The sequence below is a fragment of the Cornus florida genome, unplaced genomic scaffold (genome assembly GCF_030987335.1).
Source record: "Cornus florida cultivar Cherokee Brave unplaced genomic scaffold, ASM3098733v1 CherokeeBrave_3.0.0_Hap2_Chr09, whole genome shotgun sequence".
Lineage (NCBI taxonomy): Eukaryota > Viridiplantae > Streptophyta > Magnoliopsida > Cornales > Cornaceae > Cornus > Cornus florida.
Window position 1 is genome coordinate 71,647,471 of NW_026775579.1, and position 72,089 is coordinate 71,719,559.

Genomic DNA, 72,089 nt, shown 5'->3' on the forward strand with positions numbered 1-72,089 from the left:
TGATAGAGGGATGCTATCAAGGCTAGAAGGAGGATCAGGCTGAGGCCTCTTCCCTCTCTCCTTTTCCCGAGTAGCAGCAGCAGTGGTATTAGCAGGATGGGTGCTAGCTGAAGGAATTGCGCTCTGATTAGCAGGTGGAACATAAGTAACTGGGTTGGCAGCTACCACGATCAGGTTGGTGGAAGGAGTGGTATCAGAAATAGTGGCCGAAGATGATGCTGAGGCCAGAGAGGAGGTTGCTGCAGGAGTAGCAGTAACCCTCGAAGGATTTTTCCTCCTGCTGAAGGAGGGAATCTGAAGTTGGCTCATGTTATTACCAATAAGCGAGATGTTAAAGAGGTTATCCGAAGTAAAGAGATCTGTGCAGGAAGGGATGTTGTTTAAAACGTATTCGTTCAGATAGTTGATCATATCCCTGCAAACACCGTAACCCAAGTCATTATAAGGAATGCCTAGGGAATGGCAAAGAAAAGCACAGAAGCGAGGGACACAAATTTCGCAAGAACAGTCATTTTTATGCGTTTTGAATTTCTTATACGAAGAAACCGAGCACTCGCCAAAGGTGCTCGGGATAGGAAAGTCCTCTGCAGCTGGAGAAGACCAGGCCCCTCTAACCCCTATTACATTTTTTCTCCATCCCTTCTCAGACTTAAGTTTTTCTTTACATATTGACCTCTTCTCAATCGGGGTAGAAGTGGTAGAACGGTTCATCAAGTCGGATTTTGCTAACCTTGTAACAGAGGAGAATATCTATGAGGTCAAGATCTAGACCTCTATCACGGTTCAGGAGCAACATAACGGACAGAACCCTAAAAAAAATTGGGTTTACTTGCAGAGGGGGAAAGTTTCAATTTGTTAAAAACATAGTTAAAGAAGGGGTGCAGAGGGAACCTAATGAGGTGTAACTGGAGATTAGAAAACAAGACTTTACCGGGAAGAAGGCCAGTACCAATCCTAATATTTACATCCTGGGACATGCCCTAATTTGTATATCATCGGGAACATGAAGTCTTATACGAAGAATATCGAGATCTATAGTCATGGCGAAAACGAATGAAGATTTTAAAGAAGAAAAAGGAGTCTTTTGAAGGAGAAAGGAAAACAAAACTAACCTCAGTGAGTAAAAACGGCAAAAAGCATTGCAAGATCGCTGGAAAAGAAGCTTTCGCAAGAGTTCACCGGAGAAGACTTGATTTGATTTGAAAAAGGCGAGCAAGGATTTGACTAACAGCAAGGCAGGATAGAGACGGTAAAGAGGATTGAAAGAATATCTTCGAGACTTATAAAGACGAAGTGGGTCCGAAGGCCGAAGCTTCAGGAAAGTGAAGGGATTTCAAGTTTCAAGGCATTGGTTCCAAATCCGACCGTTCATTTTTCCATGAGATCTCCTTGAGCCGTCAAATCATGATTAGCAGTCATCAATAATTACTCCCAAATTTATTAAGGAGTAATTATGGGGGCAGTTGAGAGTACTGGAAGTGACATGGGCCGGGTATGACCCGCGAGAGGAGAATCGGGCCGAGAAACTGGATTCAGCCCACACGAAGACTTTGCGGAAAGGGTCGTAAGTGCAAAGCCTTCCGGGGAAAAGCTAGGCCCATTAAGAATGAAGCCTGATGCCGAGGGGCCCAACTTAGGGAGTCATTTATATCATTTTAAAAGCACTTGTAAAGGCCTATAAATAGGCAGTTGTGATAGAGATGAAGGGAGGATGATTGTAAAGTGTACTGAAATTTGTCCAAATAGAGAGAGAAATTTTCTTGCATTTACACATACTCATTACATATATCAAGTCAAATGTCAATTTAAATGAATGTAACACTTGAATAGAAATTAATTAAACTAACTAATTAGTTTCTCAAGAATTTAAATCAATTTCAAATGACTCCAAATAATTATATACCAATGGTACTATCATGGTAATCACATATATCAACTCAAAAACTTAATTAATTAAGTGGAACAATTAAATAGAAATTAATTAATTTTAAATAATTAAATCTCTAAATTCTAAAACAACTCTAAATGACTTTAAACTAATACAAGTTATAGATCAAGTCACGGCCTTCAAGAATATTATGTCCTAGCTTAATTTCATGCAAAGTACTACAACCTATTAATTTAAAAATTAAGTATAAGACATGTAAACAATTTATTGTAAGCTATAAAAACAATTAAAACACTTAGATTAAAAACCTAAATCACCCCCTATCTCACAAGAGGATTGTTCCTCTTGAATCCAAAACAAACAAAGGAATTTTTGAATTTCCTTCAAGGGTTATATATGAAGGAAGGTGAGGCAAGTATTTTGTGTTCCAAACTTTTGAGTCTAAGATGAGTGGAAGAAGGTCAAAACCAAGGTTTTAAGCCTAGGTTAATGGTTTTTTTCAATGGTGGCTAGGGTTTTAAGTGAGGAAGAAGGTTTTAAGTGAGGAAGAAGAAGTTTAATGTGTAAAATGAAATAATTAAAACACTTAAGTGTATTCCTCCACTCATTTGGTCAATGGAAGTCAAACACACCTAGTCTTGCACCATCCCCTCACACACACAAAATCTAGAGTTTAATTAGAAACTTACACTTGTCATTAATCCAATGATTCATTCTAGGCTTAATCTAAAACCTACACTTATCAACAATCCAAGCCAATAAGTACACCAATGCTAGGCTAACAAGTGGGTGAATCTCCACCTTCCACATGTCAACATCCAAGGCTTCTAAGTGTGAATCAATGAGATGCTTACAAGTGGACCAATGGGAATGCGACACTTGTCACACTTTTCGGTAATTGCAAAAAAGTCCTTTTTGAAAATATTTACCTAAATAAATTATAAAAATGGCCCTAAGAAATAAAATATTTACTTTCTATAATTACAAAAAAACTCCAAAAACAAATAATGTTTTCGAAAAAACAATGCATCCATGCCCTTTTACGTAAAAATAAATAACTAGCATACTTTTCTAGAAAGATAAAAATATACAAAACATGTAATTTAAATATAACGGATGCATGCAAAAATCGGAACCAAATCCGAGCACAAAAAGTGAGGTTACGTGAAGAAAATCAATCTCGAGAAAAAGACGAAAAGTGAATATCCAAAAAAATGAAAAATGTAGAAATGACTCAATCCTTCAAGAAAATTGTCAATCCAAAGGAAATAGTCTCAGAAACCATTTCCGAGCACTCGAGACGACACTAAGTGATGAGTAACCGAACTCAGAAAAGAAAATTTAACGAAAAATATTTATTCATAAAATTTCAGAAAAAAAGAAGGAAGTAAAATGACCGAGTCATTACAGACATTCAATCAATGATCCATTAAGACATTCAATTGGAGAGAAGGGGGAAAAGACCAAAAAAATCAAATTTAAAAATTAAAAAAAAAAAATTTGACTTTTGATCAACCAGCCCGTAAAACCCAAAATATATATATATATATATATATATGTTTCAATAATCCATTAAGAAATAACATAATACCTAAATGAACTAAATACTTATTAAAAAAAATATGAACTAATATAAATTACTAATAATATCGGGATAACCGGATAAAATATCCATTTAACAACATTTTGCATGTGAATTCATTCGCAAATAATCCATTAAATTATCAAATCGGATTAATTAGACATTATTTTGTATAACATTAGGATCAAATAAGCCTACTTTGAACCTGTTGTATGAAAGCATTATTCATTAAATTGCCAATTTGAATTTGAAACTCAAGCTTAAATAAATAATAAGCTTCCCTCCCGTGTTAGGTTTCAAACTTCTGTCTCTCTCTAAACTCTGTCCGTCTCTCTCTAAACTCTCTCTCTCTATCTTCCCCGTTTACTCCCATTTCAGATTTCTTGGGCGGTTTTTGAACACGGTCGGATCTAAGCTTTCGAATTCCTTGGGTATGTATTACATTTGTTCTACAGAATCTTTTTTTTTTTCAATAGGGTTTCACTTATTTTCTTCGTATTTTTTGTATATATATATTTTAATTCACAATTGAATGTATGTTGCTAGACCTAATGGAAGGGGCTTTAAGAGAGATTTTGGTTTTATATGATGGTTTGTTTTCTATTGTCGTATTTAACTTTTGCTTTCAACTCATTTCTTGGTTTTCAATAGTCATCTGACTTGTGATTTATTTCAACAATACTTCGAATATTGTTCTACATTTTTTTTTTTTTTTGGTGGGTTTTTACTATTGTTTATATTCTGAGATTTCCACTATTAATGTGTGTGTAATTTGAATTGGGTTTTTTGTGTGGCAAACTCAGAGCTCATTTGATTTGCGATTTCTTTGAATTCAACATGTATATATATTTTTGTGGGTTGTTAGTTGTTTATGTTATGAGATTTCCAATTAATGTTTATGTGGTTTGAATTTGTTGTTTTTGTGTGGGTTTGACCCAATAACAGATGGCAAATTTGGAGCTCCTAGATGAAGGGGAGCTCCTAGATGAAGGGGAGGTCCTAGATGAAGGGTTTGTATCCTTCCAGGGGGATGTTACTATATTCTTCCAGGAATTAAACTCTAGGGAAGATTTTCTCTCTGTAACTTGGGTCCGAACTCTGATTGATATGTTGCTGAATATACAGAGAAAATTCAGTAGGGTTGTGTCTACTAATAGACTTTATCTGCAGCAAAATGACATTCAGCGTCTAATTTGGCTGCATAACCTGAGATGCAGCAAATATGCAATGCTGTTGAACTCAATATTGGATGGACTGACTTTTCTGAGGCATGCAAAAGTGAAACTGGAGATGGTTTGTTCGGTATTAGATGTGAATGATTTTGAAACCGTTATGAGCGCAAGAGCCTCAGTGGAGGAATATAATCATAGTATGAAGCATGAGGAGGATACCTGTTCGCGCATTGGAAAGCAGTTCTCAGTGGCCCAAGAGCTATTCTTCTTGGGGGAGAACTTTGTAATCCCAACTATCGAACAAAATCACGACACAGGAATATGCCCGTGCTGTTTTTACATTGGGATATATTCTATTCTTTGGGATTTGGGCTCTGGTTGCTGCCATTCCCTGTCAGCACCGAGATGTTATTGGTGCAGTTTTTCATGAAGACTCCCTCTATATCTTTGATTGGTTTACACTATTGATTATTCTCCGTAATAACATCTGTACGGAGGCAAATATGGCACATAACATGAATCGTTCTGGGTTAATGAGGGAGTTCTGTGAAATGGAGAGGCATTTATGGTGTGGCTCAATGATCCGTTGACAGGCGAAGAAAAAGCTGAACTCTCTGGCAGAGTTGAGGAGCTAAAGGAAGTTTTGAGATCCCTAAGTGAGGTATCCCTTGAATCACAGAGGGAAGTTGTCTTTTGACGCAAAGGTAAAAGAATTGTCCAGCACCATCAGAGCTTTTCTGGCCGATGCTGCCTTCTGGAAGAAAAATCCTGGCGGCATTGATGGTCATCATTCAGATGCTGAATTCTGGAGGCAATTCTTTGCAAGTAATTTTTTTCAAATTCATTCATATAGTTAGGGCATGAAATTATTTTGTACATGGATTCTTTTTATCATCATTACAGTCATACTAGTACATATTAATCTCAGTTGTTAATTGTGAACTCTGATGTCTTTTCATCATTAGAGTCATACAAAATCATAGAATCATTTAAAGTTTAATCTATATACTAGGGTTCTTTTAAATTGAAAAATAGTGAAAAGGTAGGAGAGAAATTCGTGGAGAAATCTGAGAAGATCTTGACTGATAACTTGTAGTTTCTTTTTGGCATGCATAATGGTAATCTGCTTTGGCAGGTTCATGATTCTGCGCAAGACTTTCATTTTGACAATTTTTAGATTTGAGTTTGTAAGTATCACCCCTGTTTACAATTACACTTAGAAGACTACAATATCAGTATGACTGAAAGTGCCTTATCTATGTAATAGCAGCTAAAAGTAACACTACTTCCATAACCATTATTAATGATATTGGCTAATTAAGAGTATGAGTAAAAGCTAGAATATATGTGAAAGAGATGTGTGCACTCATATGTAATTCAAACCTTATTTGCATTTAATAGAAGCTTCTCTCTCTGACTACTATATCACCCTACCTTTGAAACTTATTTGATTTCTGATAATACAGGAAAAGAAATGAAATCCAAGAATTTACTAAAATCCAAGAATTTTCTCTGGATATTTTGGCAATCCAAAAGACGGTGTATGACATTGGCAAAATCCTAACTGTCATCAGCATGTGTTATTCTGTACATGTTGAGTTCATCCACAGTAAAGGTTGACATATGTCTGAACTTACACATGAGGGGAATCTTGACTAGTTCTAGGACCTACAAAAAGGACTACCGACTCACTAAGCTGCCAAACAGTCCTTAAAAGATTTTTGTAAAGACCAATTCAATTATAATCGAAATAATACCCACAGAGTCTTGGTGAGATACCATTCAAAAATAGCTTAGAAGAATGGACCACAAACCAGAGCTTAATAAATTAATAATCATCCTCTTAATTACTACCCTAATTCCTTCTTCCTTGGTTCATTTGCGCAAGATTGCAACCTCTCCATCACTTGCACCAGTAAGTTCATCCCGGATTCTCCTAGTTTTTTTTTTTTTTTTTGGTTATGTTGTGCTTTAGTGATATATGCACAAAGTTTTTCTTAATAGAATGTCTATATATTTTAGGCTAATGTTGAGCAAGCTTCCTATGACTTGAATATGTTTAAACAGAGAATTAAAAGGGAGATTAAAGGGTCATTTAATTATTCTTTTGACTCTTAATATAATTGATAATGGGCCGATGACTGTCCTACTTAAAGTGAAGGGAAAAGTAAATAATTTTAATCTAGAATCTATTTATATTTTTACATATATTTCTACATGCGTGTTTCTGTTTTTTGTATATATATATATATATTTATGTGTGTTTTATACATATTTGTGTGTGTGTGTGTGTACATACAAATCTATGTGTTTCTGTTTGTGTGTGAGTGCATGTGTGTGCATGCACGCATACGCGTGTTTGTATATATATAGACATGTGGTAGGTGAAAGTAGGGGTGGTAAGAGCCAGACTTGGTGGAGTTAGTGGAAAGCGACATGGAAATTGATCAAGTAAAGGAAGATGTAGGAGAGAAGAGAGGAGAAGTGGTGATGGTGAAGGAATAGAGGCTGTAGCCTAAAGAGTAGAAAAGTGTGAGAGAAGAGAGAGAAAGGTGGTAGAGTCATGGAGCTGGTGGTTATGGAGGAAGGAGAGGAAGAGGAGAGAATATAGAGAGATGGGGAAGAGAAAAAGAGGGGGGGGGGGGGTTATTATTATGGGGTTTAACTTGTGCATTTTACCTTCATTAAGGGGTTAGTGTATATATATATATTTTTTTTGTAAAATCAACTGGCATGTGTAATTGAGGCTAACCTCAATGGTGTCAGTGTAACCTGTTCCTGCCTTCTCATGTGTTATTCTGGTTGTGTGTGGGCTCTAGATTGTATTTTGGTTTTGATGTCCATTTTAGTGTTTTCTTTATTAATAGTATATTTGTGAAATCACCAACCTGGTTTGCTGATTCACAAGCGCTATTGGTTGCTTCTTGTGTTAAGACCAGCTCTTTTCCTCTAAACTCTCCTGCATCTGTTTTCCAAGCTCTGTATTTCATAATTTTCATTCTCCTGGTGGAGATTACTTTTGCTCTGTGCTTGAGTTATAGTGCTTGTTGAGTTGATGTTCAGTTGTCTCCACATTTTATTATATTCTAACTGAAAGGAGGTTGCAACCTGCTAACATTTGAATTATTTATATGGGTTTGGGCGCTTAATGGGTTTTGTAGTGTGGATCAGGCATTGATCTCTTTTTTGGTTATTGTTAAATAGTATTTTTTTTTTTTTTTGAAAGGATGCAATGCTAATATATATCTTAGATTCATTTGTATTTGTTAGAAATGTATTGGAGTGAGCTAGGATTCACATCGCAGTAAAGTTAGGGATGCTATAAATAATTTATGAGGCTGTGGTCTTTCTAAGTTTGGCCTTGTTATTCAGATGATTTTTTTATATTAAGGTGAATGTTAGTTCTTATTATTATTCACACCATGTGGTTTGAGTTTCAAACTAATCACTTAGCTCGGTTACTTTCAAGTGTTTTCGCTTGACAAGCAGTGTTGTAACTTCAGCTTTATCGTCGGTATTGTTTTGGGTCATTGACTGAGAAAAACACCCATTTACATTCTGATAACTGTTCCACACAATGACAAGAAGTAATTTTTTGGTTTGTTGGCAGTAGGCAAACACGCCTTTTCTTTTGTGACACTGAAATGCACATGTATTTTGCTATTCAAACCATTCCTTGGCATCTGCGAGCAACCTTAGTAATGTCTAACACTCTAAGCAGCCTTGTGATACTGAAATGCACTGGTTAGTTATGGCACTCCTATGATTGGCTAATGCTGGCGATTCCCTTTCATTTTTCTAATTGGTCTTTTATTTCACTCTCCTCTGGAGCAAGAAAGCCAGAGTCTTGCTGGAAATGGGAATTTACCTTCTGCCTAGAGTTGATGTTAGCAAGAGATAATTTTAGTATTTTTATTCAAAGAATTTAGAAAATGAAATATATGGTGGTTGTGCAAGAAAATTGAAAAGCAACCATGGAAAATGATACCTTTTATTTTTTTATTTTTTTTATAAGTAAAATATATTAGAAAGCATTCAAACGGGGAACACGTCCCAAGAGGCCAACCATGCAAAATGGTACTTATGATACTTTAAAGTTATACGCAGAGGAGAAACTTGATAAGGGTTGATAAAGTGATTGTTCAATGCAAATTAACAAGATGCATGAAAAATGAATCACATTAGGAATTCAAAAGATGTGACCGTTTAAATGGAGATGGAAGCTAACTTAGGCTAGTTTGTGAAATATTATTTACTTTGTCATTCTGTAAATCGTCTTGAATATTTCTTAGGCAATATGGTTTGGTTCAGTGGTCAGTTTTGATAGAGTCATAAACAACAAGTCAGTCTAACCTCGTACAGTTTGTGAAAAATATGCAATTAGTGGAAGAGTAACTTATTCATTGTACTTTATATCTGATGCTGCAAAAGTGGGAGTTTGTAGCTTGTATTTTAGGTTATTTCTCTGTTTAAATTGATTGATCCCTGAGGTTCTCCAATTTCTCCACCATTGCGTAATCAACTTTACCTTATTGAGTAGGTTTTTCTACTAGAGTATTCAGAATTATTCTTGAATATCATTTTGGTTCCATGAATATCTTCTTTTCCTCCAACTTCGTAAAAAAACCAAGTAGGCTATTTCAGACAATAACTTTTTGTTTAATCAATTAATTAATCGTGTTTGGGTTCCACCGTCCTCGAATACTTTTATTTGCTTCCTGTTTTCCCAATTCAAATCCTCACATATTGTTTTTTCATTCAGGAATTACATCATGAGGATATTCTACCCAGCCAAACAAACCTCAATCCCAACCCCAATACTCATTTCACCAACTTTGGCATTGAGATGATAAAAATCAATTCTTGTTCATTAATTTTTTTTTTTTTTTTTTTCAGTTAATCCAAAACCACCCAACAACTAATTCAAAAAGCCTTTCTTAATTCCCTCTTTTCAATCTCCTTTTTGTATACTTTCCACCCATCATCCACAGTTTTGTAAACCAACTTGTTTATGTCAGTGAAACAGTAGTTGGAGATGTTAGCTATAATTTCAACCAACTAAATAATTTCTAAGTGAAGAGAGGAGAAGAATGAATAAACAAATATTTTTCTGTATTGTATTGAACTCTTTGTTTGTGTTCATATCTAAACAACAAATACCTTACCCTATATATACTATTCTCCCATAGACCTTTGAACTTTTCAAGACAATCTCAACCACACACATGATACATGCACACACTTGATACATGTACACTCTTGATACATGTATCCACTTGATACATGTACAATAATAGATGCATGAATGAACATATACATGAATGAACATGGCATTAATTATTTTTAACACACCCCCCTTAATGCCATGTTGTGACACCCAACAATTCTCTAATGTATTCAAACTTATTTTTTGGAAGTGCTTTGGTAAAAATGTCCGCAACTTGGTCTTCTGTCTTACAATACTTGAGTTGAATCTCTTCATTCTCCACGGCTTCTCTAATGAAGTGATGGTTGATTGCAATGTGTCTTGTGCGACTATGGAAAATAGGATTCTTTGTCATAGCAATTGCGGATTTGTTGTCACATAAAATTGGAGTAGCTTCTCTTTGCTTCTCACTAACATCTTCAAAAATTCTCCTTAGCCATATTGCTTGTGACGCTACCATTGATGCTGAAATATACTCAGCCTCGGCAGAAGATTGCGCAACCGTTTCTTGGTTTTTAGATGCCCATGAAAATACACCCGAACCAAGAGAGAATGCATAACCGGAAGTACTTCTCATATCATCAACAAATTCGGCCCAATCACTATCACAAAAACCAAACAACTTTGCATCAACATTTTTCTCATACAAGACACCAAAATCAAGTGTACCTTGTATATATCTCAGCACCCTCTTTGCAGCCCCAACATGAATTTGACTTGGATTGTGCATAAACCGAGATAATAAGCTTGTAGCATACATGATGTTGGGTCTTGAAGATGTCAAATATAATAGACTTCCAACCAAGCTTCTATAGAGAGATGCATCCGTTTCTTTACTTCCATCTTCTTTCATCAATTTTTCATTCACAACCAAGGGAGTGCAAACGGATTTGCAATTCAACATTTTGAATTTTTCAAGAAGAGTTTTTGCATTTGAATTTTTCAAGAAGAGTTTTTGCATACTTCTTTTGACAAATAAAAACTCCTCCTTCTTTTTGATAATTTTCAATGCCCAAGAAGTAATGCAACAAACCCAAATCACTCATTTCATATTTTTTCATCATCTCTCTTTTAAAATCATCAATCATTTTTTCATCACTTCCGGTAAATACCAAATCATCAACATAAAGAGAACCAATAAGAATCCCAGTTTTACCTTGTGTCTTGTAGTACAAGGTTGGCTCACTTTTGCTCCTTTGAAAGCCTTTTTTGATGAAGAAAGAATCAATCTCACTATACCATGCCCGGGGTGCTTGTTTTAGGCCATACAAAGCCTTCTTTAATTTGTAAACTTTCTCTTCTTCTCCTTTTGCAACAAAGCCTTGAGGTTGTTCTACATAGACATCCTCTTTCAAAACACCATTCAAGAAGGCTGATTTTACATCAAGTTGATACAAGGACCAACCATTTTGAGCCGCCAAGGCAATGAGTGCTCTAATTGTGTCAAGACGAGCCACGGGTGAAAAAGTTTCTTGAAAATCAATTCCGGGCTGTTGTGAATACCCTTTTGCTACAAGTCTTGCTTTGTTCTTTTGAATGGAGCCATCCGGATTGAATTTTGTTTTAAAAATCCATTTCACACCAATCACATCTTTGTCTTCCGGTTTCTCTACTAACTCCCAAGTCTTGTTCTTCTCAATCACATAAATTTCATCTTCCATAGCTTTCTTCCATGCCTTTTGTTTAATTGCTTCTTCAAAGTTCTTCGGTTCAACAACACAAAAATTGCAACTTGCATACACATCACTAAGACTTTTCATTCTTCTTGGAGTTGAACTTGGAGATGAAGAATTTGAGTTTGATGGAGAAGTTGGGATTGATTGTAAGCTAGATACGGGAGACATTTCTTGTGGAACTTCAAGAAAATCTTCATTTTCACTTTCTTGATTTCCTGATTCTTCATTGAAAATGGGGATTTCATCTTGAACTTTCTTCTCTTTCCAATCCCAAGCAGCCTTCTCGTTAAAAAGAACATCTCTACAAATAATCAATTTATTCTTCTTCAAATTAAAGAGTCTATAACCCTTTGATTTTGAGCTATAACCCACAAAGATGCATTTTTCACTAGCTTCATCAAGTTTGTGCCTCACTGCTCTTGGAATATAAGCAAAACAAATACACCCAAAAACTTTCAAGTGTTTCAATGATGGCTTCCTTCCACTTCATGCTTCAAATGGGGTTTTATTCTCCACCGCTTTTGTTGGACTCCTATTCATCAAGTAAACAACCGTATACACGGCTTCACCCCAAAATGATTTAGGTAGCCCCTTCTCATGAAGCATTGATTTTCCCATCTCAATGATTGTTCTATTTTTCCTTTCTGCCACTCCATTTTGTTGTGGAGTGTACCCAACCGTTAATTGTCTCTCCAAGCCAATATCTTCACAAAACTTTTCAAACTCATTTGAGTTGTATTCTCCACCTCTATCACTTCTTAACACTTTGATAAGATGGCCACTTTGCCTTTCAACAAGCTTTTGAAATTTTTTGAAAATAGAGAACACATCTGATTTTTGTCTCATGAAATAAATCCATGTCATTCTTGAAAAATCATCAACGAAAATAATAAAATACTTGTTACCCGCATGAGTTGGTGTTGTCATTGGTCCACACACATCGGTATGAACAAGCTCCAATGGTGCTTTAGCCCTCCATGCCTTCTCTTTCGGAAATGACTCTCAGTGATACTTGCCAAGAGCACAACCTTCACAAACTTTTTTAACTTCTTGTATTGTTGGCAGCCCATATACCATGCTATTTTGTTGTAAATTCTTTAAGCTTTGGAAATTCAAATGGCCAAGTCTTCTATGCTAAAGCCAAGACTCATCAACAACATCCATCTTCAAGGCCATATTTTTTGAACATGAAAAAGTGAGAGGAAAGCTTCTATTTTTGCCCATCTTGATTTTTGCCACAATATGATTTTGTCCTCCCTTGTCATAAATTTTGCAAGAGTCCTCATCAAAATGAATAGAGTACCCATGCTCTACAAGCTGTCCAACACTTAACAAATTTTGCTCCAAATCCAGAACAAGTAACACATCCCGAATATGCTTTCTTTCTTTTTTTGTCTCTATGGCAATAATACTTTTTCCCTTTGCTTGGACCAAGGCACCGTTTCCCATCCTCACTTGAGAATTGGATGAAGAATCAATCTCCAAGAATATGTTTTTATCTCCGGTCATGTGGTTACTACACCCACTATCAAGAAACCACACATCATCATTTTGTTCCGATGTCGAGTGACAAGCATAAAACATGCTCGTTTCACCTTCTTGCTCTTCGAAAAAATTAGCTTGCTGATTTGTTTTCAACCGGCAATCTTTTTGAACATGTCCAAATTTCTTGCAATTGAAACATTGAGGTTTTCCCCGAAACCAACAATCTTTGTCAACATGGCTACTTCTCTTGCAAATTCCACAATTTTGTTGAATGGACTCTATATTTCCACTTCTCTCAAAATTATTTCTTCCTCTTCCTCTTGAATTTCTTCCTCTTCTTCTTCCTCTTCCGTGTCTTCCACCTCTAGAAGATTCACCTTTGGATCGATCAAAACTTGATGGGTATTTTTCTTGATTTTTGGAACTAACATTGAGCTTGGATTGAAAAGCACTTTTAATTGTCTTTTCGGAGCGCCTACTCAACCTTTGCTCAAATGCTTTTATGGAACCCATCAATTCTTTAACACTCAAGTTTTCAAGCTTTTTAGTCTCTTCAATAACAACAACAATAGAGTCATATTTTTCCGGCAAACTAATCAGAATTTTTTCAACAATTCTTTGATTAGAAATATCTTCCTCATAGGTCTTCATTTGATTTACCACCTCTATAAGTTTAGAAAAATAATCTTTCAACAACTCTATTTCTTTCATTTTCATATTTTCAAAATCTTTTCTCAAAGATTGGAGTTTTACAGTTCTTACCTTCGTGCTGCCTCTATACTCTTTCTCGAGCATATCCCATGCCTCCTTTGCTTTAGAAGCATTGATAATTCTGGAAAAGATTGTATCAGCAACTCCTTGTTGAATAAAGCCTAAAGCTTTTGCATCTTTCTTCTTATGATCTTTCAATTGTTGTCTTTGGGCATTCGTCAAAGTTGTTGTATCCTCCGGTTCATCATACTCATCTTCAACATAATGCCATAAATCATATGAGAGAAAAATGGTCTTCATCTTCACATACCAAAAATCATAATTTTCCCCATCAAAAATGGGAAGTGCTGATTGATGGGCACCTTGGTTTTGATTGCCTGTAGTCGCCATCACGATGGATCTTCTTCGGGGTTTGTTTTCCCGTCAATAAGCTTCACGCCCAGTTTGCTCTTGATCGAAATCAAGCTCATATACCACTTATGTTGGCTATAGTTTCAACCAACTAAATAATTTCTAAGTGAAGAGAGAAGAATGAATAAACAAATATTTTTCTGTATTGTATTGAACTCTTTGTTTGTATTCATATCTAAACAACAAATACCTTACCCTATATACACTATTCTCCCATAGACCTTTAAACTTTTCAAGACAATCTCAAACACACACATGATACATGCACACACTTGATACATGTACACTCTTGATACATGTATCCACTTGATACATGTACAATAATAGATGCATGAATGAACATATACATGAATGAACATGGCATTAATTATTTTTAACAGGAGATACTATTAATTAGACAATCTAGAGGCAGTCCCTATCATTTCATTTTTGTATACCTGTTGAGATTTGTCCTACTTACACACACGAAAACCTACACTAACACCCTTAAGATTTGGCACTTGTGACAAATTTTGCGAAATCCTACTGTGGCACCTCTTAGATTTGGCATGCGTGATGTACCAACCCGTCCTGTTAGTTGGGATTGACTCCTGAGAACTTGAACACTTGAGGAAGGACCTATTATAGAGGGAGGAAGTGTGGTCACTGTAATTTAATGGGAGAATCTGCATGTCTATTGGCTGCAAGGCCATAACCTACTCAAAGTAAAGGAAAAAGAAAATAATTCTGAAGTAGAACCTATTTATATGTGTGTGTTTCTGTTTTTTGTATATATACATATATTTATCCGTGTTTAATACATATTTTTGTGTGTTGTGTCCATACAGATCTGTGTGTTTATGTTTGTGTGTGCGCGCGTGCGCGTGCATGCATTCGCGTGTATAATGCATATATATAGATATGTGGAAGGTGAAAGTAGGGATGGTAAGAGAGAGACTTGGTGGAGTTCCTGCAAAGCAACGGCATGGAAATTGATTAAGTAGAGGAAGTGGTAGGAGAGAAGAGAGAGGGGAAAGCGGTGATGGTGAAGAAGTGGAGGCAGTAGCCTATAGAGTAGAAAAGGGTGAGAGAAGAGAGAGAAAGGTGGTAGAGGCATGGAGCTGGTGGTTATGGAGGAAGAAGAGGAAAAGGAGAGAATATAGAGAGATGGGGAAGAGATAGAAGAGATTGGGGTTTTTATAATGGGGTTTAACTTGTGCATTATGGATATATATTTTTTTCTTCTTGTAAAATCAACTGGCTTGTGTAATTGAGGCAAACCTCAATGGTGTCAGTGATTTACTGCCTGTTCCTGCCTTCTCAAGTGCCATTGTGAGTGTGTGTGGTTTTCTTAGATTGTATTTTGGTTTTGATGTATGTTTTCTTTATTAATAGTATTTTTGTGTTCCTTCCTAACACTTTTTTTTTTTTTTTTTTTTTTTGCAGGGTGAGGGCGATCTGAACTGAAAAGCTTATCTTTGGCTTTATGCGGCTGGTTTTCCACCTTTTTTTTGGGTGAGGAATCTTTAATTTGGAGATTCACAATCTGATCGGTAGACATTTGGCTTTGCTAGTTTTTTTTAGCATTGTATATTTTTGGGGCTAACAAAGCCACATACATATCTTTTACTTGCTACTTTTGCAGCTTCTGTAGCAACTTCTCTATGACCCTACTTTGTTACCTAATGTAGTGGTCTTACACTTTGAACAGGTGTGATATACAGTATGGGGTTTTACAATAGTATTTTCATGGGATTTATCCATGGTTTTTCATGGAGACCAAAAAATTGCTTGGAATGTTTTTATTGCCAGGAATAAGTACTGTGTTAGATACTTGTTTATTGCCTTTACCATGGTTGTCTTTTCCTTTCCTTTAGCAGTTTCTCTTATTAATCCCCTTCCTCTCGTGCGCCTGGAAATCTATTCCCTGGGCAAGATGACACCATGTTTGGGCTCTGAGCCCTAAAAAGGATGCATAGCCGGCCAATTCTTGTGTTTTTTGACACCTTTGAAGTTAAATATCTTCTTAAAATCAATCTCTGTCTTTCTTGCTTGGTTCTACCATTTTTAAATTGTTAGATCAAAAAGTGTGTCGTTGAATAGAGTGAGGAGTTAGCGATATTAGAGAAAAGGGAATTCGAATTTAAGAATATAGGGTGGGACTCTTTTTGAACTCTACCACTCTAATAAGGAGTTAGATACATATTATTATTATTATTATTTGAGTGTGTGCATGTGCCATCTTTTTATGTACATGTACAACCGTAATTCCTGTCTGTCTCAATTCAATTTTGGCAGCTATCTCTTCTTTATTAGTTATTACAAAAATGCTACATACCCTTCCACATGTATGCATTTAGTTTTTTTATTTTATTTTTTATTTTTTTTTAACTCAATATTAATATTTGCATCGAAGTCGTCGTAACAAGATGTTTTCATAGTCATGCTCAAACTACCTGGCCTACTAATTGTGCAACCTTGGAAAAATGGTTGTTATTTTCAATAGTAGAAGACTAGTGCTCTGAATCTGTTTTTATATATAAAATTAGATGCCGTAAGCATCATTTAATACAAAATTGTACTCATGGACTCATTATCTTTGATCCATGAATATGTTGATTAGATTGGTTCTTTCAAGCATTGAGACCAATATTTAAAAAAATTCAATAAATTTCCTTCATAGAAGAGAATGATAATGATCATCTATTCTACAGGTATTGAAGAGTGAGAAATTCGGAGTTTTTATTTCATCTAGCCACAAAAAGTACAGTGGATGATGCAGCCATGTCTATTTTTTGGGAGTCCGTGACATTTTTGAATATTTTAGTATTTGATTTTTCATGTATATATATATATATATAGTATATATTTAGTTTTATCTATGTCTTTAGGTCTTTAGTGGAATTCCTTTTTCTATGGTCTTTAGTGGAAATGCTTTTATTTTTTGGAAAAAAGGGAGAGTATCCAAAGTTTGTAATTGAGCTACATATTCATGGTATTAGCTAGTAGTCAATTTACTACTCTCTCCATCTCATAATAAGTATCATGTTTTGGAAAAAACATGAATGAGTCACATTTTCAAAACATGACACTTATTATGGGACGGAAGAAATATTTACAATAGGTATAATTAGATACTACTATGAAGTATGAATCTCTCCGTAAGACTTCCCGCTCACCTCCTTCCTCAAGTGAGCCATATCCTAAAATGGTAGTTTTCAAATGAGCTAAAGCTCACTCAAGTTGACTCTATGTCGAAACCTTATAAGATTGTTGCTTTGATATTTAGTAGTCGAAATTAGTTGATACATTTCTATTAGACTTTAAATGGCATGCCAAGCGGCCTTAGCCTATTGACTCCAAAATTTTGCACCATGCCCAAGCTACATTTTATTACAAGCACTGGCTTAATCTTGAAGAGAAAAAAATATATATTAAATGATTTTCAATTATAGGACATTTAATTACATAATTGGAATATTAATCAAAAGAATAATTTTAGTGATAAAATTTTAATTGATAGAGGTTCAACATTTCTGAATGGTGAAAAACTTAACATTCAAACAAATATCAAAGAACAAATTTTAAAGTCTCAACAAACCACATAATTGCACAACAGAAAGGGTAGCTTCATAAGAATTCTACCTAAAGAGTTTTTTTTTTAAGGGTAACGGAGAATCAACCCATTTGTTAGTCACTTTGAACTTTTAAATGGTTTGCAAATTACGAATGTACGAAATTGCACGTAAATCACAGTGTATCAACGAATTTCAGACCTCGCTTATGACGAGTTTCAAATTAAAAATTTAAGTAAAGTACTCCCAAAAAACTTACCAATAGAGTTAATTAGTGCGAGAGGAGTTTCAATTAGACTAGTATTTAACTTTTGCCTTCTAAAAAACTGTCACGGCATAATTGATAATAAACATTATTGAGAATAGAGGTCAAACTTTCACAATAAATTGGACCAAAAGAGCATCCAAAAAATTCCCGTAGTCTATCAATATAAATTTCAGGACAGCATAGAATTTCACAAAACCTTCAGGATTGCTAGTATTTGGGCATTGCACACACGTCCATTTCTTAATGTACTCACTTCCACTCTCTCGATCGTAATAAATACACACTCGGATCCTCTACGAGAAGATGGAAATCACTCCACATAAAATAGAGTCCACTCTGTTTGTGGGGACCACACCTCTCGTGAGGTGATCTCCACTCATTTCTTGTGCACAACACCATACGATCTCCACCCTTTCCCTGCGCACAACACCGTACGATATGGTGTTGTGCACATGAAAAATGTGGAGATAAACTCACGAGAGATGATGATATGATTCTAATTCTCATGCCTATACATAAATGCTAATGATAGTTACATAGAAATAATAAACACAGTTATACTCATGGTTTTTATTCCCCCGAATTTTTTTTTCTAGGGTTTTGACTACACATCTGGAGTGTGGCAATTTGAAGGGTATGCTTATTCGCCAAAGTGGGACTGGTGTCACAATAACGCACATTTTTGGGGCAAGAGAAGAAGCTACAACTCTGCAACAAAGGACCGACAATGGCGATATGAAGTATAAGTTTGACATGGTGGCAAGGAATCTGTATGATAAGGGCCCGTTTGGCATGTGTTATGATATATATATATATATATATATTTATTTACTTATTTCTGATATTGGTATCCAAATTTGGGTCAATATCATGTTTGAAACAGTTGATATTGGTTTGAAATAATTCATAACATATCAAATTTTTTTTGTCCAAACTCATCACCAAATCGGTGATATTGTGTGTTTTGCTATTCTAGCAGAGGAACCAAATCAAATTTCCGAATTTCTATCCAAACACTCGTATAACAAAACGGTTGTTTTTGTATTGACTAAAAACATAATGACTAAAACACATCGCCCGCCAAACAGGCCCTAAGTGGTTCAGATTAAATGTAATCCACAAAGGGATAAAGGGAAGTTGATAGTATTTATCGATGGTGTCCAAAAATTTAACATCATTGTTAAAGGGCCAGGAAATTTGTAGTTGATTCAAGCCACTACATGGAAGTTTCTCTATAGCCATATTGGACAATTTATAAAATTTATATATGTATCAATCATTATATATGTATCAATCATCTCCGAAATGGTACAATTTCAATTCTTATTCTAATGTTATACAAAGGGGAGATCGGCAAAAGGGCAAAAGGTTCATACCTTAGGAGTGGCTCAGCTTTTGTAAAACTAAAAACAATATTGGATGCAGATACTCTAAAATCTAGAGCTACAGCACAGAAGAAGAATCAAATTAACTAATCTCCACGCTCAATTAAGTCAGAAAATTAGAAATATATTGTAATACAGAAATCCAAGAAAATAATGATAAATTGATCACCGGGATTAAATCCAGGAATTGAATTATAGTAACCAATATAAATTTACAACTCTAATACACTCAAATATTGATCCCATTAGAACGACAACTGAAGACAAAAGAAGCCTACACTAGTTGCTTTATGAAGGTGGAAACTATGTAAACATTTTATTGTTATTCAAACCATACAGGAAAGCCATGAATAAAATGAATGAAATATTGAACATATGCAAACAACACGGAATACGAAGGAAAAAAAAAAAACCATAACTGTACAACATTGTAAGTTGCCGCTATAAGACCTACGAACCACAAGAACAGAATTTCCCAATTTGAATAAACAGCCACTGCAAAGGATTTGGATGATCATCTTCCTCTGAAGATTCAGTTTGTAAGGGTAGCTCTGGAGGCAAATGCCGGTGAAATGCATCGACTGCAGCTGCAACACCATCTTCATTCTCTATCAACTTTGCAACTTCCATTACACGAGATTTCACCTGTAGTCAAAGTTCCATCAAGCACTATTGAGATCTCTTTTCAAGCAAGAGAAAGCTATGGTAAGTCAGGATGGATATACGGGACACAGCAGACATCACATGAAGGTTTAGAACATAAACAAACGAAAACAAAGATTCTCAACACACAGCAAATAGAATAAGCAAAGCCAGCCAATCTATTTCTTTGTTTTTCCTTCATCAAGTCAACATTTTCCTTGCAGAAACAATTAATATTTCACAGATGCAACATTCCAAACTCAGGTTCAACTTCACCAATCGCCCCGAGTTTGTTCACATTATGTATTTAGCCCTGATAATGAGACACCACCCCATGAGAAGAAAAATTGCTACTCGGGAGTATTTGTTTGTTCTAACCTCTAGATCTATCACTCATCACACAAAATTTCTCAATCCCTAACAATAGAAAAGGGAAAAATTACCTTTAAGAACAAGGTTGCTCTCCATCAAATAAATCTTTACTTTCAAGTATAGTAGTCAAGCACAGATCCACGTAATATAAATAATAAGAAAATAATTATGTTCATTTCTTCTTAATCCAGGAGAATCAATGGTATTGATATTAGGTGAGGTTCCCACTTGCTGCCCAGTCTCTGCTGATTCTGAAATTATCTGACAACATTACTTTTTGTTGGTGAGACATCAAAGGAGCAACTACAGCCGCAAACTTTATTAGACTGATAAATTTATAAATAACTGATGTAATATTAGGTAATTATTCCCACTGGGTAAGCTTAATTGATAGTTTTTGTAACGCCTTACACAGTTGCACTTTATATATGAAGAGGACAACAATGACAGGTGTAATCTATTTAAACATCTGATCTGCTTTAAAATGACTAGTGAACAAATACACGTTCTATTTACCTCTGGCTCGAGCATAAATCGTATAGCATCTGATAGGCTTTCAATGCTGAGCTGAGATATAGGGATTGGAGAGGATCCCAGTCCTTTCTGAAAAATTCTCTCACCCCAGAAGAACTGATCTCCAAAGAATGGCACTATGGTTGTTGGACACTGCATTTCATGATGTGCACATCAGATACGGTTAACTCCACCATTAAGCGTAACGTATAAAAAGAAAAATTCAGTTCTCATAAAGGATCAGATCTCAGTTTCAGAAAGAGCCAATTCAGTCACTCAATTGTCATCTCTCATTGTTAAGTTATTATATTCTTAGAATTTAAATAATTAGTTTAGATCACTTAAAAAAGACATAAGTTAAACATATTGAAATATCCGGATAGCATATTCTTGCAAGTAATGAAGGACAGTAAAATGAAAATTTATTTACAAGAATATTACCCCAGCCCTTAGTCCTGTAGCTGTGGTTCCAGCACCTCCATGATGCACCTGCGTATTTGATAATATAACTTCAGGTTTATGATAGGTGAACCAGCCAGTAATTTTACAATGCTAGCTACTATCTGCATTAATACATCATTTTGGCATTTCCCATAATTTCTCACTATATTTAGAAGAGATAACCGCAATTCATTAAAAGATAATTATAACTTTCGATGCCGATATATTTCTCTAAATTTATAGACAATCACATCTCAGCATCCACAATTACCTATTATCAAGAGATCACTGGTAGTGCTCTGCCGGGACCCATTTAGAAAAGAAAAAGAAAAAAATAACAAAGGTTCACCAATTTGAAGGCAGATTAAAATAGAACTCACCACAGCTGAACATTGAGGAAACAGCCAATCGTGAGGACAATCCTCTAGGAGGAAAACGTTGTCAGGAACTTCTGGAACTGCAATACAAAATTGAAGTGAAAGTGAAATTAGACATTAAAAGAAAACAAACACACACACAAATGGAGAGGAGGGAGGGAGCATGCTTCTAATAAAGAAGAAATGTGAATAGTGGTGTTAAAGACCCAATTTGAAGGGAATTACGATAGCGTCTGATGGAAAAAATGCATTGAAATTTGCTAGAATTTCTATACAAATCCTCAACCATAAAAAATGACTGGAAATTCTACCCTTTATAGTTATATACAAAAATGGAGATCCTGATATCCACACTGCACCATAATATTGAGGCAGTGGTAGGTTAGGAAGTTAATTTGTTTCATATCATGTCACTTTAAAAAAAAAAAAAAAAAAATTCTCTATCAATTATACCATTTTTGTTATCTCGAGAATATAATTATCCGATAGAATAGTTACAAGTTGCAACTAAACAAGAAGGATCGTAGCGGGAATCAGGGAACCTTATGGATGAAATTAAATATCTGCATAAGGGAAACTAAGTAATTATTTGGTTTTTAACAGAATTTAAGTAAAATTCCTTCTCACAATTATATTTTTGTAGGGACATTATCGAGTCTCCATACAGCAGGGTCCTGGGGAACGAGGCTTCAAGATAGACCTAACCTTCAGTAATTCACAAAGTGGCTGTTCTGAGGCTTAAACTCGCACTAATGACACTGATGTTTAAGCATTTAACCGTTGAACCAAGCAACGACCCTCTCACCATCCCTCTCACCATTATATTTTTGTAATGCATACAATTTAAACAATAAAAAATTCCCATAAGAGGTAATTTCCCTAGATTGTAGGGGCATCTCATTGTTTTACTGTAACAATGATGGTAGTAAACATTTCAATTAATTAAGTCTAGATTCCATCGAAGTTTTCAGCAATTTTACCTAGTAAGTCACTCCAATATGAAGAAAATAACCGGAACATGGTCCATACTCTAATATGTTGAACAGATTGAAGTAATCATATATTTTTCATATAGGATAAATTAAAGGATATCTATATGCAGAGTGGTTATCAAAACAAGTAATGGTTAATGATAAACAATATTATCAAAATATGCAATGTTTCTGTATTTTTTTTTTCTTTTTTTTTTTTGATAAGTAAAATTTATTAAAAAGCGCTCAAAAGGGGAGAGAAACCCATTGACAAACAACAAGGCCAAAAAAACAACAATCTCCTCCAAAGATCTAAAATCTCTCCCTGAAAACAACAAAAAAGGGTGGAAATAATAGAAAACTTAAGCATAGAGATAGGCTTTTCCTGTCCATCGAAATATCTCCGATTTCTCTCAAGCCGAATGCACCACCAAAAAACAAAGAGGCGTAGCCCTCCAAACGTCCCGAATGAGATCCCCCACAGAAAATTCTCTCCAAGCCTCAATCAACCCTCTAGAGGATCTAGGCATAACCCACAGAATCCCAAACAACCCAAGCATCAAATCCCAACAACCTGAAGCCATGCTGCAATGAAGCAGAAGGTGATCAACAGTCTCCTCATCCCGCATGAACAAATAACATCGATTAACCACCACTTGATTCCTCCTCAAATTATCCTGGGTTAAAATCCTACCCAAGACAGAGGTCCAAACAAAGAAAGCCACCTTGAGGGGAGCCTTGGAGCGTCAAGTAGACTTCCAAGAGAAATGACCTCCAGAGCCAACCGTAAGAAACCTAAAGAAAGACCTCACCTCGAAGCGACCTTGGGGGTTAGGATTCCAAAGCCAACAATTAGAATCCCCGGCTGTAATCGTCTAGCGGTATAATAACTCCAAAAAATGGATGACCTCCTCAATTTCCCAGTCCTGAAAATGACTCCTAAACTGAACATCCCAAGTCAATCTCCCGTTATCAAGATGATAACAGTCAACCACCAAGGCCTGCCTATGGGAAGCAATCCTGTAAAGCCATGACAAAGCAAGCGCAAGAGGAAGTTCCCCACACCAAAGATCCTCACAAAATCCGATCCTCCTACCATCTCTGATTTGAAAACGAACATGTTAGCAGAAATCATCCCACTCCTTTTGAATTCCAGTCCACACACACACATACACACAAAAAAAAAAAAAAAAATTGTGCTGCAATCTCTCAATCCTCTCAGCCACCGAGGAAGGAATCTAAAAGAGATGTGAAATAAGTAGGGAGGCAGGAAAGGGTGCTCTTAATCAGTGTGACCAGACCCCCCTTAGAGAGATACTATTTCTGTTTTTGGAAATTGTCACAATAGTATTTATCATGCAAAAACACAAAACTTAGTTCATCTCATCAATTGGTTCGCGATCATCAACAGATAGTGGGTCGACAAAGTCACTTCCTATATCGGCCACTCAATTCCTGTGAGAGTTCTGTCTAATGAAAAAGGGGATAAAGTTTGTCTATATTGATTGGGATCTCTCTTAAAATCACCACCTCTCGGATGAGAAAGATGGACCTGCTCCCACTCCTCTTGCTGCTTCTTGCCTGCTTTCATTGTCTTCTTTTTCTTGAGAGCATATAAGTTCATGATGTAAAGCCAGAAGAGAGAAGAAGGAGAGGGAAGAAGGGAGAAGAGAAGAAGAAGAATTGGAGGAGGAGTCTGTAATTCAACAGTCAATATTCAATATTCAGCAAAAGGTACCCAATCCAATTCAAGTGCCAATGTATATATTGGCAATCCAAAGAACTCTGATGTCCAAAATAGTTGGCTGCTACAAACATAAAGAAGTAAAAAATGGCATTATGGAACATGTGGTCGTGCCTATGCTAAATGCTGGAACAAAGACGCAAGACAGAAGATCCTATTCATAGGCAAACCTAACCCTAATACTAATTTAAAGAAAATAATACAAAACTAACTCATATTTATTATAATTCCTAAAATATATAGGAATTTCTAAAATCCATCTTTCCTTGCCCTTTTCCAAGCATAGAAGAGAGTCAAGTGTACGAGCAATGTCTTGATCTCCATCAGTTCAGATATTAATGTGTTCTTAAATCTTCTCTTGGAAGTAAGTCCAGCTATTTGTTTCCGATTCATTTTTTAGATTTAATGTTATAAAAAGGAAAATCTAGCCAGAGATAGATGTTTTATTGGAATGACTACTCTACTGTTTGGAACAAAAGTGTAGCATGTTTTCCACAATAGCGTAGTGTTTTCTGGTAACTCTGGTTAAAAAACTAAATTATTACCAATTTGCTCACTGCAACGAAATAAGAAGGGTAGGATCTGAAAATTTTCAATTGGTGGACAGCAATCTAGTCAATTTGCATAATTTATTCTTTCACAAAACAGTACAACTTTATAAGATAGAAAGAAGAAAGGGTTTGACCTAACAGAATTAAATTGAAATAGAGACACTTACGAGTACCAAGCTTCCCCCAACCTCGGTCAATTATTCCCCTCTGTCCTGTATTTTCCAGTGCCTCCAAAATAATATCTGTAGTTTTCTTGGGATCTTCAAGTGACTTAATATGCAAGAAGTATTATTCAAAATTATAACCTCTTCAAAAATTTCAGTAGAAAAAATGTTGGCTATCTGCCAATGATTTAAATTAGGATATTAAATAAAAACTACTCAAAAAAGCCAGAAAACTCATGGAGTATAAGTATATCAAGATCAAAATAAGAACCTCATCTGCCATGAAACAAGCATCCATTTATTAATTCACAGATTATGCAAATTAATTACACAGAGATCTTCTCAAGTGAATAAATGGAAAATAGAATCAAGATTTATCATTCAAGTGGTAAAGGATTTTAGTCCATCTTCAGCAAGGAATTTATCACCATTTCATATAACATCTATGGCTTCCAACTAATAATTGACTTGATAATATTTTATAGGCACCACTGCTTTCCACTCTTGATTATGTTAGCACAGGTGCATTATTACTGTACTTATTCCAACAAAACATTTTCCTTTTTTTGCAAGTACTTGTCACAATAAACCATGAGGAAATGTATTTCACCGCAATTCTTCGATGAAATTTTATGCCAACATGTTAAGCAGTAAACAGGTGGGTGTTAATCTATCTTAGCATAAAATAAACTTTTAAAAGAATTGATGCCAATCCCTGTCGCATTTATACAATTTGCAAACAATTATACAGTCACTTGAAAGGGAAAATATTTTTTAATGCCGCACCTATCATGATTGCATCAGTTATACAATATCAATGCTGCGTTGATGTCACATTCAAATGACAAACAAATAAATTCAGATTCAGCAGAAAGGGAAGAGATTCTGGAAAAGTAAGCTTCATGACTCGTAATTTAGGCCAGCAGGGGAACGAAAAACTAACTACTTAATCCTCTTCTGGTTCATACATGTTCAACTTAAATACTACCTACAACATAGTATTACTATTTTTCTTTTTCTTTTTTTCTTCATAAAACATGATATAATAAAAAGCACCGGAAATTATAAATTTCAAGTCACAGGCCTACATCAAAGCAGTCAAGTCAGAGACCACAAAAATTGACTAAAGGCATAGGTGGGCTACTGAATGGGTAACATCAATACCCTGTGAACTTTGTGTACCAAGTGATAAAAATTGTCCAAGAAAGGATTGCTACTTAAGACCTATGTGACAATGACATGAAAATAGATATGAATTAACACGTACGTAAGGTGATCTGACATGGTTGCCACAAAAGTAAAAATCAAAATTGCATTGTCACACATTTACTGCCCTGTGTACACTTCCAACAAAGCAAAAGAAATTATCATAATACCAAAAATCTAAACAAATAGATGATCATCCTTGTCAACTAGCTTAAGATATATGATAGACAAGGGTGGGTTGATCATAGACTTAGAAAGGAGAGAAGAGGAAAGAGGAGAAAGTTATGCGGTGGGGGTGAAAAGAAAGAATTGAATAGAGGACAAAAAATCTGGAATTTCCCATCTTTCGTAGTGTAGACATTACAAACCAAAAGTAATAGATGTTTAATGTGTCTTTTGGAATTACATGCAAGAGAAAGAGAAGTGGTCACTGCATCACCCAGCTGTGAACATGGTACGAGTGACCAAGGGAGCAGTACTATATCATCAATGGCAATACGTGGTCTCCACCTATTGAATATAATTTATTTTCCCTTCTTTTTCTTTTTCTTTTTTAATTATGCTCAATTCAAGATACTTTTCAATGTCTAGTTTACTTTTCCTTCAATTTTCAAGTCTTACTACTTAAATTAATAGTCTTTTGACCGTTAAATGAATATGCATATAGGCTGTAAAATCATGTGATTCTAGAGGATTTGATTCTGGTGACTTCAATAAAAATCCTGCCAAGGATCTAATATTAAACACTGTCGTGACTCATGAATATAGGCTGTTTACAGATTGTAATTAATTAGGAAAGTTGACTATTCTGCTACATGTAAACTGCTAGCTTGATTATAGGAACATTCTGATGCATAAAATCTAAGAGCTTGATTATAGGATTTTGATTAGCTTAATTTCTGGTAATTGGCTAAATTAATGTACTGATTGTATGTCTTGGGTTCCTATATAAACCCACCTGTACTCACATCTAAGAGATATACAAGAATTCTTCTCTTCTATTTTCTTGCTCTTATTTACAACATGGTATTAGTGAAAATGCTCCTGAGACCCAACTCCTGTCTTCCTCTTCTTCACCCAGTCTCCACCATTTCTCTCTATTGTTCTCACATCAAAAGTCTAGTGCCTTCTAAGAATTCTAGTTTATTATTTATTTATTTTTATTGTTTTCTTATGTAAACAGTTTAATATCTATTATTTGTTTTATTATGTAAAAAAAAAAAAAAAAAGTTACAGCTTCATTGACTCTATGGCATAGCATAGCCTTGCTTGGAAAGAATCCTCTCGCTGATCTCCTTGCTTGGATGCTATTCTTACTCGGATCTCATCTCGTTCTTCCTTGGTCTCCATGGGTGACAAAACAGATATTAAAGATTCTCTTTTCTTTGGTTCCATGACCAATATTAAACTCAAGGGTCCCAATTACCTTCAATGGGCCCGAGTTGTCCAAGTTGCTTTGAAAGCTCGAGGGAAGTTCTCTTATCTCAAGTCAACCAAACCTACTGATGCCAAATTGGTTGATGCTTGGGAACAAGAAGATGCCCAAATTATGACTTGGTTATAAAACAGTATAGAGCCCAAGGTCTTCGACAAGTCTCTTTTCTTGAAACCTCTAAAGAGATTTGGGATGCCCTGAAGGAGATGTCTTCGTCCGAGCAAAACATCTCTCGGATTCATCAGCTTTATGAGGATCTTTTTTCCACTATACAAGGAGATCGCTCTATTGAAGATTACTACTCCACCTTGAAAGGTATGTGGGAGGAATTGAATGTGCATCAGCCATTGACTATTGATATGGAGACTCAAAAACGATACAGGGAAGAATTTCGCTTGACAAATTTCTTTCTGGACTTCGACCCGAATTTGCTCCTGTTAGTTCTCAGATTCTTGCTGGTACACTTTTGCCATCTGCTAGTAAGGCCTATAATCGTGTTCGGCGGGCCAACCTATCTTCTCCAGAGAAAGCTGAACGTTCTGCCCTTGCAGCTCCCGTTGGGCGCTCTGATAATTCCCATAATGGTCGTGGGGGACATGTTTCGAATAAAGGTCGAAATTTTCAAGGTGGTCGCAGTGGCCTCAAGAAATGTACTCATTGTAATCGCACCAACCATACCATTGACAAATGTTGGAAACTCCATGGCAAAGCCGATCGTTCTGCCCTTGCAGCTCCCGTTGGGCGCTCTGATAATTCCCATAATGGTCATGGGGGACATGTTTCGAATAAACGTTGAATTTTCAAGGTGGTCGCAGTGGCCTCAAGAAATGTACTCATTGTAATCACACCAACCATACCGTTAACAAATGTTGGAAACTCGGTGGTTAGCCCACATGGGCTAATCATGCTACTGTTGAGGGGGAGATCTCCACTCCTGCTGATGAAGAGACTGTAGCTCTTTCCAAAGCAGAGTGACTCAAAGATTGGCGCGCACTCATGTTTCATCTACCTCAACAGCCATCTTGGGTGCTTCAGGTAATACTTGCCTCCATTCCTCATCCAATCGGCCATAGATTATTGATTCTGGAACCTCTAATCATATGACTGGTAATCCCTCAATTCATTCCAATCTTTCAAGTACTCCCTCTCCTTCCTTTGTTACAATTGCTAATGGTTCTAAATCTCCAGTTCAGAGGGTTGGCAGAGTTACTACCTCTCGTCTTTCTCTTTTGTTTTATACCTATCTCAATTTCTTTTTCATTTATTACCTGTTCATAGAATTACCTCTGCTTTAAATTGTTCTATCACCTTTTATCCTTCTCATTGTGTTTTTCAGGATCTAAAGACGAAGAGGACGATTGGTGGGGGATATGAAAAGAATGGTCTCTACTACTTCCAACCCTCTCCCATATCAACTTCCTCTGCCTTTCATACCACGACTTCTCCATATCAGTGGCACTGTAGACATAGACATCCATCAACTGCCAATCTTCATCTTTTAGTCCCTTCTTTACCTTTGTTTTCTACTTTTAATTGTGAAACGTGTGAGCTCAATAAACATCATCGAGCCACTTTTAAATGTCGACCTCATGGTCCTTGTTTACATCCTTTTGAGTTGGTTCACTCCGATGTTTGGGGTCCAGCTAGAACAACTGGTTTGTCTGGTGCACGCTATTTCATTTCTTTTATTGCTGATCATTCCCGTTTGACTTGGTTATATGTTCTTAAATATCGGTCCCAAGAGTTTGATGCATTTAAATCATTTTATGCTGAAATCACTAATCAATTTAATGCCAAGTTGCACTTTCTTCGTACTGATAATGCTCGAGTATAAAGTTCATAGCTTTCAACACTTCTTTGAGTCGAGGGGTATTACTCATCAAACCTCATGTGTTGATACACCTCAACAAAATGGAGTTGCTGAACGAAAGAATGGTCCAATCCTTGATGTTGCCCATGCACTCATGCTTCAAATGAAAGTGCCTAAACACTTTTGGGGGCATGCTGTTCTCATAGATGTATACCTTTTAAATAGAATGCCATCTAGTGTTCTTAAAGAGAAATCACCTTTTCAAATGTTCTTCCCTGATAAAGATCCTTTCTGTCTCCCTCCAAAGGTATTTGGATGTATTTGCTTTGTCCATAATTTAAATCCTAAACGTGATAAACTTGACCCTCGTGCACACAAATGTATATTCCTTGGTTATTCCCATACTAAAAAAGGGTACCGATGCTATAGTCCTACATTAAGAAACATTTTATATGTGCTGATCTGACTTTCTTTGAAAATGTTCCCTATTACTCTACGTAGGGTTGTCAACTGCAAGAGCCTATACTCCAAGAGTTTGTTTGGCCCCTACTTGTTCTTTTCATCCCTTCATATCCTAAGGTCTATGTTCGTAAACGTCCGCGGTCTGCTCATTGCCCATTTGAACCAATTACAACACCATCCTCAATTGCTCTCCTCGGCGTCTGCGGATCCTACTCCCCCATCTAGTCCCGACATTCCCATTGCCATTCGCAAAGGTAAAAGGTCTTGTATTAAGCACCCTATCTCTAATTTTGTATCGATCATTTATCTCCTTCATTTAAGGCTTTCACAATATCCTTATCTCCTGTCTCTATTCCTAAGACATATAAGGAGCCCTTTCCCATCCTGGTTGGCAAAAAGCAATGGAGGATGAAATGCATGCTTTGCACTTGAATAATACTTGGACACTTGTTCCTAAGCCTGCAGGTGCACACATTGTTGGTTGCCGATGGATTTTCACAGTGAAGCAAAATCCAAATGGTATTGTTGACATGTTAAAGGCTCGTCATGTTGCTAAGGGCGTTACTCAAACCTATGGTCTTGACTACACTAAAACTTTTTCTCCTGTGGTCAAGCTAAACTCAGTTCGTATTATTATCTCTCTTGCTGCAAATCTTGATTGGCCCCTTCATCAACTTGATGTTAAGAATGCCTTCGTGCATGGAGATTTGAGTGAGACGATGTACGTGGCTAAACCACCTAGGTTTGAATCCAAGGGGGAGTGTGTTTGTCATCTCTAGAAATCTATTTGTGGACTCAAACAGTCTCCTCGAGCATGGTTTGACAAATTCAGCAAAGTTGTGGTTACCCATGGAATTGATCACTCGGTGTTATTTAAGACAAAGCATGGTATTGTGATATTAGTCGTCTATGTGGATAACATTGTGATTACTGGGAGTGACAATAAGGGCATTCAGACTTTGATAGGTCATCTTGGTTCAAACTTTCTTACTAAAGATGTGGGCAAGCTTCATTATTTTCTTGGTATTGAGGTTGCGAGATCAAAGAAGGCATTTATTTGTCTCAACGAAAATATGTTCTTAATATTTTGAGAGATACAAGTCATCTTGGAGCTAAACTTGTTGCTACACCTATGGAGGCTAATCAGAAATTGATGTCTGATGTTGGTAACTTAGTTGATGATCCTGAGATGTACAGAAGACTAGTAAGTAGGTAAGCTGATTTACCTGACTATCACTCGACCAGATATTTCATATGCAGTCAGTGTGGTGAGTCAATTCATGACCAACCCACGGGTCCCTCACATGAATGCAGTTGTGCACATTCTAAAGTACCTCAAAGGTACTCCAGGCCATGGTCTTCTTTACCAATCTTCAAGACATCTTTGCATTAAAGGGTATACTGATGCAGACTGGGTAGGCTCTCCCTCAAATAGAAGATCAACTACGGGTTATTTTACTTTTATTGGGGGTAATCTTGTGACTTGGAAAAGTAAGAAGCAATCAGTTGTTGCTCGATCTAGTCCTGAGGCTGAATACCGTGCAATGGCTCACATAACTTGTGAGCTAACTTGGTTGAGAAGCCTTCTACAATAGTTCGGAATCTCAATGCAAGATCCAACTCCTCTCTACTGTGATAACCAGGCTGCCATTCATATTGCTAGCAATCCAGTTTTTCATGAACGGACAAAACACATTGAAGTGGATTGTCATTTCATTCGTTCTAAGGTGGCTTCAAATGAGATTGTGACTCCTTTTGTGCCCTCTTGCAATCAGCTAGCTGACATCTTCACTAAAGCTCTTCCAAAGAATGCATTCGACTCCATTTGCAGCAAGCTGGGAGTTGTTGATATCTACTCTCCAGCTTGATGGGGAGTGTTGTGAATATAGGTTGTTTACAGCTTGTAATTAATTAGGAAAGTTGACTATTCTGCTACATGTAATCTGCTAGCTTGATTATAGGAATATTCTGATGCATAAAATCTGCTAGCTTGATTATAGGATTTTGATTAGCTTAATTTCTGGTAATTGGCTAAATTAATGTACTAATTGTATGTCTTGGATTCCTATATAAACCCACATGTACTCACATCTAAGAGATTCTTCTCTTCTATTTTCTTGCTCTTATTTACAACAAACACCTCGGCCGACCTATTCAAAAAGTTCACTTAGCACAGGACTCAAGCTATTGGCTGATTCCAGTAGCTGCAAGACTCCTTCAGACCATTGAATTTCATATCTTTCTGCTCATTGGGCTACTGAATGGGCAACATCAATACCAATATTATTCCAAATGGCAGATTTTTTTAATTTAACTTCAGATCTGTATTACTAGTTGTGTTGTTTTTTGCTTCACATTAAATTATCATTAATGATTAAAAAATCAACAAAGCCAACAAAATATAATTCAAGAACTCCTACTTTCAGTCATTTGGCTGAGAGAACCACCACTGCATTGTGAAATAAATGTCCGGCTTAGAAATTTTGGACATGCCAATTAAAAGTGATTCAGATGGCATTAGACTATTCTACAGAAAAGCCCAGAAAATCAGCCAAAGTAACACCTAAAGAACTACAGTCACCAACACATCGATAAACTATATATATATATATAGATAGCCCATCCCATCTTTGTTAAATCTGAAGTTTCTATTTATCAAACATTAACAATACAATGCCAGAACTATCAGAAGTTCTTAGCTTGAAATCATGGGTTCAACTATGAGGTCAGTCACTTTGTGGACATAATGCAAAAGTTAGGTCTGCATCAATCCACCTCTCTAGATACCCTTTATTAATTGGAGACACTGATTAACAGCCTTTATGCCTTGGGCCAAATTTTAATAGAATTGATGCATTGACAATCATAAAAATGTCGCAATAGGTTCAACTGACGAGCAAGAAAGATCAAATGACGAAATACTTTGAGGTTAAAATAATCTAATTAAAGAATAAATCTGCTAATATGTTCAAACTAAAAACATATCAAGTATTCAGGTGACTGTAACCGTATCACTCAAACATCATAGCAGGATAAAATAATCATCATACAAGCCAACAGAAAAATTACTCTTATAAAAGTTAAGCCTACTTCTAGTAAATATTCTAGTGAGTCAACATACCATGCTCCCAAACCCAATATATATAGGTTTGGGTCCTTTTTGAATCCATTGAACAAACTCTTCACGAGGTTGATACTTTGACCCAAGGTTTAGGAAACAATAACCAACAACATCGACCAAGGGGCCCCAATCTGCATGCATTAGTCAAATGAAATTGATGCTTTTAAGAAGTTTGTGATGTGTGAATTATAATATCTGTGTTCTGCATCCAAGAAAAACAGCATGCATACAGTAAAAGACATTGTATATAAAAATCAAATATAATAATTGTACTGTGCACAAAATAATTGTACAAGCTTGCGAAGGTAAGAATAATGGACTAAAATATGGAATCCAGTGAAATTAATAATGTCCTTCTCAAGGGATTATTGAAGACGTGATACTGATGACATTCATTGAACTCTTCATTCTGATGTCCCTCACGAGAAAAAATAATATCAATAGGATATGGAAGAAGTTTATTAGACTATCCATTCAGAAATTTAGATGTGGAATCACCGTTCCAAGGAAACACTGCACACACATCTATAGCAACTCATCATAAACTAATACCGTAAATGATAAATTAAACGTCTATAGTGATTAACTATTTTTTGGGAAAAATTAAGTAAACTAACAAATATATATATATATAGATATATTTACGTGAATACACATATATCAATTGACGTGACTTGGCCAAAAAAATTGATTGGAATCAAGGTAGATGATATGTATTTTGTGAAGAGGACAGAAACATTCACGAAGAGATATGGATTAGCTCTTCATTATGTGATCACCAAATGTTGGGATGAGTAAAACCAACTGCAGCCCTTGGGAAAGATATTCAGGGTGAAATCCCAGTTAGGATGCTAGTGTGATGTAGTTCAATAATTTAATTTATTTAGGTTTTTTCTTTATTTTTGATTCATATTATTTTAAATTTTACTAGTTACCTTTAGCTGTATTATATTATTTCTTTATATCATATCATGTGGGGCATGTCCACATCCACTTAACTTCAACCTAAGTAGTAACATGCAATGCACAGCACTCTGAACACGCAATACGATCTCCCGCATTTTGATTAGTAACCTTGTCTTTTCTAGTCACCCCATCATCCACCTTTACATCATCATTTTCGCTACATGAATTTATTGTTCCTATTTCTTTTTTAAACTCCAGTACTCTGAACCATATAAAATAGTTGGTCTAATAACTGTTTGATAAAAAAAATAAAAAAATAAATTTATTTGTTACTCTTTTATTGCATAAAGTCCCAGTAGTCTGTCTCCATTTTGACCAACCTGCTCCAATTCTACTAATTAAATCACTACAATCTCAACATCCTTTTGTATTGTTAACCCCAAGTATCAAAAATGGTTACTTTGGATATATAACTTTTTGGTTTTGAAGCGTGATCATTATACTATCCAAATTTATATTCTAAATATTCATTTTTACTCTTACTTTACTAAATTTACATTCTAAATATTCAGTTTTACACTACTAATTTTTAAACCTTCTGATTCTAATGTGTTCCTCCACCTCTCTAATTTTATTGCTAAATTTTCTTTAGAAGTGTCCAATAGCACTATGTCATTGGCAAATAACATGCACCATGTAATGTCTTTTTGTATGTCTTTTGTGATTTAATCTAATATTATTGTGAATAAACATGGACCTGATGCAGATCCATGGTGCAATCCTAAGTTTATAGAAAAATCACTAGTCTCACCACATGTAACGTGAATTCTACTTTTTGTATCTGGCATGAATAATCTTTATCAGTTCTTCAGGGATTTGTTTCTTTGAAAATCTCACCAAATTATATCTCTCAGCAGTCAGCACCTTATCATACACTTTTTAAAGTCTATAAAGACCATATATAGATCTTTTTGCTTACTCATACCCTTCAACTAACTGTCTTATTAAGTAAATAGCCTCCATTGTGGATCTCCCTGGCATAAATCCAAATTGGTTATAAAACACGTTGGATTCCTTCTTTAGTCTTTGCTCTATCACCCTTTCCCACAGTTTCATTGCATGACTCATTAATATAACTCCTCGATAATTGTTGCAATTTTGTACATCCCCCTTGTTTTTGTAAACAGGTACTATTGTGTTTTTCCTCCACTCATTTGGCATCATTCACTCTTTTAGGATTTTGTTAAAAAAAAATTGGTTGCCATTCATTTCCTAGTTTTCCTAAAGTTCTCCATGCTTCTATAGGTATCTTACCCGGTCCAACCGTTTTATTATTTTCCATCCTTTTAAGTGTGTCTTCTAGTTTCTTATTGTTGATTTTATTTACCATTCCTATATTAAATTCATTCCTTTGCACTTCTCCTCTAGGGTATTCCTCATTAAAAAGGTGTTGAGAGTAATTTTTCCATCTAGCAAATATGTTTTCATCCTTCATTAGTATTCAACGGTCTACATCCTTAACACGACTAATTTAATCCATGTCTCTAGTTGATTTATCTCTACTCTTTGCCAATTTAAAATTACCTTTTTCACTATGTGCCTAGTTTTGCCTATAAATCATTTAATGCATTTGTTTAGCTTTACTCACTATCTTCTTAGCTTCATTTTTAATCTTTTATATTTCTCTAATTCCTCTTGTTGCTTACTTTTTGCCATTCTTTAAAACTTTTTTCCTTTTTATTGTAGTATTTGTTGTATTTCGTCCTTCCACAACCACCAATACGCATTTGTGCATACTGTTGCAAAAAAAAGATAAATTCAAAAATAATGCATCTGTACTACAAAAGAATTAAATGACATTATACGATATTCAAGGATTATGGAAGAAAGGAAAAATGAAATGGATTTAAATCTAAATCCCATACCCAATACATGAATAATTTGTGCTCCAATATGAACAAGATCATTCTTACCACTCGGCTTTGGCACAACATGAGGACTCCACATATATCCTGTTGGCAAATGAGATATCGATCCATTATATGTACTGAAGTATGCAATAGGAGCAAGCTTCAACTTCCTCTTTCTGAAGTCATTGATATAGCTTCTTATGCCCCACCATATCAGCAAATCCACCACTATATAAGAAAGCTAGATCCAGAAAGGAAAGATCATGGAACAAATTTGTTGACGAGATTTCATTCAAAAGTCATTAATTGAAAACTGAAATACAGATCAAATCAGCAAACAACCAGGAACATACCCAATAACCAGCACTTTGAGGTACGCGTGCCAATGGGTGAGGAAATTCATATGTCGGCCTGCCTATTGAAAATGGATGTAAGAGGCATATCTTAAAAAAAGAAAATCTACAAATTATCTTAACCATTAGATTGACAAAACATTGCTTCAAACTCTATGACATATGAGCATACAATGTTTCTGTGCAGTAAATACATTCATGTTCGCTAAAATGCCAATAAATGCATCTGGGGAACATTGAATCAGGTGGTGGTCAATCACTGTTACATGTGTTTGTGTAATGAGGAGTCTGTTGATCACCTCCTTTTACATTGCAACATGACCAGAGATTGTTGGGATTTGATGCTTCGTTTATTTGGGGTGCATTGGGCCATGCCTTACTCCTCTAGAGGACTGATTGAGGCTTGGAGAGGCGTCTCTGTTGGGGCTGGCATTAGGGATGCTTGGAGGGCTACGCCACTTTGTATCTGGTGGTGCATTTGGCTTGAAAGAAATAGGAGATATTTTGACGGAAAAAAGAAGCCTGTTTCTATGCTTAAGTTCTCTGTTATTTCTACTCTTTTTTGTTGGGTTTCAAAGAGAGATTATAGATCTACGGAGGAAATTATTGTTTTCTTGGCCTCTCTGAAGGTCTAAGGCGCCCTTTGGCCCTTTTGTTCCTTTTGTTTCTTTGGGCTTCGCTCCCCTTTTTGAGCGTTTTTAATAAAATCTTACTTATCAAAAGAAAAAAAAAATATTCTGGAGGGTGTGCATGTGCATGCAAGAATAATTTTTCCTTTTTCGGGAGTTGTGGGTATGGTGTGGGGTGGAGTGAGTTTCCCTGAAGAATGATTTTCTTTTCTTTTCTTTTCTTTTCTTTTCATTTTTTTTTTTTTCATTTTTTTTTTTTTTTCTTTTTTAAGTAAACTTTTTGGCCAAAATGTACAAACAGGTGTACCCAAGACATCTTATAAAAGTGTGGTCAAAAGGCAAAAGCATTTCAATATGAGGCATGCTTTTTCACTCCCACTTTGATTTACAATTGGGAGCAAAACCAGGTTCAAATTGCATGATTAGACCTTTTGGAGAAGAGTCCTCAATCTCCATTTTTCTCGTCTTCTCTTCTCCTTTTCTCTCTTTCTGCTGCTTCTTTCTTTTTTCTCTTCTTTTCTTCTTTCTTTCCTCTTCTACATCATGTTTTTTATATATTTAAAAAGAATATGGAACAAAAGTTTCCCTAGTTAACCAAGTGTGCATTGCATATCAAGCACAAAGCAATTTAGAAAGTAATAATATGGTAAATTTTTATTTAAAAAGTGCAAATGACATCCGAACCATAACATAGAAAGGTCATATTTTCTTTTAAAAAAATCAAGTGAAAAATAGTAAAAATTCATAATCCGGTTTATTACACAAATAAAGAGTTCAGTTAACATGCATGGAAAATTTTAATTAAGACTCACGTCCAAGGCATTGTGAAGAAGATGTGAAGGGGCACACCCAGAGCTTCAGCAACATGTGCATGTCCTGCAAGCAAGAAGAACATTTTAAAATTTTGAAGTTTATACTCAGAGAACAATATTCTAAATGAAAATATTATACACCAACAGTTAATAAGGTTCATTAATGGCTAGTAAGCAGGTCCCATTTCGAATATCACCACCTAGGTTGTTTAAAATTGCATGAACAGCATTGCTAAAGGGACTCTATTACCAGAATTCTTGACAAATGGAGGCGCAAATTGTCAACTGTTGTTACTATTTTTTTCTATGGCATTAACTTCCATTCTAGCAATTTTGGTTTTCTTCTTCATAATTGCACGCATAGAAACACCAATCATGATATCATCTTACAAATCGCTATTAAGAAACTGGACAACAAAAAAGCAACAGAAGCTATGGACAAAAGGCAATTTATTTTCACTTTGGTTTCAGAAAGCTATATCCTGCAGCTTGAAACTTGCTCTCCATTCCAAACCTTCTCAATTTTACTTCTAGAGATGCTAAACCCTACTTTTGGTAAGTAAGAAACTAAAATAAGTTTAAAATACATTCTGTGACTACATTTGATTATTATTCTGTGCTCTTCCAAGAGGAAATTTTTCATTTATTCAAACAAAAAAATTTAGCCAAAACCCATGATCAACCTTGCAATTATCTCCTAATTAAGTTTCTCTAATATTATCTAGAACTCTTATTAGGAGGTGATTAATTGTTCAGTCTAATACTTGGAAGCAATCCAACTGCAATAGGATCTACAATCAAAACTTCAATAATATAAGTTAATCTACGGTTAACTGCTGTGAAAAAATTGAAGGAAACAAACTTTTTTTGGCTTGTGGGGGAGTGGTATTAACTCACCATAAGCAGGAGGGTTTGCAATAATGGCCTGAGTTCTAAAAGGCTCTCCAGTTTCCATATCTGCTTCTGTGCATGCTGGAAGAAGAGATTCAATAATGGCCTTTAGTTGCTTTCTTTGTATAGATATTTCTCCTGGTGATGATGGAATGAAACCTTTATTTCTGGCCATATCTAAAATATCAGGGGGAAAAAAAGGCACTTCAGTAATCTTGAAAACGCTTGAGAAAAACAAACATATTCCAGGAGTTCTTAAAACAGGTTGCACTTCAATAATGTTGAAAAAGCTTGAGAAAAACAAACATATTCCACATGTTCTAAAAACAGGTTGAGTATTGAATAACTGGAGTCTCGAGAGATATAAATCTCAAAATTCTGGGATACCGGATACATGCAATGGTAAAGTATCGAGATGAAATCTGGTCAGATAAAACTTCAGCTTCCCTACATACTACAGTTCCCACACCATTACAAAATGGAGCAAGGCATCAAATAGATGATAAGCACACTATATATTGTCACAAAATGAATTATGCCACAGGTGTTTAAGGTCCACAGAAGATTTTTAGTAGATCCAGGTAAACGAACAAGGATGGATACAGAAAGCAATCTATTGACAAAGTTACTGAATGATTGAATTATGTACAAACAAAAACATAAAAGAATTTGCATGTCAAGGACCTCTTACATCCTGCCAAAACTCGAGGGTCACCGCCCAAAGGGTAAAAATCTATACCAGCTGCCTTTACAAAAGTACGGAAGTTAGCATGAGTTGCCAATCTAACATGATGACCAAACTCCTGCAAATGCAAAAATCAGTTTTCGCAACTAAATAGGAAAGAGAAATTTAAAAAGAAAATAAGAAAAATGCTAAGAAGTGAATACAATGGTCTGTCTCTCCCATAAAATAGGAGCAGGTGGCATACAATATTGACATAAGGACCTAATCTTAACCTGCAATGTATAATAACAATAACTATTTTATCAAAATTTCAGATTAACGACAAAGCTGTCTATTGTAATTCAAAACCTACCAATCTTTCCATGAGCCTTGAATTCAACAAAAAGCAAGTGCAGAAAATATCAATACAAGATTAACAGTTGAATAACTAAGCCTAAGATGCATCCATGCATAACAATGTATCAACTCCCTATCATCACAATAATTTACAATATTGAAATGTAACACAAAGATCTGGGATTTAAACTAAGAAAGTGTGATTGGGAGCCTGTGTAAAAAGTAAAAGACAAGACGTTAAATTGATACATATTGCCCTAAAAACCAATTCAATTTAGACATTTGACATGTGACTATTATTTTTTTTTACGGATTTCTTTTTATTTATTAATTTAAAACATAATTCAATACATACAGTATATACATTATAAGTGTGCAAGTTCCCAAGTTACATTATAAATAGTTCATATATAGATAGAACTTAGTCCATCGGTTTATTTCGTCTCCAAAATTGTAATACACGTCACTTCTAAAAGACAGATTGTTGTCTTGCAAGGGTGATTTATCTCAATTATCAAAGTGGATAATCCTTGGTCAATTTGTTGGTGTATTTGAAATACACTTAGCGGAATTGATAGTAACAACATATCAAATTACTGTCACTTATTCTGATGTGCTCTCTTATACTAAATGCAATAAGCTCTTAATCCTGAAAGGTTCAACGGACTCAGTTTTCAGTATTAATTGCCTTGGTTTAACAACATCTGAGACTTATGTTGGGTCAATACCACTGTATTTTAGGTAATTAGCATTGGACATATGGGAACAAAAACTTGAGACGGAATTCGACACTCTCTATGAGAGTTAAATATCCTCTTGAGTTGATTTGATTGAGTTAATTACTAAACTAGCAGCCACATACGAGTTTTTATAGCTAAAATGGATTTTGAATAAAATTATTTGTTTTGAAAAAGTCTGTTATGAAAAGAATTTTTGTTCAGTAATCCTAAGATTGAAATTATTTGTACCAACTATTGTGGTATTAAATTAATAAGTCATACCATGAAGCTTTCATAGAGTGATTGAACAAAGACTAAGCAGGAAAGTGAAGCATTGGAAAATTAAATTGGATTTATGTTAGGGAGGTCAATAATATAGGACATTTACTCATTGATGAGACTAATGGAAAGATACAGAGAAAAGAAGAAAGACCTTCATATGGTTTTTGTTAATTTAGTGAAAGCGTATGATAGGGTATCTAGAGAACTATTGTGGAGGGTTTCAGAAAGAAAATGAATCACAAAAGAATATATTGACATGATAAAAGATATGTGTGATGGAAGTATGACCATAATTAGAATGACAGTGGGAGAAACAAATAAATTTTCAATTACCGTAGGCTTACATCAAGGTTCAGTATTAAGTCTATATCTTTTGCATTGTTATGGATGAACTAGACACAATCAGAATGAGATTCCCTGATTTATGTTGGTTGCTGATGATATTATTTTAATTGACGAAACTAGAGAGGGGGTAAGTGCTAAATTGAAGGTTCGGAGGGGAACTTTACAAGTTAAAGGATTTGCTTGAGTAGGAACAATATTGAAAATATGGTGCAACTTTGGTAAATCTAAAAATACAAATAGGAATGTATTGAAGATTGAGGATCAAGAGATACCAACAAGTCAACATTTGGGCTATTTAGGCTCAAATATTCAGAGTGAAAAGAGAAATTGGAGTTGACTTTTTTATTCATTTATTATTATTTTTATTAGTAAAGTATCATTGAAAAGCACTCAAACAGGGAGCGCAACCCAAACAACTACACAAGGGCCGAATGGGGTCCCTAATCTCTCAACATATCCACAAAATCCATAAACTCCGCAAGAGAGATACAATTCCTTCCCAAAACCCAAAAAAATAACGAAATTAGAGAACTCAAGAGCCCCAATAGGAGTCTCCTCGCCATCGAAAGACCTCTTATTTCTCTCTCTACAAGCCCCACCAAAGGCAAAGAGGAACTGCCCTCCAAGCATCTCAAACTTGGCCCACTACTGTACGACCACACCAAGCCACGAACAAGGACAACATGGAAAAAGGCATAACCCACTAAATACCAAACACACCTAGAGGCAAGGCCTAGCAATCCCAAACCACAAGACAGTCAGAAGGAGATGATTCACTGATTCCTCATCCCTTTTGCACATGTAGCACCAATTCACAATAGCCTGCCTCCTACTCCTTTTCAGGTTATATACAGAACTACCATCCAGCAAAATAAAGCCACCTTCATTGGAGCTTTGGTGCGCCACACTGCCTTTCACGGGTGCTCAATTATATAAGTATACCATGGGTGTCACATTTAATGCCCCATGGGCTACTTATGAATATTGGATATTGGAGGAGCCTATTTGCAAACATTTGGTGTTTCCTTAATCCAGAAATGCAATTACAGAAAGATAATGGTTATTTCTATAATGAATTGGATTAGGAATGAGTTAGAATTAACTTAAAAATTCCAAGTCCAATGGGAGATAGGATTAGGAATCTCTACTGATCCCCACCTCTAGCCCATATAGCATTCTATATATACATAATATGTATAGAGATTGAATAGAATTTATCTGGCCTATCATTCTCTCAAGCTCATTAGAGTCTCAAGCACTTTAGAGAGAAGTTTGTGAGTGGTCTCAAGATCTAGTTCCCACCAACTAGAAGATCAATCCTTTGTTTCTTGAGTCATAGAGGTGAAGAGTTAAAGGCATTTAAGAATTGTTTCAGAATTGAAAAACGAAAATCTTCAGCATTCTTGTCAGGCAAAGAAAATCATTTGAATGTATATTCTTCATCTTTGAATGACTAAATTGAAGAAAAATCACGTGATTTTGAGTCCTGAAATTATTTTTCATAATTGCTTCAATTCTTAATTCTTACAACACCACCACAGCTTTACTTCTAAAAAGAAAGAAAAAAAGTAAATATCATGAAGCTTTCCAAAAAATAATAAATAAATAAATCAATGAAGAACTGAATGAGAAAAGGGTCCAAGAATATTAAATCTCAATTACTATTAGACCATTAACTTTAAATTTCATTCTTTCTGCCCAACCTGCTTTCAATCTGAAAAGTACAAGTACTCTCTTTGCCATATATATTAGTTAAGACTCCTCTAGGCCTTCAGAGGGTGCTAAAACATTCTTTCAAGGAATTACATCCCAAGGTCGCTTTACAGGGGCTAAGCCCTTGGTTGTCAAGCGCAATTTTTATCGTTTCTTACTCTGCCCAAATTTTGGATTTTTTTCGGTCTGAACAGGAGCAGCATGATAAATAAATTAAAAAAAATGGATATTTTGCTGAGTTGAATTTTTAACTGTCTAAACGAAAGGCAGAAATTTTGTTTCTTTGACTTGTAATTGAACAAACCAATTTTGACAAACTATCAATCCAATTATAGAAGTTTCAGTGATTAAACCAGAAGAACAACTAGATTAAACTTGGAAAACAACAACAAATCAGGCCCTAGCAATTTGTTTTAAGAGGCCAAAAATGTAAGCTGTAGATCACCGTCGTTCAATCCCTTAAAATACCATTAGGGCAGTCCTGAGAACAACTGGCTAAGGACTTTTAATACCTTTAGAGGAAATAAAAACTTTGAACATATTGAATAATTTACTTTAAAAAATTCCTTACGGCGAAAACCCGCAAGTCACTACCAACAAAGGTGCACGTAAGCCAAGTCTTGAGGCATGAGAATAGTGCTTGAAAGAGCTGTGCAGGCTGAAGCACTGACTAAAGGGATTTGGGCCTTAAGGGCATTAATAGACCCGTGGAACTTTATGAAATTTCTTTACATGGAGAATCCTCCACCAAAATCCTGGGTAACAAAAACTCGCCACAAATAACAAAAGGAAGATTCTGTTGAACTACTTAATCCTTCAAAAACAAATTCTTTCTGAGTATGAAAATTCTAGTAATAATATTTTATACTCCTCCAAACCAGAGCACTCCTCACTAGAAATAGAGTCAAACTGAAGCCCTTCAGGCAAGGGCCTCCATCTAGCAGATTCTGTGAACAACTTCGCATAGAACTCAGCAATGCCCTTACAAACCTCCTCCTCCTTACATAACAACTCCCCATCAACCCGAATCCTTCCAATATGATTGCCCCTTCTATGAGCGTTGGCCAATCTATGAAAAAACTTCGTGTTACTGTCACCCTCCTTAAGCCACAAAGCTCAAGATTTTTGCCTCCACGAAATCTCCTCCATGATAGCGACCTCAGCAAACTCTGCCTGACACTCCACCCTTCTAGCCTTCAAGGAATCCACCAGAACCCCTTGACCCTCCATCCGGTCAATAGCAGCAATCTTAGAACAAAAAAAACCCGATTCTTTCTCCACTCAAGATTCCCAAAGTCCTCCTTGTTCCATATCTTGATAGCTTTAAAAGCCGCAGTTTACTTGCAAGAGAGTGACTTGGAGAGCCAACCACCCCATAACCCCCCCACCAAATACGGACCCTCTCGAGAAAGCCCTCAGCTCAAAGCCACATATTCTCGAATCTGAAAGGAGAGCGTCTACTACGCAAACCACCACAATCCAACATCAACGGAATATGGTCAGAGATAGGACGGGCCAAAGTAGCCTAGATCACATCAGAAAACTCCTCCTCCCAATCCCCGGACACAAGGAATCTGTCAAGCCAAGAAAGAGTAGGGGGAGAGCGACCACTAGACCACGTAAATGGGCCACCCTCCAAAGGTAGATCAATCAACCCAAAATCATCAATAAATTCCGAGAAGGACTCCATATCTGACGTCCACCTACCCCCCGTCGATCTCTCAAAAGGAGAGCGAACAACATTGAAATCCCCTCCAACACACCACGGAAGCGACCACCTCTTTCTAATAACCCCCAGCCCTCCCAGAGCAAATGGCGCACACTGTCCTCCGTAGGCCCATAAACACCAAAAAAAACCCAACGGAAGCACTCCTCCACCAAAGAGAGCACACAAAAAACAAAGAATCTCCCCACCTGAGAGTCCTCCAATTTCCAAAGACACCCATCTGTTATCCCACATAAGAAGGATGCCACCCGAAGAACAGATAGCATCCTAAGCAAGCCACTCCACAAATCTCCCACCCCAAAGGCTGCGCACAATCATAAGGGGGGGCGCTGGACGTTAGGGATTTTCACCCTATTAGCCCGGTAGGGTGCATTTACAAGTTGATTGCCAAGATCCTTGCTTCTAGGTTAAGGAAGGTTTTGGATGGTGTCATTTCTAATGCTCAGAATGCTTTTGTGGGAGGCAGTCAAATTCTGGATTCAGTTCTTATTGCTAGTGAGTGTGTGGATTCCAGATTGAGCAGCGGGGTCCCGGGAGTTTTATGTAAGTTGGACATTGAGAAGGCTTACAATCATATGAATTGTAGCTTCCTTATCTACTTGATGGAGAGGATGGGATTTGGTGTTCGTTGGAGGAATTGGATTCATTTCTATATTTCCAGTGCTCGTTTCTCGATTCTTACTAATGGTGATCCGACCGGTTTTTTCTCTAGCTCGAGGAGTTTGAGGCAGGGTGATCCGCTTTCCCCTTTTCTGTTTCTTTTTGTGATGGAGGCCCTTAGTAGATTGATGAGAAGGGTCGTGGAGTTAGGTTTTCTGAGAGGTTTCCGAGTGGGCAGGGATGCTGCTTCTCAGTTGGAGATTTCCCACCTGATGATTGCAGATGATACTCTGGTTCTTTGTGATGCGAGTGTGTCCCAGCTTTGATATCTGAGATGAGTTTTGATCTGGTTCCAAGTTGTCTCCGGCCTTAAGGTGAATGTTGGGAAGAGCGTCTTGGTGCCGGTTGGGGAGGTCCCTGAGATTGCGATGTTTGTTGATATTCTTGGTTGCCGTACTGCCTCTTTCCTTATCTCTTATTTAGGGTTGCCCCTGGGTGTTCCTTCTAGGTATGTGGGCGTTTGGGACCCTGTTGTGGAGAGGTTTGAGAGGAGACTGGCAGATTGAAAGAAACAGTATCTTTCCAAGGGTGGCCGGGTTACGCTGATTAAGAGCACCCTGTCTTCTCTTCCCACTTATTTTATCTCTCTTTTCCAGATTCCCTCTTCTTTGGCTGAGAGACTTGTGAGGTTGCAGCGTAACTTTCTATTTGGGGTGGGGGAGGGCAGGGAAGGAGAGGAATTCAAGTTTCATCTGGTTCGGTGGGAGCAAGTGTGCAGGATGATTCGGAGTGGAGGTTTGGGGTTTAGAAAATTGGTGCCTTTCAATAAAGCTCTTCTTTGAAAATGGTTGTGGAGATTTGGGGTGGAGAGGCATTGGCTTTGGAGGAGGGTTGTTGCTAGTAGATTTGGGGAGAGTAGAGGTGGGTGGAGCTCTATAAAGGTTCGCGGTCCAAGGGGAGTGGGGGTTTGGAAGTCCATTCAGAAAGGGTGGGCTGATTTCTCCAAACATGTTCACTTTCGCCTCAGGGATGGTAAGAGGATCAGTTTTTGGGAGGATGTCTGGTGTGGGGACCTTCCTCTGGCTATTGCTTTTCCTCGTCTCTTCAGGATTGCTTCGGATGGACAGGCCATTGTAGTCAACTGTTATCATCTTGATAGCGGGAGCCTATTTTGGGATGTTCGATTCAGGCGACATTTTCAGGACTGGGAGATGGAGGATGCCATTCGTTTTTTGGAGTTGTTGTATCGCCAGGGGATTAGGGTTGGAGATTCTGATTGTTGGATTTGGGCTTCCAACTCTAAGGGTCGTTTCGAGGTTCGGTCCCTTTTCAGGTGCCTCACGGAGGAGCCTGGAGGTCCTTTTCCTTGGAAGTCTGTTTGGCGCTCAAAGGCTCCTCTCAAGGTGGCCTTCTTTGCTTGGACCTCGGTTTTGGGAAAGATTTTAACCCAGGACAACTTGAAAAGGAGAAATCAGGTGGTGGTTATGTGCCTTCGAGACGAGGAAACAGTGGATCACCTTCTTTTACACTGCACCATGGCCAAGGAATGTTGGGACTTGATGTTTGGTCTTTTTGGGATTCTCTGGGTGATGCCTAGATCCGTTGGAGGGTTGATTGAGGCTTGAAGAGGCTGTTTTGTGGAGGCTCATATTTGGGATGCTTGGAGGGCTACGCCTCTTTGTGTTTTGATGGGAAGGAGATGCCCATTTCTTTTCTTAAATTCTAAATTATTTCCACTCTTTTTTGTTGGGTTTCAAGGAGAAATTATAGATCTTTAGAGGAGATTGTCGTTTTTTGGCCTCTTTGAAGGCTTGAGGCTCTTGCTAGCCCTTTGTTCTTCTCTTGGGATGCGCTCCCCTTTTGAGCGCTTTCTATAAAATTTTACTTATCAAAAAATAATAATAATAATATTTTATACTACGAAATCCCTTAAGGGCATTAATTGCCCCATGGAACTTAATGAAATTTCTTTACATAGACAATCCCCCACCAAAATCCTGGGTAACAATGACTCGCCACAAATAACAAAAGGAAGATTACATTGAACGTACTTAATCCTTCAAAAACAAATACTGAGTATGAAATTTCTAGTAATAATACTTTATACCATCAACAAATAACTGTGCTCATACACAGAGACGATTAGATGACAATACAATGAGTACACATCCTTTTGAAGTATGAGATAAAGGTTAGGAACAAAATAATAGCTCCGCTAGCATATACACAGCAGCAATATATTGATTAGTTGAACAACCACTTGCCTCAAAAGTTTAGGCTATTTTAAAATATGGGTCAAACAATATGTATCAAGTTCTCATACCCTCTTGCATTAAACTACATCTTGCACTAACATAGTGCACACAAACAGGTGGAATGGATGATCAAATGCAAACAGATAGACTTGAATCCAAACTATTATATGGATTCTGATATGTGTAATCGTTGCAAGTGTGTGCCTAATGTTGGAACTACCTGGACCCAAAATCCCATAATACAAGGACTTGATATATTGAAATGTGTCGAAAGGTTGGGTAAGATAAACAATCGTGTATATCTAAAATATATGTTATATAATATAATCATGTATATTAAATTTTATGTCATATAATATTGTAAAGTATGATATTGTTGTTTTTTAAAATTATACTCTGTTAGAGTTCACATTAATTGGGATTTGACGAAAGAGAATAATTTGCATTAACTCCCAATGTGTGATATGGGAAATGGTTCTCTACTAGCAAATTTGAGTTCTTTCTTCTCCTCCCATCATCACATATTCACATGTAGAGGGTCGACGTGTCAGATTTCAGTTCGTGTGTCACAATTTCATCCCCATTCCTGTGCAGCGTATGTAGCGTCATGTCAACATGGTAAACTTGATGTGCACAGGAGAGTTCATGTAACACAGAACATCTACCAGAATCGAAGCTCTGACACAAAGTTAGACAACTACTTGCCCCGAAGCTTAAACTGTTAGGAGTTGGTTATCAAGCCCTCACATGATTATATTGAAGTGAAACAATACCCAAGAACGATAAGAAAGATGAAGACAATTATGACAATTGAGTAAAAATATAATTGTAAATAAGCACTTAGGTAAACCAATGATTTATAGCAAACATGCCTGAAGTCTCTTTGCAATAGCCAAAAAAGGCTGAACATCTCCTCTCGTTCCAACGATAAGCATTGTAATTTTCAGAGTTGGAATTGATTTGTTGAACTCAGTGGTAATATAATCGATATTAGTAGGCGTCCCTTCAAAGGAGTGAAATTCTAACAGTTCGGAAGCTACAGGTGCACCCTTCGTTAGATCAACCTCCACTGTCCCATCATTTTGGATCTTTACTAGGTTCACAATGAGTTGTTTCTGAGAACAAAACAAGGAAAAATAAAAAATAAAAAAGTTATGAGCGAGACAGTGACAAGTATAATACATGAAGTACACAGAATGTCTGAAAGGGAACAAAAAGATAAGCCTAAGTGATAACTTTCTTAAGAAAGTGCGTCAGAGAAAGACAGGCTTGAACAAAATTACACAACGCAGCATATCATATAAAACACTTCGCTGATCTTCAGTTAGACAATAACAAGAAAGTTAAAAATCTAGTAAATGGGGGTTCAGCTTTTACATTAAGTAATAATGTCAATTACGGTTTACATGGTATTATTCTTGTGTAGGCACTAGACATTGAAGTGGTGTAGATTTTCATACCACTGAGATTAGGTCAACCCCACAAACCAATCAACACAGAGAGCATATGACAACACACATACACCAAGAAGAAATCGCTGAACAAATCATGAAACTAAACAAATAAACTAATGACAGATATGCATGTGCATCACAAATTATATTTACATATGTGTATATGTTTTATTTTGTAAAGTAAGATGAGTTCTAACACATAGGCAGGTGGAAGTGTTCAAACCCATGCTTAAATGCATGTGATTCTGATATTCACCTTTTCACGTTCTGTTAGTCTATCCAATTTTAGGTCATGTCTTGAACTCTCCCTCTTCTCAGTCATGGACCTATAAAATCCAAGATCAAGGCTTTCAATCAAGGAATCTTTGTGAGTGCCCACAGGAGCCGTGATGCAATGATCCAAGCCTTCAAGAATAAAAATGGATGATATTAGTAAACATATCAAATCAACTTTACACCAAAAAAGAAAACAACTATAAACCAACTAGCACTAGTTCAAGATGACACGTGCAAAACTCAAGTTGAATGTCCAGATCTAAATTCGCATCCTCAAAACAAGATGGGCAACATGGTTCATATACTGGCATATGTAGACTATAGTCAGAAAGCAAGTTGTGTACCTTTTACTTAACAATTGAATTCATTAACAATCTTTGAGCTTCTAAGACAAATGAAAACACGATGACACTGTAAATAAGTAACTAGTGAAGAATTTTATACCGAAAAAACTGCTCTTTGTCAGCCAGTAGAAGGCTGCATGGCAGTTAAATGGTTGATCCTGATAAGATAAAATGAGAAAGACGCTACAAAATGATGATGATTACGACGACAGACAATAACAGAGATTGGTATAAAATCTACTGCATTGCTTCGGTGGAATGGTGAGTTTTTTTTTTTTTTTTTCCTAGCTAAATCAAGAGTGAATCCAGGGCTCTATATAGTGCCAAGGTATTAAAAGAAAAAATCTTCACACAACTGTAAAGCTTCCAACATTTTTTTTGTCTTTTTCTCTCTTATGCAGGTTAATAGGGAAGTTTCAAAAATACTTACAAATATTCTAATGATCTTCTTTATTAAAAAAAGAAACAATTGTTCACAAATTACATTTAAAGTTCTCAACAAAAAATTCCTGTACGAAAAATGCAGATAATCATGTCCTGTTATAATATCTCTGATAATTCCCACCATCTAGCAGGTGCAACTAATACCAATGACCGTATGATGAATAACAGTCTCACCTGCTCATTGACATAAACTTGCTTAAATTTGATATAATATGTCCACTTCCTGAAAATTCAAAATTAGACTGAAACTGAAGTTGCAAAGTTCCCTCCTTTAACTGAATATGATTGGCTTGAATAATTAGAATATATTGAGGTTCACAATAATCACAACCATTTAACTGCCTAGCATTAGACAATGCCATCGATAGATGATATCACATGAATTGTTGATAAATTCTCCAATGCCTTATATTCAGACCTGGGTGCACATCCGGTGTGGTATTTCAAGGATTACCTACCAAGTCCTTGCAGGACCAAAAGATTATTAACAAGTAAATGCTGCAGTAATATAAATAAATTCCCATCATTTCTTTACTGCATGCACTTTCACGGCAGAGAAACACATTTTGCATGCACCATGAAATAGACCAGATAAACTTAGGTATCAAACCCAAATGTGAGACATGACTATATTGAATATGCCCGAAATATAGGGCATGCTGGTTTATTTTCTTATATATATATCTACACCATTATAAGCAACAGAATATCTACCAAGCTTACATATAGGAAAGCTTTTTAAGAACGAGTATTACAGACGTATTAAGAAGAGGATGTGTATGAAATGCTCCAACTATTGGTTTACAACCTATAGACTTAAGGTGTACTAGGTGGCATTAATATAACTGTTATGCAACAAATCGGAGGTAGCTGTTGTCTTTCGGAGAGATTAATGCTCATGGATTTTATGGAGTACAGCAATAGTGCTTCTTTTTTTTTTTTCTTTTTCTTTTTTAATATCTGGATGCATTCCCACCCAAACTCCTTCCAGCAATTATTTTTTTCAACAAAATTCTCTACGTGAATAGCTCATGGATACTGTCTGTCATATAAAAATTTTTGTTTCGTAGTTATTGTCATCATTATACTTGCTTCTCTAGTTTTTTTGTTTTCCTAACACAAAACTATTCGTTACCAAGAGGGAGGCCCCACTCAAAATACTAGATATTCCAGCAAGTTTATATTATTTGCGGATATGGGATTTGTACAATGGAATCGAATGCATGATAGATAAAAGGGGGTTCAATGCTCAAAGTGATTGAATGATTTCAAAATTTAGGCAGCATAAAATGCACCTAAAATAACCTAAGCAAGTGAAAAAAGAAGGCATAGCAGTAGACAACAGAGAATGTATGATGAAACTGGAATGATCTATGTTTTGCAGTCACATGTAGGGATGGCAAAATACCCCGCCCCGCCTCGCCCCATTTAGACTGTTATGGGGATGGTTAAATGGTTTTGGGGTGGGGGTGGGGGTGGGGGTGGGGATGGGGATTAGGATTAAAATCCCGCATGGTTATGGGGCGGGGATGGGGAAAGGTCGCCCCACCCACCCCATTTATAGTGATAAATTACAATTCCGTCCTTATAATTTGTTTTATATTCAATAATATTATATATATATATTAAGCAAATCCTAGTTTATTCTATTCCAATCACTAAATATCCCCTTTGGAAGCGCTCCCCTTTTGAGCGTTTTTTTGAAAACTTTCTTATCTATCAAAAAATTAGAAATATATATATATATCATTTTGCATTATTCTTATTTGAGAACTTTTATTTATTGTTTTGATGTTCCTACAATAATATAAAGTCTAAAGTTCCAATTGAGAAGTTGAATTTTGTTTTTATCCGCATAAGAGAAAAAGAATTATTAACATAGTTAAAAATTTGTTTCATTATTTATTTTCGTTAGATTCGTAATACAATTACGAAAGTACTCTACAAAATCCGTCCCCGCCCCGCCCTGCCCTTTTAATAAATGCCTTCGGACGGGGATGAAGGCAGCTGTGATAAGTGACTCAACTACTTCGGCTTCCTTTTTGATTAACAAGTGTTAAAGCAACAAATTCCGGTATAGGCACCACAAGATTTACTGAAAGCCCTGTAAATGAATCCTACATCCATTCTGACATATGAATCTTTAACCAAGGTCCAAAACTCCTCTGTATTGTATGAAAAAGTTAAGCAAGTTTAATTTTTCGGTGCTTTTAAGTGAGGCAACTCTACTACAGCATTAGGAGTGCAAATTTTTCAGGATGAATTTAATGCATAAAAAATACTTTTGTAACTATTTCAAGTGCCAAACTAAGTTTAGGCCTCTGGTTCTAGTGACAACAAAAGAATCTACAAAAATTGTCAAGCACTAACCCTTCCGAAAGTTTGCTTGAGAAGGACTGGCGGGCGAATCTTTCGATTGAGAAATCTCTAGAACCGATGAACGCCGCAACGAATTTATCCTCTGAGAGCTTGCCCTATGTGTAGAACCCACATCCAACAGCTCATCCAAAGACTTAGTTTCCATTGACAATGAACTTGTCCCCTGATTGCCTGCCCCATGAGAAGAACCAGCATTGAACTGTTGGTCTGCAGATTTAATTTCCAATTCAAATGAACTTGTACTCCGACCCTCAGCCCCTTCAAAAACACCAGCATTAAATTGTTTGTCCACAGACTTCGTTGCCAATTCTGTTGATCCATCAACACCATCAGTCTCACCAGAACCATTCTGCACCTCCCGGCTAGTTTTATCCCCCTTTTCTAAATCTTTCCGCGAGTTTGCAATCCCATTGCTATTCATTTTCATCTGATGGGTCTCAAGCAATAGAAACCCACCAGAGTTATAACTCCAAAATCACCCCAGTAGCAATTCTCAATGTCCAAATTCACGAATTCATCAACAATAAAGCTGCCCAAGCAAACAAACTCAAGACAATCATAACCCCCAAATTTTCAAAACCCTTCGAGAACAGTTCTTAAAATCCAAATTTACTCAGTGTGATAACCGAACAAGCCGAATAGCTGAAAACAAACTCAAACCCAGAAGACCCCTTAGGCTAATACTCTTCAAGAATAGTAATTGACCTCAAACTTCGCGACTAAGGCAAAGAGTAGAGCTGAAAATGTGAAAACAGGACATGTGTGTCACATAAAAGAAATACAAAATCCATTAAAAATAAATATATATATTCAAGCTGTACTCTATCTATATACCAACCAAACAACAAACCCACTAGTCAAAACCACGCGTAGAACGTTTGCTGAGGCCAAATTTGAATTCGAATACGTTCGCGCTTTACACGCAAACTTGAATCGAAATAGAAAAAAAAAAAAAAAAACACACACGCACACAGCTTAACAACAACATCAACAACAATAGATACAGGAACTATATCTACACGACCATTAAGCCTCAGTGTAAAGAGAAAATGACAGCGAACAATAACTAAACCCTATCAGTTCTTCAAGATTTAAGAAACAAACAACAAATTACAAGCTATCAAAAAGTACACTTCAGAAAAGTACTGGTTTGTGTTTATAAGTTTGAATTGAAAAACAAAATTAGTATTTTGGGTGTGTATAGAATCAAATTGGGTGATATAAACACTAGGACTAACCTTAGAAATGTTGTTTGTTTCGTGGGAAAGTGATGACGAGAAACAGTAAGAGGTTGTCTTGGTACAGGAAGTTTCCGGCTTTGTTGGGTTTCGAAAGAGCATGTGAGCAAGTGAGTGAGATACCTAATAGCTATAAAGAAAGATTTTTATGTAAATTATGGATTATAACGCAAAATTTTCAGGAGAAAGAAAGATCGAAAGGCCATAAAAGGAGAAAAACTTTTTGAGAGCTAAAAAAGCTGAGACATGAGAGAGAATGATATACAATCTTAAAATATAATTTTCATATCAATTTCGATTAGTTGAGAATCTATCGTTTACCAATTCAATTCGAACACGTTATTGGAATCAGATTAGTATTTGATAAATAAGACTTCAACAATACTTAACTTGACCAGTTTAAATTCATGAACAATTTGTATTTATTTTATATATATATTATAATAATGATTGGTGTCAGTGTATCACATGGTGAGGTTCTTTGAACAAATTGGGAAAAATAATAATAATAATAATAATAATAATTTCTCAAAATATCATAAACATATAAATTTATTATGTGGGCTAGACACATAAAATCAATAATTAAATAAATTATTAGGCTATCGGAAAAAATAGTAATTCACAAAATATAAAGGAATTAAGTTTTAATACATTACTTTCATATACATTTGTGTATTTATTATATGTGTAGCTGGGTGAATTAATACAGCAAGTGGCCTACATTATTTAGACTATTGATGTTTCATCATTGTCCATTTCTTGGTCCTACATTAAACTCTCGTCACTAATTCATAGTATCTTGCAAGCATCAAGCTGTAAAAAAAATTAAAAATTAAGAAGAAAGAATTGACAGGAAAAAAACCTTTGAGATGGGATATTTAAGCCAAATATTATGTTGAATCAACCAAATTATTTCAATTATTTTATTTGAATAATGTTATAAAAATAAAAATAAAAATAAAAATAAAAATAAAATTTGAATGATTAAACAATAAGATTTGAAGGGGCATTATTCAATGACCTTGTTAGTAAAGCGCCTATTTCTATGAACAAGTGTGTACATTCAAATCCTTTAATATAATTTATTTAATTTGTCACATGAGAAATATCTTTTATCGTTTTTATTTGGATGGATAGTTAATTAAGTTTTTCACTTTAAATATATATATATATATATATATATATATATTACTTCAAAAATAATTTTGATGACTGTGAGTGTGTCCCGTGAATTTTTTTCAGTTGATTATTGCACTAGAAAATCAAGGAAAGAAATGAAAGGAGAAAAATAATAGACTATAAAATGAGAAAGACCACAAGACGACAATAAAAGTATTGATAGAGTTTAAGTGCTGATTGATATTTTTCTATTGACTTAAACTTTTTGGTTTCAAGGGAAAATGAGTTACTTTCAATTTGTCATTGTCTTATTAATCCAACGGTTCCTGATCCAAAATTGTCCCAATCTGCCAAGGACAGAACTCTGTTGAGATATATGAAGACAAGACATGGAGAAGAAACATTATTATATGTCAAAGATGGAAAAATGTTGAGATATAACAAGACAAGACATGGAGAAGAACATTATTACATAATACCATTGTTACATAATACCATTACATGTAGTAATTTTGCTTATAACAGGTTAACTACTATTTGGTTGATTTGCTTATAACGAAAGCTCCAAAATAATAATCATCATCATCATCTTCTAACACGGGTGAATAGGAATGGTAATTTGTCTTGTGGGACGGGTACCAGCCGCACTCTATTCCGTTTAAAAAGATTTTATGAAACTTTTTAGTTTATTTGGGTTGGGCTAATTTTTATTTATGAAAATATGCGCGAGTTCGGCGCAGGGTTGGGGGATCACCCCGTACCGTCTCATCCCATTTAGGTAAGTAAATTATTAAATTATTTTTATTTTTTTAGTATATAGTTAGCTTTAAAAATCATAAATTACATCCACTCACTTTTTTTCTCGTTCTAGAAAGCGGCAGAGGGATGGCAACGGGGCGGAATTGGGACGGGCTCCGTCCATTAAAAAATTTATCATACCAACTACTCCCCTACTTCGGAACGGATTTGTAATTATTATATCATCTCTGCCCTTACTTCGGTAAACAAAATACCGACTCATCCCATGTACTCCATTTAATTGCAGAGTGCAGCAGGGGTGGGCCCGGTTATGCCACTTTTATCGTGTAGTAAAAAAAAAAAATTAGCCTAATGTACTTAAATTGGACTGATAAATAAGCTGGCCTAACTTTAAAATTAATAAGTAGTGAATATTAATATATTAACACACTTCCACTAAAGTAACAAGAGTCTTAAAAATATAAAATATATATTTTATATATAGAAAAAAATTAAAAGGTACATATATAATCAGGGTGGGGTCGGGTTTGGGTCATCATTGAATCCGCCTTACTCTAAAACCACTTCAGATTTTCAATTATTTTACCATACCCGTTCCAAACCTATTTAGGGACCACTAAATCCACCCGATTAGGGGCGAAAACCAGTTAGGTCGAAGGAAATTGACATCCCTAAGCAGCAGAGCCCTACGAGTTAAGAACGTTCATACCCTTGAATTTTATGTTAAATTATTGATTACTTATTTTTTATGAATTCTTTCAATAGTTATATAATTGTATTTGAGGAGGAAAAAAAAATTAAGAGAAATTTTGTAACTAAACAGAGCGGGGCGGGTGCTCGCAGGGTGAAAAAGTAAAACGGGACGGGGATAGGGTGGAAAGGGCCCCGTTTAGGAGGTTTTGGATGATGACAAGGCAGGAGTTTCTAAATGGTTGTGGGGCGGGACAGGGTACACCCGCCCAAAATCACTCCGTTGCCATCCCTATGGTGAATATGTCATTTTTAAACTCCAATCACAAATGCACACATCTACAGTATTTACAAAAACGGGAAAATAATAAATAAGAAAAATGACAAGACTTGCCTACTCACCGTGAATAGGTCAATAATTATTTATACATTTATGATTCGAGCACACAGATAGAGATAACCTACTCATCATTGAGTTGGCAATTACCCTCCATTATAATCACCAATTAAAATTTACTTTCCTTTGGTGCTACTTCGGCCAATCCCAATCTCACTCAAATAAAGCAATTATCTTCTTCATTAAATTTTCTCTTTCTTCCTTAGTGAAAGGGATTTTCAAAAATAATAATTACTTCAGATAAGGTTTATTATAACACAGTTCAATCCATGTAAATCAGAAATTTTTTTTTTTTTTTTTTTTTTTTTGAGAAAAAAGAGATGTCAATTAGAATAAGAATTCACTTCGGATATGGTTTAGCGATTTACTCGCTGGACTTTAGAGCTTAACAAGTTCAAGGTCTAAGGTTTGAGTCCCGTTGAGTGTTCTTTTTGCTAGCTTCCGCTGCCCTTGCAGTGACTTACTCGGTTCGGGTGGAGAGATGCCCTTCCCAGTCCTCGGAGATTAGTCGAGTTGTCGAGGGGCCCTAAGGGTTCGTACTATCCCGAACATCCCGGGTTAAAAAAAAAAATTAAATAAATAGAATAAGATATGTTTGGCTGTAAGATTTATGTATGGAAATAAACTCACAACAAAATAAGTTCTTTTTTAAATTGTTGTATGATTTTATTTTTTTTGCCTTTTGATTTTTAAAAGTTTGCCAACAAAATATATGAGAAATGAAAATTTTAAATATAATATTTTATTCATCACAACGAAAAATTACATTTCTTAAAATTTTTCATTACCAAATTTTTTCCACAAATATTTTATTTACTTAAAAAAAATAAAAATAAATAAATAAATAAAATTTGTTTCTCGTTATCCTTGTTGATCTGATGCTTCCTCCACGTTGCCTTCGTACTATATTTTTTTATTTTCGGTGGGGTTTCCGTCCTGATGACCTAATTAGATTTGGGTATGAAGTGTTGTGATGATTACAAAACTGGTGAGCACAAGCTATGATAGCATGTATGTATATTCACTGAGAATTGGTTGTCGGAGAAAAGTTGACCACCCGGGGGACTTGGAGGAAAGTTATGCCATTAATAGGCAACACTAAGGCAATGTTTGTTTTGATTTAAAATTTTTTTTTAGGTAAAATATTCTCTTTTTTTTACTTTGTTGGTATTTGATAAATATTTATCTCGAGATTGAGGTGAATCTATTAGACGTGACATGTAAAATAACTTATCGCAAATTGATGGTTAAAATTTTTTTTCTACGTAAATATTTTACGACAATCAAATACTAGAAAATAAAAAAATATTTTTTAAACAATATTTTACGCCTAAACAAGCGGAGCTTAAAGAACAAAAGCTTTTTTTAAAAAATTGTCAAACGAGACTCAAAATAGCTTTTTAGTCCAAAAAAAATCAAAAACAGCATTTAAAAAACCCATCCAAACGGGCCTAAGTTGGTTTTATACAACACGAAGGAACGAGTAGGGATCTTGTCATACATGATGTCAAAGAAAAAGAGTATTTTCATGCAATGATCTATGTAGACAGTTTCCTTGAGGCAAACAAATAGAATTTAGAATGACACAGGCATTTCTTTGTTCGTGGTAATTACCTCTATTCTCTATGGACGATTGAGTCAGAGTGACAAAAAGCAGCTTGAGTGAAGAAAACCATTATATACTGTATGGAGCTAGCTTCAATTGATCTATATTGTTGAATCATCATCTAGAAGCAGCTATTACCTGAACTTTATTCCGGGAATACTTCCCCTCGTAACAGAAAATCTAAAATTGTTGTAGGAAATCATTTTAGTGTGACAGCAGAATTCAAGAAATTCCTAATTAAGAAAACTGCAGATCAAGTGAAATCTGTGAGAAGATAATAAGTTATAAGGATAAGGGTAAAATCAGCTAGTTGTTATGATATCTAAACATTTAATTTAGCTGCATAATATGATCAAATGGTTCCCTCTTGAAGTCAAGTGCCTAGCCAATTTTGATATGGGATAATCACACTGACCTCCTCCCTGATGTTTCGTCAACCTACACTGACCTCTCTTTTTATTTATTAAATTACAATGACGTCCCTTGATAGAGCTCTTTGATGGATGGTGGTTCTATCGAAATTAATTTTATACCCTTATTATATCTGTATTGTGTTTTATTATAAATACAATAAATTTTGAAAAGACAAAAACGCTCAAAGTATTTTTTTACTCTCTTTCCTCTATCCGACCTTTAGCAGACCCCTTTTTGCAGACCCATTTTTGGGACAAGAAGAGATACCCATATCAGTTTGAGAGAGGATGGCGGTGGTTATGGGGTGGGGATGGCGGTGGTGGAGCTACAGGTTTTGGTGGTGACGTGATGCAGTCCTTGCCTTGCTGTTGCTTCGCCGGAGTGTTCCTTTGCTGTTGCTTTGCTTGTAGTTCCTAAAATATTTGACCCTTTTTTATTTTCTTAACTTTCTAATCAATTTATTCAATTGAATGTCTTAACCTTTTCACTTCAACTTTCATTTTCTTTGATTTTCATATTTTGCCGACACCAAATTTCTTTATTTCCTTTTCGCATTTGCATCATCAATTGCATTCTCTGAAATATACTAGAGATAAAATATCTGGAAAGAGAGAGATGATCAAGGATGGCTGAAGAGAACAACTTCTCTGCTGCCGGGCGGTGCACTGAACTTACCGGCGACGACGTGGTGGTGTTGGTGACCCGATTCGGGCGACGGTGGCTGTGAACAACTTTGGGTCTTGGGTTTGGCTTGATGGTCGATTTTTCAGGGACTAGTTGCACCAGCCCGGGAAGCAAACGCCGGTATGGGAAAATTGAAGATGGAAACAGAATTAATCATCACAGACGAGCCAACAGTTGAGGCTCCACCTCTGACTCCCCGTCACTGTTCGGTTAGTTTCTATCCAGTCCGGCGAGCTTCGTCACAGCGGTGAGTTTCGGTTCAGTTCAGCGAGCTTCATTAACTTACCCACCTCAATTCCAGCGAGATCTAGTTCAGGTGGTTCCATTACCGGTGAACTTCACTTCTGTTGAGAGTCTACTATGTTAGTACGTGGTGATGGCGATGGAGGGATGACAGTGGTGTCTGGGTTGGGGCTGTGTCAACATGGTGGTGCCTTGGACTTGTCTCCGGCAAACACACCACCATCATCGTTGGTAGCCATGATGCCGTGAACAAATTTTTTTTTTAGCAAAGGAAGCAGAATCAAACGTGAGAAAATTGAGAAAGGGTTGTGTAGGGAGAGAGGAAGAGTGCAAGGATAGAGGAAAAATAATTACAGGTATTTTAGACATTTTAATTGCTTTATTTACAAGTCTTGCAAGGGTATAATAGGAATTTGAGAATTAAAAATTGCTGACGTCATCATTTTCAGTTAGTTAGAGTGTTTTCCGTTAAGTTGATGTTATGAATATACAAATATCAAGGGAGATCGACGAAAGGAGGTCCCTAATTATCTCGTTTAATATTTTTGTGTTTTTTCTTTTCGTAAAGTATCTCTTTTGATATTTGTAAGCACATGGTTACGACCCGCAGGACAAGCATGGAGCAACTGTCATAAAAAAACCATTAACAAATCAAACATTTAAAGGTGGTTAGATGTCCTGCTCCAGGGCACGTGAACCCTAATTTAATTCCATGAAAATCCCGATTCTCTGCAACACAGCATCCGTCTCCAATGCACAACTTAATCTTCACTTATATATATAAATACCCGTGCACTTACACAACCTGATTTCACTGTAATGTTAATTTGGAAGTCATAATGTAAATTACATGCGGTTTGGGATTGCTTTTCAATGGAATTGCTTTTAAAATAAGCGTTGCTTTTCAATGGGATTGCTCATTTGGGTTTGCTTTTAAAATAAGTGCTTTGATTTTAAAAAATTTGCCTTTTGGTAACAATTAAAAACACTTTTAAAGGTTATTAATTTTAGCTTTTGAATGAAGTTAAAATTTGAAACTTCTTAACCTGCATCATAAGTAGAGGTTGTATATTTTAGGTAACTAGTTTTTATTAATTAAACAATTTTATGCTTTTTTATTTCTATAACAACAATCTCAACTATTCTTTTTTATAAAGTTGCTATTATCAAATAATTGGAACATTATATTAAAGGATGTTATTGTAAAATTAGTAAATAAAAATTCTTTTAAAAAATATTGTTACCAAACAAATTTAAAAATAATTTAATTATAAGAAGTACTTATTATATAATATGTCACCTAACTTGTTTTCGGCCAACCACAATTTTTTACAACTCTAGTGGCAAAAATGCTTCTTTTATTCTAACAGCAACTCCAAACGGATTCTCAAAGTTGTTGATCAATCACAAGTGTGTATATATTTATCAATCACGAAATGTTACCCTGCCAAAATGTGCATCATCTCAAAGCATCCATCGTTTCTCTCCTTAATTTGTTGAGGTTTCTCTCCTTTCTGCAGATTCTCTTCTTAATTTGTTTTAGGGTTTCTACCTCTTCTCCTATTTCTCTTACTATAAATTTGTTTTTAAATTACACTTAATGATAATATACCTTTTTCATAATATTTATCATTTCACTTTTGATTTCTCTAAAGCAGTGTGGAGTTATCTAGATAACAAGTTGTAAAGGGTAGCTTAGAGTTCTCTAAATTGGTCTTGTATATTATAGATATTTTTAGAGCTGTACAGGGTAGCCTAGAGTTCTCTAGATTGATCTTGTACATTATAGATATTTTTAGAGTTGTAGAGATTATTCTTTGAAAAATTCTAGAATTCTCTCCATTGTTAGATAGAATTATTGATCGGACTTGTACAATTCATAGCATTCGTTATAAGGCCAAGTGCCTATATAAGGAGGTGGGAGTTTATGACATAAAAATTAGCTTTCATGAAAATTATACATCTAAAAGTGAAAAATCAGTCTGCACATATTTTCTTTTAATATGTAACATCTGCCTGATGGTGTAACATCTGCCCGAAATGCGCTACTGGACAAATTGTTTTAGCTCAGCATCAAAACACATAAAGTGTTTATTAGTACTGTAAAAAATAAATAATATTATTTCTCTCTTTGAATAATTAATCAAATAGAAGTTTATTTCATATATAAAAAATAAATTAAAATATTTTTACGTACAAGAAAAAAAGTTACAATACAAAGTTGAGGTATTTTTAGGTTTTTATCTATTTCATGATTTTGTTATTTGAGTTTGAGCCGACTCACTTTTATGCTTCACTCAATTTCAAATTGCTATAACTCCTTCATTTTTAATCCAAATGAGACCAAAATTGGTGCCCAATTTTTAGATTTTGAAGTTTACTTTCCAATGAAACTGCCCTTGCTAAAAAATTCTAACCACAAAAGGAGTTATAACCGTTTAGGTGAAACATGGTCAAAAAATTTTCCTAGACCGAGGATGCATAATTGTTGGAAACCATTACCCCAACCACTAGAACCTTAGGAAATGTGTTAATAACCTAGTTTAATGACCATCTATCATTAGTTGCACCCTTGGGGCTAGAGCAAGAGCCCAAACTTTAGGATGACAACTGGATGGAGTTGGAACGGGTTTGGCCAAAAACCCTATTCCTGTCTATTAGAAAATTCGTTATACCAATTCCACTCTTACTCTGAGATGGGTTTGTAATTGATATATCATCCATGCTCTTATTTCGGTAGATAAAGTATCGCCACTTTCATTATTTAGTAGAAAAAAATAACCCATAGCTTAAACTAGGCTGATGAATAAGCTGGTCCAGCTTTTAAATTACTAAATAATGAATACTAATATATATATATATATATATATATATTAAATATACATATATAATAGGATTTATTACTAAATCCACTTCGGACCGTCTCAAACCATTTAAGGAATACCAAATCCTTCTTATTAAGAATGGCAAAACAGTCGAGTCAAAAGAAATTATCATCCCTAACGGCAAAACAGTCGAGTCAAAGGAAATTATCATCCCTAACGATGATTCATATCCATGTCTCTTTATGACTAGAATCGATTTAGATAGTGACACTTTGAGATTTGGATTTAAGAGAGTCACTATGACTATTTGTCTCTTCAGATCCTAATTGGATAAGAGTAATGATTTGTGTATTATATATGAAGTTAAAAGAGAGTATTTCTTTTTGTGTCCTTGTGAATCCTAAATTGAAAAGAAGTTTATTTAATAAAACAAAAATAAACATGTAGCTTAGAAACTGTTCGTCTAATTATTCTTCTATCAAATTGAAGGAAAAAATTTCACAAGCCCCACCATTTCGTCTTTTGATGATGCTTCACTTGAAACAATAACATATTTAGTATTAATGAAATTAATTTTTATGCCTATTTTATAATATAATCAAAAATTTATCTAAATGTCAGCTTCTAAATCATTCAAATATACATAAGAGAGAGAATTGTTTAGAAATTTTACTACAACTAAATGATTTAAAACACTTTTACTTTTAGTAATACTAGTAAACAACGTACGTGCAATATAAGTGAGTAACAATCAATTTAAATATAATTTAAGTAAAAAAAAAATATATTCAAATAATGATTAAAAAAGTGATGGCAAGTAAAAGCAATAAAATCATACTTAAATAGAATAGAAGAAAAAATTATTCAAATAAAGGCAAAAATTGATGGCGAGTAAAATCATTAGAATCATACTGAAATAGAGTAGAAAAAAGAATTTAAAATTTTTTTTTAATCAAAAACCCTATATTGGACAAAATTTATTCCATCAAATTTTACAAGAAAAAAAATAAATTATGCAAGGAACTTTCTAGACTTCTTTACACAATAGCAAACATTTCCGACTTCGCCAAGTGCCTAACCAATTATGTCACTAGACAGAATCTGCCTGGTGAACCTTCAAACTAGATAGGTTCAAAACAATAGAACCCTAACTGGCTAGGCACTTGGCTCGACAGAATCTGCAGGGAACTTTCTAGACTTCTTTACACAATTGCAAACCTTTACGACTTTTCTACACAATTGCAGACCTTTTCGAATATTTCTAGAGCAGTATGGAGTTGTTTAGACTTTTCAGACTTAGTCTTATCTTTTAGAGTTGTAAAGATTGTTCTTTGGATGATTTGAGAACTTAATTCTAGAATTCACTCCACGGTCAGATCGTTGACACTTTTACATATCAAAGCCACTCGTTGTAAGGGTAAGTGCCTATATAAGGAGATCGGAGCATGACAACCTACAAGAAAACTAAAATCTAAATACATAATTTTTAGATTTCAAAATCAGCTTCATAAAGATTGTACACTTGATAATAAAATCTAAAGGTGCAGTTTGTATCCAATTTCCTATTGAAAGGGTAGAGTCTTGTTCCAGCTCTTCCACTCTCCCATCTCTCCATCTGACAAAGCTTCTTCAGAAGCTCCAAACAATTCATTTTATCTACCTTCAACCAACTGAAATGGAAGAGTATTGGATACTGTTAAAATATATTGTAGAATATATTATTACTATATTGTATAATATATTCTAACCATATATAGGATTCTAAACTTATATAGGATTCTAACCTTGTATAGGATTACCATATATAGAGTTACCATATACATATAGGGTTACTTGTTCATCACACAGAACCTCTCCTATATATACCCCTCTTGTATACATCTCATACACATCAATACAATATATAATTTTGCTCTTTGATATTTAACGTGGTATTAGAGCCTTTCGATCTTTGGTAAACAATCTACCAGTTTATCGTAGTCACCGTCGGGGATGGCACCGTTAGCCTCATCCTCGGCGGCGGCAGTCAACTAGCAAATTCACATTTCCGCACTCTAAGATCTTCATATATGCCCCGGGGAAACCTTATTGTCTAAGTCTTCGTGAAACCCAATGAGATGCTTCGTTTAGAGAAGCCCCGCCTAGGGCTGCCCTGTATGGGGAAACCTCGTTGTTTAACGAGATGCCTCGTTCAGAGATGCTCAACGTGCCGGATCGGTTCCGTCACCGCGCCACCATAAGCTTCAAGTGGTAATCCCACTTTTCTATACGCTTTTACGCACACCACCAGTAATCCCGCACCTCAATGTGTCAGATCAGTTCTGTCATAGCGCCACTACGCGCCATTAGTGGTCATCATGTGCTCACACGCACCTTCAACATGGTTACCATCGGGGATGACAATGTTAACCAATCCACACCGCGCCACGTGTCAGGCCATGTCATCACCGCCGCGTCAGATCTACGACGTGCCACGTGTCAGGCCACGTCATCCTGCCACGTAAGCACCGTCGCAACAGATCCACGCTGTGCCACGTGTCAGGCCATGCCAGCACCGACTCGTCATTCTGCCACGTCAGCACTGCCCTATCATCATCTTCTTTAGAAGACCTTACAACTACAGTACATCACTTCACATGATTAGATCGCTGATGTTTTCACCAAATCGCTTCCGCTATGCCGCTTTCAAGATCTCATTTCCAAACTCAAGATGGTTTCATTCAATCCACATTGATTTTGAAGGGGGCTATTAGAATATATTGTAGAATATATTATTACTATATTGTATAATATATTATAACCTTATATGGGATTATAATATATAGGATTTCAACCTTGTATAGGATTACCATATATATAGTTACCATATACATATAGGGTTACTTGTTCATCACACATAACCTCTTCTATATAAACCCCTCTTGTATACATCTCATACACATCAATACAATATAGAATTTCACTCTTTTATATCTAACAAACACATCCTCCGAATGTCAATTCTTGACAAGGGATTGCAGTAACAAAAACATATTATAGAAAAATAATAATAATATTTACCTGTATTGCATGGAAAAGATAAAAGTAAAAACTAATATTATTGTAGACCTCACCATTTCAAATAAGAGGGTAGATTTGAAAACCTATACATGCCAATGCAATAAAATAATATTAGGGTAAAGTACAACAACACCCCTGAGGTTTGCCAAAAGGACACACAGATACAACTTACTTGTTTTTAGGACAATGACACCCCTTGAAGAAATTCCATCCAAACAAGTCCTTAAATCATATGAAAAGACAAAATTGCCCCTTAATATTAAATTCAGATTTATTGCAAAATATCAGACCTGACAAAATGACGCAATTGTCCCTGAAAGCTGAGCGCAATAAATTAACACCACTTGGCGACAGATTAACCTAACCCGTTGATAACCCTAATCTTATAACCATCAACCACATACCATCTCTCTCTTTCTCTTTTCTAATTTTTCATTTCTTCTCTTCGTATCACCATATCTGCCTCTCTAAAACCTTAAGTTTGTCACCATGATCATTTCGAAACCCTAGTTCTGGACCAACCAGTGTTCGGCTGATTTAGTTGTTCTGCTCTGATTTGGCTGATTTCGTGATCTCGTCAAGACCAACCAATATCTTTGTTCTACTTTGGTCTCCACACATCTCAGGTACTCTCTCAACACACTTTTCTCTCTCTTTATATATATATATATATATATATATATCTATTTGTGTGTATATATATTTATATATCTTTGTTCTGTTTGTTATTTTATTTGTGGGTTTGATGAGAAAATCTTCAATTGAAATCTTAATCTTTCTTTAAATCTTTTTGTACTAGCTTTATTCTTGTACTTAGTTTGCTTTTTCCTCTTCGTTTTAGACCTTTAGAACAGCTTGCATTTTGTAGTACAATGCATCGCCTTTTCTACATTTGTTTACACATTATATGAAAAAATCTCTCTGAAAATATTTTTGTGGAAGCTACTTGAATTGAAATTAGGGTTTCTATGTATAAAAATTTTGCTTGGCTATTAAGTACTCTTTCCTAGCAGTTTTTTTTTTTAAGCTGCAACCTGCTGGGCTAAGAGTTATAATGTTGGATATAGAGTTTGTAATTAGTTTTTTTTTTTTTTACCAAAAATTTATTCATGTTTTATTTACTATTTTATCTATTAATTTACAAAAAATTTGTTCCTGTTTTCTTTACTATTTTATCTATTAATTTACAAACAAAAAAAGTGTTTTTTTACCGAAATTTTGTTATTTTGATAAATTGCATGTCTAATTTGATGAGATTGCAAGCTATGAGATTGCATGTTACTGATTTTCTGCAACCATAATGATTGATCTAGGAATGTTTATTGTATGACAGACTTTATGCAAAACAAGTGGTAATTTTGTGTCCCGCTCTGGTAGACATAAACTGTGTCAATCACTTGGTTTGGTTCTTGTCTTAATAGTGCATATCCTATGCATGCTGTCTCTAGAGTTTTGATTAATTGCACGCTCTGTAAACAAGTTTCTATTGCATGCTCTGATAACATTGTATATCTTATGCACGTGTGAATTATTTTTCTCAGTTGCAAATGGCTAATTACATAGTCCATGATCTCATAGTTGAGTTTGGTAGTCACATACATATTGTGAAAGGGATATATCTGTTGGTAAAATATATGATTAATGTGACTTTTAAGATATAACAACCTTTATACTAATATGTCATGAGATAATTAACAATATGCTAATAAATCATTAATTAAATATGCAACTCTATATTTAATTATAAATACAAAATAAAGCAATAAAATAATAATAATATGCAAGGAATGAACCTAGACCGAGGCTAGTATTGGATATTATGTTCTTAAGACAGATTCGCCCCGCTATGGTGCTAACGGACTCAGTGGCGTCTATCTCACAGGATACAACGGTCTACATCCACCAGTAGCAGCACTACAAACTCGTGGATACGGCGAACCTCCTCCGTGTAATACTCTCTCTGACTCAAAAATGCATCTATATACTATATAAATGCTGAATTGGGTGTAATCCGAACCAAATGGTTCGGACCAATCTTAATATAGCTCGATGAAATTGGATTAGGATCGAAGTGGCTCGAACCACTTAACCTAAGGTTTGAACCCACTTGGGTTGGATTCTAGTCTAGAGAGGGAGATAGAAGAAAATGAAAATGAATAAATTGCAAATGATCCAAATGGGGGTATTTATAGAAACAGAAATGCTTTTTCTGATTGGGTGCGTCTCTTCATCATTGGACACAACCATTACAATATGTTGCAATGGTTCACATGGTGTCTATTCACCACTAGACACATCCATTCCAATAGGTTGCAATGGTTCACATGGTGTCTGTTCACCAATAGACACATCCATTCCAATAGGTTGCAATGGTTCACATGGTGTCTGTTCACCAATAGACACATCCATTCCAATAGGTTGCAATGTGTCTTTTCGAATGGGTGTAACCATGGGTCATGATGGTTCGAAAAAAGGTGTAACTTTTTGAAAAAACTAAAAAGTGGTTTTTTAATTTAAAAGGTGTAACCCTTTAGAAAAACTAAAATATGGTTTTTTTTAATTTAAAAGGTGTAACCTTTTAGAAAAACTAAAAAGTAGTTTTTTTTAATTCAAAAAACCAACCACCCAAAAAAACCTACTCATTTGTAAAACCCATTTAAATAAGCCCAGCCCAAAATTAGGCCCAATCTAAAATTTCAAAAAAGAATAATCTGGACTTTACAATTAGGCCCAAGCCCAAGCCCAAATCCTAAACTCAGCTTATTTAAATTTCAATTTGTTTCAACATTTTTTCCATGTGGGACAAACACTTTCCACATTTTGCATACCTATTTAGGCTTATCAAAACACTACACTTTGGAGCTAATTTCTCATTCATCCAGAAACGGATTTCAGAAAGTAAATATACCACGTTCATCTCCTTGCGGAGAGAAACGTGCTTGTCTAAAGATCCGTAAAAAATTAGTAGCGGAATCTATTTCAAATCTTATCCAAAGTTTATGTTTTTAATGCCCCCGTTTCCAACAATATCCAAATGGTATTGTTTTTTGGAGTTGTACTCATCTACTTATGCATTTGTGCTTAAACATGAATATAATCATATTAGTATGGCATTGAATATGTTTTAAGAATTTTATGAGGATAGTGGCAGAATGAAATTAAATGGGGATGGTGATCTTATCATAAAGTAGGAGATGATTATATATATATATATATATTCCTAGTATTGTGGCTGAATGCATAAATTGGTCATAGGGGTAGTTTTGTTCAATTTATTAATTTGTAAAGTTAAAAAGGTCCACTAAATGGTCAAAGGGCAATTTGGTTAATTTTTCATGCTAGTTGGCTACATGGGTGCCTTTGTCCACTTTTCAATCTTCAAAGGATGTCATTGTCCTAAAAATAAGTAAGTTGCATTTTTGTGTCATTTTTGACAAATCTCAAGGGGTGGTGTTGTACTTTACCCATAATATTATTAGTAAAATTTAAGAGTATTCAAATAAGAGGGTAGATTATGCCAATGTAATAAAATAATATTAAAATTCAAACTCTTAAAATATTAGAAATTTTCAATGTATTAAATGATTCATATGAATTTTTACGAATTTATAAAACGGTCTCAATTCAGTGATATGAAAAGTTCGTGACTCTTCTTACTAGGGGTGGCCACGGATGAGATCATATCGGATTATGCATCAATCCGATCCGCTCCCAATGGATTAGGCAAATCTTAATCTGCCACCAATCTGTTATCGCACTAATCGGCTCGGATCAGATTGATCTAAATTATCCATTATTATTATTTATCTGTCTTTTAACCATGACCCAATAGATAAAATTTTAATTTATTTCTATTAATTCATATATTTAAATGATTATTAAGTAATACATTCTTATAATTCATTAAATTATCATTAACTAATTAAATTAACTAATATATTATTTGAATATATATATATTTCACGGATTGGATTTTTAACAGCTCAATCCGTGATCCGATCTGTGAGTTACGGACTCAATTATTTTGAATCCGCCATCGCTACGTAGGTGTAGCATTCCGATCCGATTTGCACGGATCGGATTTGATTTGCGAAATCACCTGAATATTTTCCCACCCCTACTTACGATGGAACCCTCTTAAGAGCATTTTTACTCTATATCATACACTAGTTATTAAGTAAATGATTCAAATTCCAGTAAGATTCCAAATTCATAACTTTACATTAAAACACTTTCATGAATTGTTTTATCAAGACTTGTCTAAATTTGTAATCAATTTTTTATTTTTTATTTAAGCTTGAGTATGAAATTGGCAAGCCAACTAAACAAATAGAATTCATAATTTTTATTTTTTTATATCATTTATAATCATTTTTATTTATTTTTATATCAGTTCTAGATAAGCGAACTAAACCTCCTCCTTTTTATTTTATTTTTATATATATATCATTTTGTCCTAATCTGAAATAAATTTTTTAATTTTTTTTTTGGGGTAAGTTGGCAAAATCTTATTTAGTGTAGCTTTTGGGTATTCTGATCTTATTCTTTAGCGTTTAATCAAACAAAATCTTCTTAAGAAGAAATTTACAGGTTCCTCCCTTTTCATGCCAGCAGCCAAAGGATCAATCAAGCTTCTACATCCCTCTGGCTGAACCCGCGTCTGGTAAAGGAAATCATTAAAAAAGGAAAATGGTGTCCTAAGTCTCCTTCTGAATAACTTAAATTTATGTAAGTAAGAGATTATGCCACAATTGATGATGATATAATTCTCTATTTCCATACATTATATATATATATATAATATGATGGATAATGTCGCATAACCACACTGGATTCGAACTGATATCCGGCCTCTATACGTGCAAATACTACAAAGTATTATGTACTTAAACAGTGATTTGTCCCCTTCTTTCAAGATGAAAGGTTGGAGCATTACTCAAATATAAGGTGTGTTCTTTATTACATTATAAGATGTGTTCCTTTATATAATCATGGAGATAATCAACATATGAAAAAATTGATATGTTTCTTAATTGAATGAAAAATGATTGAATGACCTAAAAGGCCAGTCAAAACGGTTCACCTAATCACTTGCTGGCATTCCTGGAATGCAAATTTTGTCTAAGTCTTCTAGGTTTGAATGGTATGTTTCTAATTGAATTGATGTTGTTGAGCTATCTTATATGGGATCTTTATTAGAGCTCATTCTCAGCTGAAAAGAGGGGAGAGGCAAGAGGAGTAAATTTTAACGTTGATAGAATGCAAAACCCAGAGCATTTTCACAACATAAACCGAATCCTCTGCCGACATTAAAAATCAAAAAATGCTTATCAATTTTTTTTTAATCGAATATAGCGGTTTCGACCTCTTATAGAACCTCATAATTCACCCACGGGATAATATAGTCTTCTATCTCACATTTACGTACAAAGTAATTATTGAAAAACTTTCTAGGGAGAGAATCGATCTCTCAACCTACCGCATGTGAGATGAGACTCTTTGTCATTTAGACTATCTGGGATTAAAATTAGGACTACAACTTGGGTGGGTTGGGAGTATAGTTTTAGCCGAACTAGCCATATGAAATATTCAACCCTAACTAATTAACTTGAGCCTAACACATTCTCCTATTTTAAAACTCGAATTTGCAAATCGGCTGACATTTCAAGTAATAAAATCAGGTTAATTTGGATTACTCAAATGATCAATAATCACATTGATCTTGAGTTAGTTCCGAATTAAAATTTCAATACATTGATATTAGTGAAACTTGTCGGCCTCGGTCGGGACCCTACTGTTATTTACTCCTAGGCACAAAAAAATTTGAAAAACTTATTGCAATTTTGTAATAATTTTTTTCCCAGCAAATTTTTAATTGTACAAAATTAACTATCCAAAATGTTTACATGTAATAAAGGGTTTTTTGAACTTAAATCTCATCATTTTATATGGGTTTTGATATTGGTCTCTTTTGCAAAAAAAAAAAAATTAAAGATTAGCAATATTTTTAGACTTAGGTTAGTCAACAAATGGTCCATTAAGTAATGTTAACGTTAAGAGATAAAACTACCCCAAATTGCAAATAACAACGAGGAGAATACAAATCTTCCTAATAAGGAATAAAGCATCTTGCCCCTTTTCATAAATATTATTCAATTGAGGAATAACTTTTGAGATCCACTCGGGGCTAGCTTTCTTCCTCTTTCAGCAAGATAGGCTGTAGTTTTTTTCTTCCGGGTTACAAATTCCACCTTCAATCACCTACATGCATTTGATGTAATTCTTTTTTATGTTAAAACTTAGAAGAGACAAAATACTAGCCCACATGATTGGGTTTGAGAGAGAGAATGATGGAAGGCTTTCATGAATTCACTTCGCAAGACAGTACAAATTAGAGTAAGAACAAAAATGGGTTGTGATTGTGATTAGGGTTGTTTGCTTGAAAATAAATTGAGGTTAGTTTTGGAATTTGATTAAAAAGACATTCTTAAAGTTAACTTAATTAGTACACGTTTGTTGACTGACAAATAAGTCTAAAAATAGGACCAATATCTAATCTATTTTTTAAAAAGAATCAACATTAAAACCCATACTAAATGATGTGATTTAAGTCTAATAAACATCCTATAATAAATTAAGTTTTAAACAAAGAAAATTGAAAAGTAAAAAGGATGATCATAATTTGTTTATTATATATAATTTTTTTAAATTAAAAATAAAAAAATTAAAAATATATATGAAAATAATATTAGAATTCGACTTCGGGTAGGGCTCGGATTGCTAGTACCTCAATCCAGCACTACTTAAACTAAATTCGGATTGAGATTTTTCAACTCAAGTCCAAC

The 72,089-nt window shown here is 35.3% G+C and overlaps 1 protein-coding gene and 1 long non-coding RNA gene across 3 annotated transcripts; one reads left to right on the top strand and one right to left on the bottom strand.

Annotated features, from left to right (window-relative positions):
- Window positions 1–3,781: 3,781 nt before the first annotated feature.
- Window positions 3,782–15,917, top strand: LOC132274348 (uncharacterized). Its single transcript, XR_009470409.1, has 3 exons — window positions 3,782–3,901; window positions 4,416–5,467; window positions 15,557–15,917. It is a non-coding gene; the product is annotated as an uncharacterized LOC132274348 (long non-coding RNA).
- Window positions 15,918–19,479: 3,562 nt separating this feature from the next.
- On the bottom strand, window positions 19,480–53,667 carry LOC132274349 (sterol 3-beta-glucosyltransferase UGT80B1). Of its 2 annotated transcripts, XM_059775608.1 has the most exons (15): window positions 53,445–53,667; window positions 52,198–52,943; window positions 49,020–49,168; window positions 48,182–48,424; window positions 39,340–39,451; window positions 38,655–38,825; window positions 37,758–37,821; window positions 36,317–36,374; window positions 36,027–36,204; window positions 33,148–33,278; window positions 25,117–25,219; window positions 21,687–21,763; window positions 21,307–21,354; window positions 20,869–21,018; window positions 19,480–19,983 (listed from the first exon to the last, which is right to left on the bottom strand). In XM_059775608.1, the coding sequence occupies exons 2-15, from the start codon at window positions 52,631–52,633 to the stop codon at window positions 19,789–19,791; spliced, it is 2,115 nt and encodes a 704-aa protein (XP_059631591.1). In that variant the 5' UTR covers window positions 52,634–52,943; window positions 53,445–53,667; the 3' UTR covers window positions 19,480–19,788. The 2 variants fall into 2 exon arrangements, with proteins under 2 accessions (XP_059631591.1, XP_059631590.1); XM_059775607.1 differs by lacking the exon at window positions 53,445–53,667 and having other exon boundaries at window positions 52,198–52,986.
- Between the last annotated feature and the right edge of the window lie 18,422 nt (window positions 53,668–72,089).

What these genes read in the sequence shown, in the direction of transcription:
- LOC132274349 (XM_059775608.1), bottom strand. Translation starts at nt 52,633, where the DNA reads ATGAAAATGAATAGCAATGGGATTGCAAACTCGCGGAAAGATTTAGAA. An exon ending in TCAAGCAAACTTTCGGAAGG is followed by an intron (nt 49,169 to 52,197) that starts GTTAGTGCTTGA and finishes TTATTCTTGAAG; the next exon opens with GCTTGGATCATTGCATCACG. An exon ending in GACTAACAGAACGTGAAAAG is followed by an intron (nt 48,425 to 49,019) that starts GTGAATATCAGA and finishes TTTTGTTCTCAG; the next exon opens with AAACAACTCATTGTGAACCT.